General features: G+C 44.9%; 2 protein-coding genes and 1 pseudogene across 5 annotated transcripts in view; 2 read left to right on the top strand and 1 right to left on the bottom strand.

Annotated features, from left to right (window-relative positions):
• Positions 1-12209, bottom strand: part of MAP3K2 (mitogen-activated protein kinase kinase kinase 2) — an 85246-nt gene extending 73037 nt beyond the window's left edge. The window contains exon 1 of the mRNA XM_044913246.1: positions 12114-12209. The gene's annotated coding sequence lies outside the window, so the exon portion shown is untranslated. The remainder of the gene's footprint in view (positions 1-12113) is intronic.
• Positions 12210-39705: 27496 nt separating this feature from the next.
• Positions 39706-49219, top strand: PROC (protein C, inactivator of coagulation factors Va and VIIIa). Of its 4 annotated transcripts, none has more exons than XM_021695917.2 (9): positions 39706-39756; positions 41088-41178; positions 42325-42491; positions 43903-43927; positions 44046-44183; positions 44317-44451; positions 46295-46434; positions 47329-47446; positions 48538-49219. In XM_021695917.2, exons 2-9 carry the CDS (start codon positions 41109-41111, stop codon positions 49113-49115), a joined length of 1371 nt encoding a protein of 456 aa, XP_021551592.1. In that variant the 5' UTR covers positions 39706-39756; positions 41088-41108; the 3' UTR covers positions 49116-49219. The 4 variants fall into 4 exon arrangements, with proteins under 4 accessions (XP_021551592.1, XP_044769180.1, XP_021551593.1 ...); XM_044913245.1 differs by having other exon boundaries at positions 39718-39776; XM_021695918.2 differs by lacking the exon at positions 39706-39756 and having other exon boundaries at positions 41073-41178.
• Positions 49220-71853: 22634 nt separating this feature from the next.
• Positions 71854-72089, top strand: part of LOC110585726 — a 1021-nt pseudogene continuing 785 nt past the window's right edge.

Here is a 72089-nt window from a genome sequence, read left to right as displayed (position 1 = left end):
TCCATCCATTCTAAATGAAAGCCTTGCCAGATAAAGTATTCTTGGCTGCATGTTCTTCTCATTTAGTACTCTGAATATGTCTTGCCAGGCCTTTCTGGCTTGCCAGGTCTCTGTGGATAGGTCTGACATTATTCTGATGTTCCTCCTTCTGTACGTAAGGAATCTCTTCCCCCTAACTGCCCTTAAGATGGTTTCCTTCGTTCTAAGATTTGCAAGTTTTACTATTACATGCCGGGGTGTTGGCCTGTTTTTCTTGATCTTAGGAGGGGTCCTCTCTGCCTCTAGGACGCGAATGTTTGTTTCATTCCCCAGATTAGGGAAGTTCTCAGCTACGATTTGCTCAAATACATCTTCTAGCCCTCTCTCTCTCTCCACTCCCTCTGGGATTCCAATTATTCTGACACTGGAATGCTTCATGGTGTCACTTATTTCTCTGATTCTATTTTCATGGATTCTGAGTTGTTTTTCCCTGGCCTCCTCTTTTCCCTTTTTATCTATTATACTGTCTTCCAGATCGCTTATTCTCTCTTCTGTCTCAGTTACCCTAGCTGTTAGATTATCTAGATTGGATTGGATCTCATTGATAGCATTTTTAAGTTCTGCCAATTCACCTTTCATTTCTGTCCTTAGTGGCTCTATGTTGCCATTAATTGATTTCTCCATTCTAGCCATTGTCTTCACAATTGCTAGCCTGAATTCCATCTCTGACATCTTGGTTATATCTGTATCCATTTGTAAATCTGGAGCATAAGTCATAATCTCTGAGTCTTTTCTATTTTGGGGGTTCCTCCTCCTAGTCATTCTGTTGATGGGTGTTTGAGGGAATGTATAGAGTCGAAATTATTGACCAGAACCCAAGCAAGATGCACCTGTTTTCTTGGGACCTTAGGGCTGCTGGTCTCTTGTTTTCCCAGCCTGTCTTCTGCGGGAGGGGCCTGCCGCACTGTTACTCAGGCAACTCTGTTTGGGCGGAGTTGCCCTGCGCCCCTGTGGTGGGGGACGGGCTCAGTGGGAATCAGTCTTTGGGGCTTTTGTTCTCTGGCGCCTTTCCCTGGCGGCTTTCCGCCTCTCTTCCCTGAGTCAGAGCAGAAGAGACCGTTTCCAACCCTCTGCCTCAGAGCAGAGAGACCGCACTCTGTTCTTCAGTGAGCTCTCCAGGCCACACTGTCTCCGTTTCTGTCCGTGCTGCTATAAACTGAAGCGTCCTGGGTAGTGTGCCCCTCGGCAGCGCTCCCAGTCTTGCCTCCAGGTCGGGGCACGTCTCTGCCCCTTGTGCTTCTCAAACCGCCAGCCGCTCCCAATTCGCGCCTGCGTGACTCCACCACTTGGGGTTTCCACCCCCGGGGGTTGCAGTTCACCGGCGCGACCCCAGCGCACCGGGTTTCCGTCTCAGAGGCTGCAGTTCGTGTGCGTGCGACCGTCGCTCCGGTTTCTGTCCAGGGGGCCTGCGGTTCGCGTGCGCGCGACCCCGCCAGTCTGGTTTTCCACCCCGGGGGCTGCCCTAAAGTTCTTTCCCGACACTACCGGTCTGCAAGTCTGTACCCCATCCGCAGCGCGCGAGGCTGTCACTCACCGGCGGTGTAGGATCCCCACATCCAGGCACCCTCCCGTCTCCGTTTATCCTCCGATATCTGCCCGCAGGATCACGGCTCTCCGCTTCGTACCTCAAAACCAACCGCCTGCGATATTTTGTTGTTGAGATCCAGATCTTCTTACATCTCAGGCTGGTTTCGTGGGTGCTCAGAGTGGTCTGGTAGTTATCCAGCTCAATTCCGGGGACCAGTTGAAATAGGGTCCCCTACTCTTCCGCCATCCCTCCCCCCTCCCCTATTATTAATTTTAAAAAGGAGTCCACAGGCTATTTTTAAATGTCTAAACTGATTTAAAAATACATTAAAGCCACCACATATATCATGATGTTAATCTCTCCTTAAATTAAATCAGAGGCCATTAGTCTCATTTCCTTATTGTATTAAAATAAAAAACCAAAATATTTTGTATTAAAACTCCACAGGGGTGCCTGGGTGGCTCAGTCAGCTAAGCATCTGACTCTTGATCTCAGCTCAGATCTTGAACTTAGGGTCATGAGTTCAAGCCCCAAGTTGGGCTCCACGCTAGGCAGGAGGCCTACTTTATAAAAGGGGAGCGGCGCCTGGGTGGCTTAGTCGATTAGGCGCCCCACTCTTGATTTAGGCTCAGGTGGTGATCTCAGGATCCTGGGATCAAGCCCCACATCAGGCTCCGTACTCAGCTCAGAGTCTGCTTGAGATTCTCTCTCTCTCCCTCTGCCCCTCCACACCCCCTCCCGCACGCGCTCTAAAATAAATAAATCTTAAAAAAAAACAAAAAACCTCCACAAATACCATTAAAATGCAGTCAAGTCAGTCAAACTTAATTACAGTAATCACAAACTTACCAAATAATGATAATTAAGCATCTTTAGATCAAATCTAAAATACAGTATGACTTGAGAACATTTAGCAATTATTAAATAATAGCATAGAAACAATTACAAACTGACTTCATTTTAAGCTGTAGATCTGTTCCCAAAGACTTATAAAAAAAAAAATCAAGTCATACTTTACCCACTGGCTCCTATTAATAATTTCCAAAAATAATTTTTGAACAGTTTTCCACAGTGCTGTTTCTGTGGTAGGGCTGTTCACAAATACTTGATGTTCTCCTTCTGGGTATTTGGAAATATTGAACTTTCTCACCCTGTTCAACTCAGGTACAGCCATAAGACTTCCTCTGGCCAATACATGTGGGTGGAAGTGGTGAACGTTTCTCCGAGGTAAAAGCTTTAAAAAGCCAGAGTATGCTTTCACACATTGTATTTTCCTTCTGTCCTGGTGTGAGATTGTAATTTATAATAAAAAATATGTATCTGGTCTTTGTCCCCATTTCTGGCAAAGAGCTCAGAAAAACCAGGTCTTTTTTCTTTTTTTTAATTGAAGTATAGTTGACATGCAATGTTACCTTAATTTCAGGTGAACAATATAGTGATTCAACAAGTTCGTGCTTTATGATATGCTCATTACAGGTGTAACTAGAATAATGTAGGTGTCTTTTGTTATTCATAACGAATAGCTTTAAGCCACATCTCAGTTTATATTAATGAGATGACTTTTGAAAAGCGCCTAGTGATGAAAGCTGGTTGCCAAGGGGAACCATGTGATTAGAGGATTGGAACTTTGAGCTCCTTCCCATGGCTTTTAGGGAGGGGAAAGGGGCTGGAGATTAAGCTCAACTACCAATGGCCAACTGATTTAATCAACGTGCCTAGGTAAGAAGCCTACATTAAAAACCAAAGAGGATGGGGTTGGGAGAACTTCCAGGTTGGTAGACACCCAGAGGTGTTGGAAAAGTGGCACACTGGAAGTAAGGATGAAAGCTCCATGGCCCCCTCCTTTTCCCAAACATTGCCCTATGCATCTCTTCCACCTGCTTGTTTCTGGGTTATATCCTTTTATAATAAACCAGTAATCTAGTATTTTCCAGAATTCTGTGAGTTGCTGTAGCAAAGTAATTGAACACAAAAAATCCCAAAGATGGGAACCTCTGATTTACAGCCCATTGGTCTGAAGCATAGGCAACTACCTAGCCTTGCCACCAGGTCTGAAGGGAAGGCAGTCTTAATCTGCGGGATCTGACAATATCTTTGGCTGGATATTACAGAATTGTTTAAGGTGTGGAAACCCCTCCCACATACAGATTTCTGGTGACAAGAGGTGTCAAAGTGTTAAGTGTGAAGGGGTTCAGAACATGCCCCCTCCAAATATGCCACTTTGGCATGTGGATTAGTTTGAACTGAAGTCAATCAAGGCCCAAAAGATTCAGGAAGAGCTTTTTACCTCCCCTTAACTGCCTAAAAGAATTTAGATAGAGGGTCTTGTCTATCTAAACTATCACCAGAGATAACTACAAAGAATATGGGGCAGCATGGTAACTGCAAGAGAACTAGCAGAACCTGGAGATCAAATTCCCCTCTGTCCCAATGTCTCCACAAAGCACGGCAAACATGTTTACCAAACATTGGCTCTTCCCATCCTCCCATAAATTGTTGTCTTCCTCCCCCACTTTGAGGTCCCAGACCCCTACCCCTTCTCCTCTGCTCAAGACAGCATATAAGCCTCAACCGCCTGACTACCTGTGGGTCTCATATTCTTATGGGGCTCCCGTACATATGTAATTCAATTCAGTTTATCAGTCTTATGACAATTTATCAAAGAACCTAGAAGGATAAAGAAAAAGATTTTTCCTTCCCAGGAAGCACAATATAAAGGAAAAACACACTAGAGTGTATTTTTCCTTTACCTATGGCAACCAGTTATGTTCCAGATAGTGGCTGCTCCCAAGTGAGGTCCCAAAGTAAGGATCCAAAGTGGAATTCAAACTAAGGATGACAATGTTGAGCAGAAGCAGGCCAACTGACCCTCAATGAACACACACCATGAGCAAAAAATAAATCTTTGTTGTTTTAAGCCCCTGAGTTTGAGGGTTACTATTCATAGCCTATTCAGAATGATAGTCTAAAACTTAATTTAAAAATTACACTGGAAATTCCTCATGTTCATTCAAGAAATTTCATCAATTCTCTGACCAAGTACATTAAGCTCTCTCATATCACTTCTCCTAGATACCAGAAAAATTAACATACTTCCCATACCATTCACTTAAAATGGACCAGTTTATTCTCATTCCACTGAAAATTGTGCCTAACACAAACAAAGAAATCATTCAGGTTTGCCCAAATATTTATCAGACCTCTCTGATTTAGCAATTATAAAGAATGAGAGATAAGAATAATATCTGTATTGAGTGTGTTTTCCAAAAACTATGCTGGCCCTACCCCCAGGAGATTCCATTGAAGATACTTCCAAGGGGAATGCTTCCTGCAAATAATGTGGAGGCAGAGAGAAAGCTAAGGACCCCTTGCTCTAAATAGAAGAGCCATGCACAATCCCCAACTGTACTATGTGACTATGAACAAGATTCTTAACACCTCTAAGCCTCAATTTCTTTGCCTGTAAAATGAGAATATGGTCTACCATGGTTACTGTAAAATTAGTGTGTGTAAAGCCTCTGGCATGTAAAAGACATTCAAATGTTACTTCTTCCTCCCAAGATACAGTCTGAAATTTGTAGAAAATTGTGGGATATCCTCAATGCCAGAAGACATGCCCTTATGAAATATAAATGAAAGTTAAAGGAAAGACCTTTAGATGCAAAACAAGGATGAGAGGGGAAAAAAATGGGAAAGACCAAGGATTACTAAGATAATAGAAATTCAACTATAGAATTAAAATACTCATGAGATGAAAAATATTTTTTAGTACACACTGGAGGGCAAAAGAGCAGAACTGTGAATGTGGTTTACAGCCACACTGTGTCAAACACAAGCAGCTCTCCTAGGATGCAAAGTAAAATAACAGAGATGAAAATACTGAGAGATGATGACAAATATGAAGAATGGAGAATGAAAATCTGAAAACTATACACACTGCCAAAGAACCATAATACAAAGAAAAAGCAAAGACACAGATTGGGGGGGAAAAAAAAAACCTTAAAGAACTGAGGTAAAATTGAGATATTATGACTATTAGCTTTCAATCTACATTCCCTATTCATTTAAGTATCTGTATAATACATACATCCATAAACTCAGAAATAGAAGGCAAGGAATCAACATTTTCTCTTATCCAACCTCCTTAACAAACCAACTTGGCAAATTAACCAACACTCTCTACCTCTCTATAATGTCTTCTGATAAAATGCTGAACATTTGATATTAATTAAGCTCATTTTTTACCAAACCAGTACATTTCTGCACTCATCAATTTACCAAGAATCAAACATGTTTATGTGCTTGTTATAATTATATAGTTCAAATATTGTATAAGCCAATGAAATTGTGAATGTGAATAGAATTTTTGTTTCTATGAAAATGAAGTTGAGTGTTTAGAAAGACTCAAAGGCTAGTTTCAAAAAAACACTGTTGTGAAAGTGGGCATAGGTGAAAAAACTGTAAAAGACTAAGGGGAATAATCATACAATTCTAGATGGATCACATAACTCAGACGTCTTTACATATCCATTTTTTTAAATAAAATATTTAAAGTAAAAATGTGTCATTTTTAATTCCCCTTATATATTTAAAAAATTAAACTAAACACCACCAGTCTTAATCACATCAAAGAGAATGGTTTCTATATACATTAAAATAGATATAACCTAAGTGAACTATGGGAGATTTTTACAATGCTGATAAATGTTTTTTGAACACTTTTTATATGCAAGGCACTATACTAAACATATTATCTCATGTAAACCTCATGACAAACCTATGAGTTAAGTACTATTATCTCTATTTTACAGATAAGTGAGGTATAGAAAGGTTAAACCACAGAGCTGGGACTCACATTCAGGTCTGACTCCCAAGTACATACTCTTAACTGATTATTAATGTTTTCTTCTTTACCTTTTCTGTTTTTAATTTTTTTCAATAAACATTATAATCACAGTCAGTTAATCTGTAGAGTTTACTAATTTTGTTAACTCAGTTTAGTACTGCCTCCTCTTCAAGGCCTTCTGAAGTGCCCTCCCCATCCTGGCACATAGTAGGCACTCCATGAATGGTAATGACAGTACTCTGGCAAAGCAAATCTAATTTTCTGGTTGCCCTGATAAAGCAGAGAGGCAACAATGGTGCGATTGTTAAGAGCACAGATTGTGGAGCTAGGCTGCCTGCATTCAAGTTTCACCTCCACCAAGCACAAGAAGTGTGAACATGGGCAAATTACTCACGTCTCTGCTTCAGTTCCCTAATCTGTAATAGGAGTATAATAACAGTAACTAATTCATTTGGTTGTTAACAGGGATTAAATGAGTATCTTTAGCATAGTACTTAAATCAGTGCCCATAATGTAGAAAGTGCTTAAATTTGCTAAATAAACAATACCACAAAAGAGAACAAAGAAAACTCAACCAGCAAATTAAGAAGAAACATTTTGTAAATGATTAGTGATTTGGTAGGCACCACCTTTTAAGAATCTTAGGACACTATAAAAAGACGTCCCTTCTGTCTATCAATTCTGTATTTATTCAATAAACATTTGGCTCCAGGCATTGTCCTAGGTGCACCAAAATCAACAAAACACTGCCTCTGTCCTTGAAAGAGCTAACTTCCTAGTGGAGGATGGGGAAATAATTACAGCACAATGTGGTGAGTACCCTGGTAGAGGCAGGTGCAGTGTGCTTGAGGAGCATTCTGAGGTAGTGGTGATGAGGGGACCTAATTTGGGAATTACCAAAGAATGCTGATAAAATCATATCTTAAACTATTATTTTAATTAGTCATTATTAATTAAACTCCAAATGACTAACTGCACAAATGGGAAAAATTACCTTTAGAAAAACCTCCCAAAGTTTATAAACCACACAGTGCTTATAAAATTTATGGTACTATGAATCTCAAACAAAACACTCTTGAGCACTTGTAAGAAAGGCTGCGTGCAAGTGAGAAGAAGGACTCCAAAGATTCTATCCTATCCTGTCAGTTGGGAAGACAAAGTGTAACAAAAAAATTAAGCAACAATCTGAGAGTTAAGTAACAATAAAGACAACAATACAAAATACGTTACAAAGCCAATCCATAATTAACATCACAAAAAATGCAGTCAACCAATGTTCCCAATAAATCCCAGGGATGTACAAGGCAAAAAACACAAAACTATACAGACACGTTTCTTATAAACATGTGTACAGACAGAGAGCTATATACCTCACACAACACTGGAGAATAAGGGGAAAGAGTCTTTATTTCAATATATACAGTTCGTTCTGACTTACAAAAGAAATGTGCGAAAAAACTTCATGTAAACTGTTTAATGAATTAAATCCTATTTTTTAAAAAGATTATTTATTTTAAAGAGAGAAGAGAGAGCACTCATGCCTGCAAGCACCCACCAGCAGTGGGGGAGGGGAAAGGAAGGGGAAGAGGGGGAGAGAGAGAGAGAATCCCAAGCAGACAACCAGAGAAGAAATCAAGAGTTGGACGCCTAACCAACTGAGTCACACAGGCACCCCTAAATCATATTTTTTAATAAGAGAATGTGTTACTTAAGTAAACCCTATTATGAAACCTTCTTTGAAACAGTAACCTAAAAATAATTTTTTAAAAAATTATTTTTTTTTAAAATTTTTAAATTTTAAAATTTTTTTTAAAAAATAATTTTTTAAAAAACCTATTAAATGTCAGTTAATTAATTGGGAAATAAACTCAATTTTATATTACATATATTTGATTTATTTCTACCTGAATTAAAATGAGGTTCACCTCTAAATGTAGCCAACATACCTCATTATCAGAAATCATAGTATTCATAAAATAAGTAAGTCACAGGAATGTAATATACCACATAGAGAATATAGCCAATAATATTATAATAAATTTGTAAGGTGAGCAATGGTATCTAGACTAATTGTGGAGATCATTCTGTAATGTATAAAAATACTGAATAACAATGATATAGACCTAAAACTAATAGAATACTGTGTGTCAATTATATTTCAATAAAAAGAAATTCACAAATGTTTACTAACTTGATCATTATGGAATGAGAACACTGAGTGATGTTAAAATTTTAATTTAAAATTTTTAATTCTTAAACTTCACATAGTGGTAGAATTACAATTAGAATTTAGATCTTCTGGGGGCACCTGGGTGGCTCAGTCGTTAAGCGTCTGCCTTCGGCTCAGGTCATGATCCCAGGGTCCTGGGATCGAGCCCCGCATCGGGCTCCCTGCTCCGCGGGAAGCCTGCTTCTCCCTCTCCCACTCCCCCGCTTGTGTTCCCTCTCTCGCTGTGTCTCTCTCTGTCAAATAAATAAATAAATCTTTAAAAAAAAAAAAAAGAATTTAGATCTTCTGACCCTCAATCCAGTGCTCCTTGCATTATACCAGAAAATAGACAGTTTTCTCAAATTGCTTTTTAGTGAATCCATTCTTCCTTTATTATATTTCTAGTTATTTGTCAACAAATAATGGCTAAGAAAAACTTAAACGCACTCCTTCAGTGAGATTCCAGGAAAAGACAGGCATTGAGTTTTTCCCATTTTTCACAAGCCAGATTTTTTTTTTTTAATTCATAACAGGAGATACCTTGAATTCATAATTACAAAATTTTAAAACCCACAAAATCAGAATCTAATATAGCTGTATAGGATATTTTATAATTCCTGCGATTTTCACTGAAATTATCAAAAGTTAGCCTAACAAGGGTCAGCAATATATGCTACAACTATTCAGTGACAGATTATTGGAGAACAGCTAGCACTACAGTGCTAATTTATCATGCCACAGATTGCTAATTGCAGTGGGGAAAATATACCTTACCTTAACCCCCATTACCAAGTGATCAAACTCAGCATCACAAATAATGGGACTTGACAGTATATGACCTGATGGGAAGCAATATGAACTACACAGTATCACTTAAGGGTTAGTCTTGCCAAAATATTTAATTTGAAATTAATCAAGCCTTTAAAGCTAGTTTATAGTTAATACAGGGGAATAGAGGAACACACTAAATGACACCATGAAGGGGGGAAAAAATCAGACAAATAGAAAATGTGACTCATTTTATAAGACAACTGGCTTGATCTCTTTTAAAGATTTTTTATTTATTCATGAGAGATAGAGAGAGAGGCAGAGGGAGAAGCAGGCTCCCCGCAGAGCAGGGAGCCCGATGCGGGACTCGATCCCAGGACCCTGGGATCATGACCTGAGCTGAAGGCAGACGCTTAACCGACTGAGCCACCCAGGCGTCCCTGGCTTGATCTCTTTAAAAAAAAAAAAAGGCAACCTCATTTTAAAAAGGGGAGGTAAAACTGTTCTAGATTCAAAGAGATCAAAGAGACTTAACCAAACGCAGTGAATAAACCCTGTATCTTGGTTTGGTGTGGCTGGGTGTAAAAAAACCATAAAAGACCAAACAGTATAAATAGGGAGATTTAAATATGAATGTTAGATTACATTAAGGAATTATCAATTAAGAAACTATCAATTACTGATTAGAAAATATGAACTAAAAAAATTAACAATAATGGTATTTTGGCTATGTTAGGAAATGTCCATCTTTGGAAATGTATGCTGACATATTTAGGATAAGTGTCATAATGTTTACAGCTTAGTTTCAAATGGCTGAGCCAAAAATAATACACACATATTTACAGATAAAGCAAATACAACAAGATGTCAACAAATACCGAATCTAGAGGATCATGATAAGGATGTTCACTCTATTAGCAATTTCCTATACGCTTGAAATTGTTTCATAATAAAAAAAGTTGGGGGAGAGTGTTGAGGGGCCCAGAGAACTCCAATTCTACAAGGGGAAAAAAAAAAGATCCACCCAAAACCAAAGCTGTCATGACCCTAACAAGACTTCACTTTAATACAGGATCTATTAAATACAGTTTACCGCTTTGGTAGCAGGAAGGTGAACTAAAAATGAAAGATCCATTAATAGACTGAGTCCATAATGTAATCCAATTTTTAAAAATAAGCCTTTAACAGCTACTTCTCTCAAAAGAGACACATGGAGATCGTGCCAAGATACCCATTCTATGAGATCACACTCAACATAAATCAACAGGAATCAACATAGTTCACATTTTAACCAAACAACAAATCAATCTATGAACCAACCATTTGTCAACTCTATAATTTGACCTTTTCTCTAAAGACAATACAAAAACATTCAACTACAAATTTTCTTAAACCTGATAATGTACTGGAGAAAATTAGAGAATAGTGTAATTGGGCATCAGTACATTTCTTAAACATTTGCAACTATACATGAAGCCTCGACTACTCAAAGGAACCTATCAATATTTTCTTCTGTAAAGAGAAATATTTTCTTTTTCACTAACCATAATCAAAGAAATAATAAAGGCCAATGCTAAAATGACAAATTTTAGTTTATAAACACTTACCAGTCACCACACACAAATGAAAGGGAAAAAAATCACACCATTAAAAGGTAACTTTCTACGATATTCTACACACTAATTTTGACAATTTAGAAATATTGCATAAGATTGCACCAATTACTAAGTATGTTCAGCCATTGCCACATAATTCAGCAACAAGTTTTGCAATAAGGAAATCTCAAGCTAATAATCCAACTGCGAGTTCCCTGTATGTGTCAAGAATAAACTGCACAAGTAAAATTGTAACTTTTCAGGAAATATGCATTTTACCAATTATATTTCTTCTTTTTTGTGTCATCTTTTTTAATAGTGTTAGTCTTTATTACATTTCTTCTCTTAATGAAAGTGAAATTTGTTTTCTGTTCTGTCCTACTGCAAAAGGGTAAAGGTGCCCTGCGCCACCTTTTAAAAGTAATTTTTAAAAAGAAGAAAAAAAGCCAAGAAAATGATTTGGCTAGGCTGCAGCAAAACACATCGAACAGCCTACGCGAGGTACAAAACTACATCTACCAATGATGTTTAGAATTTTACTCCCAGGAAGAAACTCTCCAACTATTCTAATTTTCCTCACATATTTATTTTTTCAAGACTCAAAAATACAGTCCTACAGAAAAGACATCATATTAGAATCAAGGCTTCCCGGATTACCAGCTGCATGACCTTGGGCAATTTCCCTAATCTCTCCGAGACTCAATTTTTCATCTGTAAAATGGGGAGACACGTACCGACCTCATTGTGCTGAGATGAAGGCAGACAATGCAAGACAACTGCCCGCCGCACCGTAAGTGCTAGCTAAAGCTAGACGGAAAAATCAACCCCCCAATCAATAGATTATCACAGTGTGACAGTGCAAAGACAAGCACTTTTTCGCTTACTGCATATAACATTTCTTCTCCCAGGGACCAGCTGCAATCTTCCTTCTAAAATCCCTGCAGAGTACGTGTCTGACAGCTACACAGCCCAGCAGTCTACTTCGCTCAGACCTGGGGTTCAGGAAAGGATGCGAGAACCCCGAGATCTGTCCACCCGGCGCAGGACAAGCACCTAGCGAAATCCCAGCCTCGGGAGCTGCGCACAGGCCCACCGCGGCCCCCGCCCCACACAAACACAGGCACGTACCGGCCGCTCCGCGGGGACGTAGGGAGCCGCAGGCCCGAGGAGGGGCTGCCACCGCCTCCGAGCCCGCCCCTCCGCCCCCGCGCGGTCTGTCACCGCGCCCCCCGGTCGGGGGAGGCCGCGGGCCCCCGGGGGCCGGAGGGGCGCGCGAGGAGTCTAGCGCGGGCCGGATCCCTCCTTCACATGGAGCCCGCGCCGGGTGGAGGGCGCGTGGACCGCCGCGGCCGGCCGGGGCCTCTCGGCGCCCCTCGGTACTTCTCGCCGCCGCGGCCCCGAGGCCCGCGCGAAGCTGAGCAGGAAAGGAGGAAGCCGTGGGCAGGGCGCCGCCAGAGGCCGGAGAAGGGGCGGGAGCGGCTACTCCGCGGCTGGAGGTGCCCGGCCTGCCGGTCGTGGTCCTCGTCGCCGCCGCACGCCGCGCGACCCCTGAACGCCGCACCCAGCGGCCGCACCACCTTCGTCAGGCGCCGCCGCTGAGGGCAGCCGGGCCGCCACTACACACGGACCCGTGACGTCGGGCGTAGCGCGGCGCACGTCACGGCTGGCTCGCCCGTGCGCGCGCAGCCCTCCGCCCGCCGGGAGCGGAACCCGCCGCGGGCGCGCGCGCCCAGCCTGCAACGCCGCACGGAGGCCGAGGGGAGCGTGCCCGCGCCTGCGCAGTGGCTGGCTGCGCCCACGCACGCTCTGCTGCCCCCAGCGCTCGGCAGTGCGGGGATTCCCAGCCCCGGTCAGCCCCGGTCAGCCCCGTTCCAGCCCCGCTCCGAGCTCCCGGACGCCACTCTAGGCCCGGTGCGTCGCGCACACGCACGCGCGCCTGTGTCCACCTCCTGCGGGAGTCCTCGGCGCCGGAGACTTCCAAGCAAACCCAGGGGAGGGTCTCCTGCGTGGGCTTTGAGCCGGGCGCGGAGCAGCAGAGCAAGGAAAGGCGGGGACCAACTCTTGAGTCCATGGCATGTTGTTTGCAGGCAAAAAGCCATCTGCCTCTTAATTTTCGGACTTTATTGCAGAATTTTTTTCTCAAGGACTTCAGAAATTATTGTCGGCTTGTCAACTGACAGTAAACCACCACGCCCCCCCCCCCCCACGCACACCCGAGATCGGCCTTCTAAGGTTTACAGCTCTTCTCTGTTTAGTTCCTATCACCATTCTAGGTCCAGCAAGTACTACTTTCCCAGGTTAACAGATGCGGAAACAGCTCAGAGAGATGAGTTGACACCTCACCCCTAGAGCTAGTGGCAGAATCAGAAACCTGAATCTTTCACTGAATCCCTTCTGCGCTCCCATCGCCCACAGGATAAAACACAAATTAATCGCGTTGGCGTTGGAGGCCCTCGAAGTGACTAATCTGTATTCCGACTGTTTTTAGCCCACGCTACTCTGACCCAGAAAGCATCTTTTCCGTCCCATCTCTTCTTTCCTCAAGTACCCCCTTACAATTTCCTGTACTATTTTTTCCCTCGCTCAGCGTCTACTTAGTTTCTCGGTACATTATGGATCCCACCCCCTTCCTGCCTTTTCCAGACCACATTTCCACAACAGCAGTTGAATTGAGAGAGATGGGAGCCGCACCCGCCAGGCCTGGAGGTAAGCGACTGCTCCAACTCAGGGAGCCCTAGCTGCTCAAGGGAGCTGGCATTCGTGGGGCAGGGACTGAGGGAGAGAGTATTGCGTAATAACAAAGTATCTGGGTCCGCTTCCAGGAATTCTCATCACAGACGCTTTCACAGAGATGTAAAAGGCGCGGAGCGAAGTTGCTATTTGACAGGTGTTTGTAATAGTGAAAGCCTCAAAACAACCCAAATGACTATCAGATTGAGCTGATAGTGGTTCATCTTCTCTGCAGAGAATTAGGCAGCCAACACAAAGAAGGGCCAATACCAAAGAATCTCAAAAATACAGAGCTCAATAGAAAATCAATTTGCTCCCCACTTGTTTAGAAAGTAGAGGATTTTGAAGCTTAAGTACATACAAAATCAAGGTCTTTAACTGTTTTGACTCTAACATTCTAAGCCTGGTATGCCACAGAAAGGAGGCTCTCAGTATTTTTGAGGGCAAGCTTTAAATCCTGTATTGCTTTCCACAGTTCCTGGCCTGACTGCATAGCAGACATGCAATAAATACTGTTTACTAAGTAATGTAGAGATGGATTTTTCCTCATATTTCTGCTTACTTCTTCCCTCACCAACCTTACCTGGGGACTTCATTCACATCTGGTTCCTAGAAACATCCTACATGTATATTAATACTTTTTTCTCCATTCTCTTTTTACATTGGTGACTTTTTCTCTTGCTTACACATTAAATCTCCTGCATCTTTGGCGATTTTGGTGTATAAGATTACAAATTAGTAATCTTGGGATTTTTTTTTTTCTTGATGAAACATTCATTTAACCAGTATTTTTTGCTTTCCTGCTCTGTGCCTGAGATTGCAATGATGAAGTGATAGGTGCCAACATTTCTCAGGAACTCTGGAATCTTGTGAGGAGGGCAGACTGCTAAGTGGATCATTATAATACTTAGTGACTTGCCCTGTAGCATGGCTGTGTATGAGGTGCCCCGGCAGCAGAGAGAAGTCACTGGTGTGCCTGAGGAATGAGGGAAGACTTCAGAGAGGAAGCATGGTGAGTTTTCTATTGCTATATAACCGACTGCCACAGACTTAGTGGCTAAAACAACACCTATTTATTAGTTCATAGCCTCCTAGGTCAGAGTTTGCATGGCATCATGGCTGAGTTCTCTGTTCAGTATCACAAGGCTGAAATCAGGATGTCAGCTGGACTGTTCTTATCTGGAGGCTCTGGAGAAGATCTGCCTCCATCCTCATTCGTGTTGTTGGCAGAATTCAGTTCCTTGTGGTTGTAGGGTTGAGGTCCCCGTTTCCCTGTTGGCAGTCAGCCAGGGCCTGCTGTCAGCTTCTAGAGCCCACCAGCATTCTTTATCATGTGACCCCTCCGTGCTCAAAGCCAACAACGGAAAATGTCTTGAAAATCAAGTGCCCCTCACATATTGAATCTCTGCCTGACTTCCTCTTTTGTTACCAGCCAGAGAAAACTCTGCTTTTTAAAAGTTCATGTGATTAAATCGGGCCCTCCCAGATAACCTGTTCTTAAAATCAGTTGTGTCGGGTGCTTGGGTGGTGCAGTCAGTTAGGAGTCCGACTCTTGGTTTCAGCTCGGTCATGAGATCGAGACCTGTGTGAGGCTCCGCGTGGAGTGTAGAGTCTGCTAGGGGCTCTCTTGCCCTCTGCCCCTGCCCCCTCTAAAATAAATAAATCTTTTTTAAAAAATGAACTGTGTAGGGGCGCCTGGGTGGCTCAGTCATTAAACATCTGCCTTCGGCTCAGGTCATGATCCCAGGGTCCTGGGATCGAGCCCCACATTGGGCTCCCTGCTCCACGGGAAGTCTGCTTCTCTCTCTCCCTCTGTCTGCTGCTCCCCCTGCTTGTGTTCCCTCTCTGGCTGTTTCTCTCTCTGTCAAAGAAATAAATAAAATCTTAAAAAAAAATTTTTAAATGAACTGTGTCATACCACATAACCTAATCATAGAAGTATAGCTCATTATATTCACAGTACCAAGAGTTATGCAGGCCATGTTTACCAGGGGGATCTTCAGGGACATATGAGAATCCTGCCCATCACACAGGGTGAGCTGAACCTTGAATTCGGGAAGTTATTTGCTCGGAGGAATAAGGATGGAAGAATGCGCATCCCAGGCAGAAGGACTCAAGTGTGCACAAGCTTGGAAGGGTAAGAGAATAACCCTGTCCTGGGAAGGGCAGGAGTTGCCGGCCTTGGGGTGTTGAGAGAAATGTAGCCAGGGGGTAAATCCAGAGAAGAGAGCAACCAGATGAGGAAGGAAGGGTGATTAAGTAGGGAGTAAGAAGATAAAGGTCTAAACCACAGCAGTAGCTGTGAAAGTGATATGAGGACTGTCAGTTGGGAAGCATTCAGCTGCAAGGAACAAGACACCTGGCCCAAAACAGCTTTGTTTTGTGAAGCTCTGTTTGTGAAGTTTATTTTCTTATATAATAAAAACCCAATAGAGGGGTCCAAAGTTGGTTTGGGCCATGAATTTTCATCTCCACAGTCAGAAGATGACTCCCTTAGCTCCAAATAACTTGGACTCCTACACAGGGAAGGGGAAGGACTCATATATTCTCTTTCTCTCTCTCTCTCTCATACTCTTTTAGAACAGGTTTAGATTTACAGAGAAATTGAGCAGATAATACAGAGAGTTCCCATATACCCCACATCCATTTTCCCCAATTATTAATATCTGAAACATTTGTCAAATTAGGGAACCAATATTAATACATTATCATTAACTGAAGTCCATACTTTATTCAGATTTCCATAATTTTTACTTAATGTCCTTTTTCTGTGTCAGAATGCCATCCAGCATCCCACATTATATGTAGTCCTCCTGTCGACTTAGGCTCCTCTTGGCTATGACATCCCTCGTTTTTGATGACCTTGACAGTTTTGAGAAGCACTGGTCAGGTATTTTGTGGACTATTCCTGCGCTGTGGTGTGTCTTATGTTTTTCTCATGCTTAACCTAGGGTTATGAATTTGGGGGTGAAGATCACAGAGGTGAAGTGCCTTTCTTATCACAACTTATCAACATGATTTATGGCTGTTGAGGTTGACCTTGGTTGCCTGTTTGAATCCTCACTAGTCAGATTTCTCACACTCTTTTTTCCCCCACTTTCCATATTGTATTCTTTGAAAGGAAATCACTGTGCTCCCACCTAAGGAATGGGGAGTTGTGTTTCGCTTCCTAAGAGTGCAGAGTATCTATGTAAATTCCTTGGAATTCTCCATGGAAAATGTGTCTCTTGTCCCTCAGTTATTATTTATGCAATCATTTACTTATATTAATATGGACTTACAGATATTTATTTTACACTTTAGGTTGTAATCCAATATAATATATTTATTTTGTTTCTCAAATTGTTCTAGATTTGGCCATTTGGAGCTCTTTCCGTTGGTTCCTGTGACCCTTGAACATATACCTCCATCATTGTGGGATTTTCTTTTCTTTTCTTTTTCTACTTTTTGAGTACTTCCTTACTTTCTGGCATTACCAGATGTGCCATACTCATCTTGAATATTTCCTGCCCCAGTCCTAGAATCAGCCATTCTCCACGGAGCCCTGTTTTCTCTTATTGGGGAATAACATTAAAAACCTGTCATGTGATGAGCACTAGGTATTATATAAGACTGGTGAATCACTGAATTCTACCTCTGAAACTAATAACACATCATATGTTAATGTTAAACAAACAAACAAAAAAACCCAAATCTGAAGCTAGGTATGCTTGGGATTCTCTTCATCAAAGACAATCTCACATCAGCCCTCCAGCAGACTGCCCCTTTTGTTCTTGCTAAAAATCTGCTAATGGTGCCCCTGAGTTCATTCTCCTCTTTCCTTAAAAATCGAATTTTAGCTGAGTAATAGACCTCCCATAATAAACAGCCTCCCTTGCAGCTAAATGTGGTCATGTGACCAAGTACTAGTAAAAGGGAAATCAGTGGAAGTGTCCATCCAAGAACCTTCTTGAGAGCCCCTTCCTCAAGAGAAGCTGCTTTGGCTTCTCTCTCTTCATCCCTTTCTCCATCCTGGAATACCTTACAGGCTATCTTGGAGAATGAGGACAAGGGGCCACACACAGAAGTGGTAGAAGCAGGACCCCCATCCCAGTCTGTACCACAGGGCTCTGTACTTTCACATAAGAGAGGAGGACGTGTCTGCCACTGGTAGCTGAACCTATGCCTGAGAGCATCTCATTGACTGGAGCCGGGCCAGCCCCTTTCCTGTGTCTGCAAAGGAGTCAGCACTACCGTGATGGGTTCCGCGCACATGAGGTGTGCCCCAGGGCTGGGCACACTGCTGGGCCGTGTCTGACCACACACCCAGGCTAGAGGTCACAAGGGAGCCGAGGGATAGACGGCTGTTACATAGCAGCCAGCCATGTCTTCCCTGAGAAGCATGTGGAGAGCTGCGACTTGGGGAGCTAGAACGGGACCCCGTAGGTATACCATGTGCTGTATAAATGATCTGAGGCAAGTCCATTATTTATTTTTATTTATTTTTATTTTTATTATTGTCGTCATCATCCCCAGGGCAGTTGGGGTGGACACTCACTTTGCTGTGTCAAAAAGCAAAACCTTAGTAAGGTAAATCTCCTGATAAAAAGTCCACAGTGCTTCCACAAGCAAAGTCAAGTCATTTCTGGGATTTCCACTGTTTAGGATTGCCCAAGAAGCTTTCTGAGTGTGGAAAGAGGCCATATGACAAGATTTCCCCCAGAGGCTTGTCTTGAATTTTCTGTGATCTTGGTCATCTCTAATTCTTTCTTTTATCAGTTGCTAGTATGTGTATTTCTTTAAAATTGTGTTTGTTGTGTATTTTCCATTATGTTACATATATTGATGGAAAATGTGGGAAACACAAGGAAGAAAACCCTCTCATTCCATCTATAGCTGTTTCCATTCAGTCTTTTCTCCCTGCAAAGATCTTTGTCATGATGGTATTTTTTTTCTTTTAGGTACATTTTTAGATAGTTTTTAGGTAGTTGCAATCCTATACGTGCAATTTTATATCCTACTTTTTTCATTTATGCAACCTAAGTAGTTTTACTTTATTTTCTGCTATGATTACAAATTTGATAGCTGGCATGTATACTTAAATTTTAACTCTTTTATTCTAATTTTTGTTAATGAAAGATGTTTATATAATGACTAGAGAGCTAATGACAGCTTCTTGGCTGCCAGAGGACATAATAGAGATTTCTTTTTGCCCTTGGTATTTATGGCAAAATGACAGATCACATGAGACACCGATGCTAAGTGAAGTCTGAGAGGTGAAATTCATCCAGAAGATGACTGATCCTTTCACATTCCCTTAGCCCTCATCCCGGCGTTACATAGGACATGATACAGTGCAAAAGGAAATTATGGACTGTCATTGGGGGAGAACTTCCTGTTTTGGAAAAGGACCCAGAGATGCTTAAATCCACGGGTTATCGGAGTTAGTGCATTCTAAGACTTTATAGTAAAAGATATGTCTTTAAAACATCAAATTGTTAACAATAATTCATTGTTTTAGAAGTTGGCCCTTTGCTTGGGGCCTCCTGGAGGCCTCCACCGCTGCAGCACCCCCTAATGGCCCATCGTTGCTTCCGATCTCTGTAACTTGACAGCAGAATGAGGAGTATGTTTCTTCCCTTTCTCCTGTTTATATTGTCTTCTCGTTCTCTTCCTGTTCCTCTTTTTCCTTCCCTCTCTGCCTCTTCCCCACTCTCTTTACCATGTTTTATTAGGTGTTTTTCACCCACATCCTGAGAAATACGTCAGCAGAATTATTATTCTCCTTTTGCATATAAGGAAAAAGCGGCAGACAAAGGTGGGGTTGCTGTTACCAGGCTGCTGGGACACCTAAAGGAGCAGCCCTGAATGGAGTCCAGCGTCCAGTCCTCCCCAGTGCCTGGTGTCTCAGGGTTCCTCCCTAATGCCAGGTCCCAGAGCCCCTCCCTGATTGCCTAATGCCGCAGGGTACCACTCCCTGTCTTGCCTTCAGCTGCCCCTCCCAGCACCTGGGGCTCTGCCCTCCAGGTTCAGCCTGGCCTGTGGTGAAACCACTGGCTTCCTTCCCTCCAGGGCCCCCCAAGCCCCCTTTCAGAGCTGGTTTGCAGGACCCTCCCCCATCCCACGCCAGTACACCTTCATGGGTGTTGACGCCAACAGACAGCAGTGAAGAATTAGTCGTCTTCATCCTTCTGGCTCATGACGCCCCTCAACCCAGTGTGATGCAGCTCCTTCCACAGCTGGTTCCTGCCAGTCTGCTCAAAGGGTTGACGTCCTTTCTTCATCTGAAGGTCTCGTTCTTCATCAGAGGCCAGCCTGTCTGGAGCTGCCCTGGAGAGGGTTCGGCGTCCTGAGAGATGGCAGTGCCATGGACCCCTCGGCCCCGCCAGACTGCTGAGGTTGCTCAGAGCTGTCTCAGAGAGTGGGGTTCCCTGTGCCCTCACACACTGGCTGCCCTGCTGTGGCCAAGCCTGGTGGCTCTGGCCAGGCTGAACCGTGAACACTGGAGTTGGCAGGGACCGGTGCCTGACCCTCCCGGCCTGGCTCACTCAGCAGAAGACAGGATTGTGTTGGACACCAGTGGGGCAAGGCATGTGAAAGCCACTGGAAACAGACAGCCTCGTCCCCACTGCTGCCCAGGAGAGGCCCAGTGCTGCACCTGCCCCAGTGGACTGTAGAGCTAGCAGCCCCTTAAGAATGGAGGGTGCGGGGGCGCCTGGGTGGCTCAGTCGTTAAGGGTCTGCCTTTGGCTCAGGTCATGGTCCCAGGGTCCTGGGATCGAGCCCTGCATCGGGCTCCCCGCTCCACGGGAAGCCTGCTTCTCCCTCTGCCACTCCCCCTGCTTGTGTTCCCTCTCTCGCTGTGTCTCTCTCTTCAAATAAATAAATAAAATCTTAAAAAAAAAAAAAGAATGGAGGGTGCAGGGCACCTGGGTGCCTCAGTCAGTTAAGTGACTGCCTTTAGCTCGGGTCATGATCCCAGGGTCCTGGGATCGAGCCCCACATCGGGCTCTCTGCTGATCAGGGAGCCTGCTTCTCCCTCTCCCTCTGCCTGCCGCTCTGCCTACTTGTGCTCTCTCTCTCTCTGTGTCAAATAAATAAATCTTTAAAAAAAAAAAAAAATGGAGGGTGCCCAAATACAACCAGAAGGCAGTTATTTCCAGGGAGACCGACTCTGAGATGGTGGCCCCATGTTATGAGTCCCCACCTCTAATTTTGGAGTTCATTCTGATCAGACTCATGAGCCAGCTGGTGCATCAGCCTTGAGCATAGCACGGGGGCCTTGCCAGGAGAACTTGGGCAGTTTTCTGTCACCACTGAAGACACAATGTACCTGCTAGAGCCCCTAAGACTCCCCCTTCCCCTGCCATGCCTGCCCCCATGCTCCCTGGCCCTCCACCACCAGCCTCTCATGTCCTCTGCCCTGGAAGTTTTATTCATGCCAAAGCAAGAAAAGCTGAAAGATGTTACCCGCCCCCTCAACCCTTGAGGTTGTTGCCTCAAACTTTGTGAAGTTTGTGGAGGGATTTCTTTCTTTCTTTCTTTCTTTTTTTTATTTGACAGACAACGAGAGAGGGAACACAAGCAGGGGGAGTGGGAGAGGGAGAAGCAGGCTTCCCGCCGAGGAGGGAGCCCGATGTAGGGCTCAATCCCAGGACCCTGGGATCATGACCTGGGCCGAAGGCAGACGCTTAATGACTGAGCCATCCAGTTGCCCCTGTGGAGGGATTTCTGAGCCGAGAAGCCACCCTGCCTGGTTGGCTTGGCCTGGGTCCCGCCATCCAGTGGACTTGGCACCTAGTGTAGAGTCCCTTAGAAACTGGTGCCCGATTTTGCTGAGTCCTCACTTACAAGTCTAGTCTCACAGCCCTGCCTTTTCTGTAACCCTGCTGCCTTAAAACCCTGTAGCCTGAGGAGGCCTAGAAGTGGGACATCCCAGCCCTAATGAATATACCTAGAGCCCCATTCTGGGTTTCTGAATGCCGTTCTCTATCCAAAGGGACTGGGGCTGCTACAGAAGTACAAAAGCCTGGGTCATTGTACGTGTGTGAAAAGGACACAGGAGGCAGCTGCAAGGGGCTGATTTGGGCCAAATCTGGGACATGTGGAACATTAAAACGATGATAATAAGGGATCATCTCCCATATAATCATTCATGAGGCATAGTGATCTAAACCTATGCGAGGAAGAAGGGAAAGCTCTCCCTAACAGGAAAATGCCGACAACCAACAGATGTAAAAGTGAGGATGGACTCAGACCTTCACAATGGACATTCAGACCAGTGGGTAAAAGCTTGATGAGGAGCAGGGTGCTTCCACTCAAAGTCTCTCCTCTCAAGTAATTAATTAGAGAAAACAGTCATTTCACAGTGGAGAAGGCTGGCAAACACCTTCAGAAAACAAAAGCCTGCAGCCCTGCCACCCAGGCTTCTGGAAGTCACCTGCTGAAATGCCTCCCAAGAATGACCTATGCCCCTGGTGCACTCAGCAGCTTGTGCTGAGCAGCAGGTGACTTCTGCCAGCTAAGAGCCTGAATCCAGCTGAACCCAGCCCAGGTATGCACTACTACAGGAATTACTGGCCAAAGAAGTACTTTCAACTAAAAAAATACCTATTTCCTATGGGTGACTGCCTGCCACGGAAGTCAGGCTTGGCTGTGAATTTCTGCCAAGGTGTGTCAGCTCAGGCAAGTTTCTTAACCTCTCTGAGCTTCAGTCTCTCATCTCTTGAATGAACCGAAAGTTCCACTCCTAGAGAAATGAGAACACATGTCTATACAAATGCTTGTACATATATGTTCGGTGCTGCTTTTTTCATAATAGCCCCCAAATGGAAACAGCCCAGATATTCATTAGCTGGTTAGCAAAGAAAGGACCAAAACAATGATAACATTTCAAAAGCATTATGGTAAGTGAAAGAAGACTTTCGCAAGACTTTCACCAGACAAAGGACTACATGTGGTATTATTCCATTTCATGTTGCTGGTATAGTGGTTAGCGTAGCCACCTTCCATTTCAATGGACATCTGGGAAAGGTAAAACTCTAGTGGTCAGTTGTGGTGGCCAGGGGCCAAGGGTAGAGGACAGGCTGCAGAGGGGCGATGGAAATGTTCTAGGTCATGAACACGGTGATGCTGGTTACAACACTGTATACTTTTTTTTAAAAGATTTTATTTATTTATTTGAGAGAGAGCATGAGAGGCGAGAGGGTCAGAGGGAGAAGCAGACTCCCCACTGAGCGGGGAGCCCGATGCGGGACTCGATCCCGGGACTCCAGGATCACGACCTGAGCCGAAGGCAGTCGCTTAACCGACTGAGCCACCCAGGCGCCCCACAACATTGTATACTTTTGTCAAAACTCATCAGGTTGTACAGGTAAAAACAGTATATTTTATTGTGTGTAAATTAAGCCTAATAAAACTGATGAAAAAAGAATACCAACGTTGCATTGTCATTGTGAGGATTAATAGGATGACATATATGCAGCGCCAAGTTCATTGCCTGACCGCAAGAGGAGTCCTAAAATGATAACTGTTACCACATACGCTGTCTTGGGCATAAGCAGGGCCAGTGTGTAGGCAAGAGGCCCTCCCAAGGGAGCCCCCCACTCAAGATACTCGGCAGCTGAACTGGTAATGCGAAGTGGAATGAGAAAAGAACAGGTTCGAGAGGGGATGGCATGAGACCCACACAGGAGGCTGTCACCACCCTTGGGGCACCCAGAGCAGCAGAAGGCCCTCCTGCCCCGAGGAAATAGGTGTGCACCCCCATCTGAGGAGCCTCCTTCTGCCATGCTCCTGCCTCAGAGTCCAGAAGTCATGTCCTTGCCCCCACCGCCCTTATCCAGCCTGGATGGTAAAAGTCCATCCTGTCTGCTGCCACCGCCCACACTTCTGCACCTCCCTCCCACCCTGCCCTGTGCAGCCTTGTCCCATTCATCACCCAGGCAGAGCTCCACACCCACCCTTAGCAACCCACCTCTGCAGTGCGCATTCACTCTGGTCGCGCAGCTCTTAGCTTGAGGATCAAACCTGCTGCCCCAGGAGAAGCTGGAGGGAAGGCCGAGGGGCAGAGGGGAAAAGCAAGGAAAAGACAGCTGTGCAAGAAACAGGCCTCACGGTTATAGCAAGAGACTGGGTTGTATTTATATATGTTATGTCTTGTTGCTTGGCAACCAGGTCTCAGCCCAAGTGCTGGCTGGGGAGGAGGGGGTCTCTGTTGGAGCTGTTCAGGGTGACTCATCGCTACACACTCTGGTCCCTGGGACTAGGTTAATAGTCACACGTCATTTCAGGCAGGGTGCAGGCCGCAGGGCTCTGCTTGCTGTGGAATCTCAGCACGGAGAAACGCCAGCTCCTCGAAGGAACGTGGGCTGCATACAGTCAGACCACCGCTGCCGGGCTCCTGGTTCCACCAGCTGGGTAGCCTTGGGCAAGTCACTTAACCTCTCTGACCTTGACCTCCTCATCTTTAAATGATTATGAGAGTGACTCCTCACTGGGGGTTTACAACAGACCTCAAACACATTAACTCATCCATACTTACCCCTTCTCCCCGTTGGACAACGAGGAAACTATATATAGTCCAGGGCAGAGTTAACCAACTTTCCTAAAGTCACCTATTTGTATGTGGAAGAGGCAGGATTCAAACCCAGGTCTGTGCAGAACAGCGCACTGTATGTCTTTTCACTGTAATACCCCACCTCGTGTTCAAGTGCCTAGCCCTCCGAGGGGCGCAGGGACTGAGTTCTGGGGTGTGGGCTGGTGTGATTCTCTGGGGCAGGGCCTCAGGATAGAGGGTCTGAAAACTCTCTCTGATGTCAGCTCTATGTCCTTAGAAAAGCGCCCATGGTCTCTGCACTCTGGGGTGGGGGTGGGGGTGGGGGTGGGGGTGCAAAGCTGCCCTCGTGCCTCAGCCTGCCGGCTCTTGCTGTCAGCTATTCACTGAAAACTCCAGCTCCCTTTTTCTAGACCTGGGTCACCTCCCAGGGTGGCCTCCATGCACTGCAGCGTCAGATTTTGGCCACCGGCTTCCCGTGGCTACCCGAGTCATTGTAAAGGATCTGGCCAGGTCACTCCCCTTCTCAGAGCACATCACAGGGCCCCACTGCCCATAGGATGAAGTTCAAATTCCGTGGGATGGCAGGCAGAGAAGGCCTCCATCATGGAGCTTCTGTGTCTCCAGCCCCTCCTTGTCCTTCCCACCACACTTCGCTCTCCAGCCTCAGATCCTCAGCCTGCCCCACCCCCACCCTGTACATCTCTTCCTGCAAGGTCCTCTGTGGCTCCCAAGGACGCTGAGAGCACCCAGAGGGCAAGGCACTCACACCTTCATCCTGCAAGCCCGCCTCTGCAGGTGCCTGCTCAGAGCTTTAGCTGAGTAAGTCGTGAAGGGACAGATGAAGGACAAAACATTTACTTTATTTCCAAGAGCCTAGGGCCTCCAACATTAGGCATTTCGGGCTATTGAATAAGGCCAGGAAATCTGGTTCAAGACCATTAGCCTAATTTCATCCAACTCTTCACACTTTCCAAAAATCTACTCTCATTATCCAGACCTATTTCCCCCCCCAGTAGCTATACAAATGTAGCATTGTTTGAAAGGTCATAAGTAAAAAGGTCCTCTTGAAAAGCGATAGCATTTGGGGCACTCAGTTCCCTTCTTAGGGCCGCAGTTACCCTGTTTGCACAATAAGAGGATGGCCTGGAGGGGTGTTTTTCAAACTGCAGTTTCGGATCCATTCATTAGTATGTTCTGGAATCAAACTAGTGGGAAATAACCTGCCTGGAAGAGAAAACAGCTTGTGTCATACATAACAAGGGTGGATACTGGTTTAAGTGGAATATGTGTCTGTATGTTAGGATATGTTGTAAGATGTAGTTCTTGTGCCATGTGACAAGCAGTGCAGTTTGAAAGCTGCACTCCCTCTGAGCCCCAGGGATTTCAGCATTTGGAACTGCAACGTGGCTGGCCCCCCATGGAAAGACCGTCTGTGCAGGGTGAACCCCACTGCACTGGTCCATTGGCGCCCCTTCCGTTGTTCTTCAGTTTGAGAAAAGGAAACAACACAGACATTGTTAAAGACAAAAATGAAGGGCACCTGTGTGGCTCAGTCAGTTAAGCGTCTGCCTTCGGCGCAGGTCATGATCCCGGGGTCCTGGGATCGAGCCCCGCATCAGGCTCCCTGCTCAGTGGGAAGCCTGCTTCTCCCTCTCCCTCTGCCTGCCTCTTTGCATACTTGTGCTCTTTCTATCTCTCTGTCAAATAAATAAACAAAATCTTTAAAAAAAAATAAAAGGACAAAAATGAAAGGTCATCCCCTCCCTCCCAACTCCAGGCCCCAGGTGCACACCCCAGGTGCATATCCCTGCCTGCAGCCCAGTGTTCCTTGATTTTTTTTAAATTTTTTTAAAGATGTATTTATTTATTTTAGAGAGGGGAGAGGGTCAGAAAGAGAGGGAAAGAGAGAATCTCCAGCAGACTCCCCCCTGAGTTTGGAGCCCGACATGGGATTTGATCACAGGACCCTGAGATCATGACCTGAGCTAAAACCAAGAGTCGGATGCTCACCAACTGAGCCACCCAGGCATCCCTCCTTGGTTTTTTTTAATTGAAGTATAGTTGATATACAATGGGACTTTAGTTTCAGATGTACAAAATAGTGATTCCGTAAGTCTACGTGTATGCTCACAAGCGTAGCTCCCATCTGTCACCATACAATGCATGACAGTGCCATTGGTGATAGTCCTTATGCCGTACCTTTTATCCCCATGACTTACTCATTCCATAACTGGAAATCTGTATCTCCCACCCCCCTTCACTCATTTTGCCCACCCCACCCCCAGCAACCGTCAGTTTGTTTCCTGTATTTATGGGTCTATTTCTGCCTTTTCTTTGTTTTTTTGATTCCACACATAAGTAAAATCATATGGTATTTCTTTCTCTAAGTTTATTTCACTTAGCATAATACCCTCTAGATCCATCCATGTTGTCACCAATGGCAAGATTTCATTCTTTTCTATGGCTAATATTCTGTTGTATATATATACCACGTCTTTTTTTATCTATTCATCTATCAGTGGACACTTGGGTTGCTTCCATATCTTGGCCATTGTCAATAATGCTACCATAAAGATAGGGATGCATGTGTCTTTTTGAATTAGTGTTTTTTTTTTTCTTTGGGTAAATATCCGGTAGTGGGTATTTGGATCATATGCTACTAGATCATATGGTAATCCTATTTTTAATTTTTTAGGAACCTCCATACTGTTTTCCACAACGGCTACACCAATTTACCTTCCCACCAACAGTGCACCAGGGTCCCCTTTCCTCCACATCCTCACCAACATTTGTTATTTCTTGTGTTTTTGAGTCTTGTGTTTTGAGTTTTTGAGCCATTCTGACAGGTGTGAGGTAATAGCTCATTGTGGTTTTGATTTGCATTTCCCTAATGATCAGTGATGTGGAGCACCATTTCATGTGTCTGTTGGTCATCTGTATTTTTTCTTTGGAGAAATGTCTGTTCAAGTCCTCCATACATTTTTAAAATCAGGTTTTTGGTTTTTTTTGGTGTTGAGTTGTGTAAGTTATTCAAATACTTTGAATATTAATCCTTTATTGGATAGATTATTTGCAACTATCTTCTCCCATTCAGTAGGTTGCCTTTTTTTGTTTTGTTGATGGTTTCTTCCTGAATCCTTCCTTTTATCTGCATGGAGGCCATGCTTCCCACAGGTACTCCCAGCCAAGGACTGAATGAACAGTCACGCTGCCCTCCCTACCTTGGCTCACTCTGTTCTGCCCACTCTCTCTGAACCTCAGTATCTGTTTGTGTCCCCACCTCTCACCTCCCCCCTCTGCCCTGCATAGCTTGCCCCTGTCCTTCCCAAACTATTCCAAAGGCCAGTCCAGTTTTGCATTTTCATTTAACCAAGTTAAATCTGATTTGTGCCTAGATCCTACTTCCTAAATACCATTCTCCAATAAAACAAACTAGGGCTCCTAGAGAAATGGCTGATTCCAGGGCTGGGGCAGGGAAAGTACCAGAAGAGCCTGGAACATCTTGTGTCAGACAGTAAGGAAGCGCTCCAGGAATGATGGAGGCAGGTCAAGGAGCACAGAAGCCAACTTAGAGGAGCTCTCAATCACCAAATCTGGTACGATTTGAGCGAAAAATAAGAGTAATGGATTATAACCCACAGAATGAAATAAATATCTAAGAGACCATCCATAAAGATATAAAAATAATGGACTAAGTAAATAAACAGGGGAAAGAGATAGTTCCTTTTTACAGTAGAATTCCCATTTAATGTAAAAAGAATAGTGGAAATAGAAAAATCACTATTTGATAAAAACCACAGTAATAAGTGTTGCAAACAAGAATCATCAAGGGATAGTAAAATTAGCAGGAAAAAGTACGAGAGAACAGGATATTTATATAGTCATAAAGCATCTCCCCACAGAATGTTTATTAATTACAAAGGAAAACAGTGACTTTATTGTGGAGAAACCTCAGGGAGACACCACTTTTACCACGTGATCAAAATTATTATGAGAGTAATTAGACACATCAGGACCACCTGATAAGGGTATCCAGAGAAGGGCACATCACTTCTGTGGTATTCTTGCCAAAAATGGGTAACTTCAATCTAGGAAGGAGAGAACAGGGAGATCCGTCCTACAACATAACTGGCCAAAGGGCTGAGGTGGCAAGGGGAGACTGAGGAACTCTCCCAGGTGGGGGTTGAAGGGGACAGGACAACGAAATGCCACGTGGGATTCCGAATGGGATGCTGGGCCAGAAACAGGATGCTGGTGGGACATCTGGCAAAATCCAAATAAGGCTAGTAGATGAGTGAACAGTGTTATATCATTGTGAATCGCCTGGCTTTGGTCCTTCTGTGGTTAACATTAGGGGAATCTGAGCGGAGCGTGCTATCCTGGCAGCTTTTTTGTAAGTCTAAATTTTCAAAATAAAAAGACTGCATGCTGGTAGGCAGTCTACAAGATGGCAACCAACTTCCTTTTTTTCCCCTTTTTTCTTTTTTAAAGGTTTCATTTATTTATCTGACAGAGAGAGAGAGCAGAAGCGGGGGAGCGACAGGCAGAGGGAGAGGCAGGCTCCTTGCTGAGCAGGGAGCCTCATGTGGGACTCGATCCCAAGACCCTGGGTTCATGACCTGAGCCAAAGACAGACGCTTAACCGCTTAACCGCTTAACCAACTGAGCCACCCAGGTGCCCCAGGATGGCAACTAACTTTCAACTGGACTTCTGACATATCAGTTGTCAGCACTGCCCACTGCTGGGAATGTTAAGCATTCTGAGGCTTCATTCACTCCCAGGGGAGATGCAGGGGGTGGTTGAAGAGGTCTGTGGGGAGGGGGTGGGGAGAAAGGAGTGGGAGGAAGGTAGAGTACATGAACTTGTTGCTGGGCGCAGGACAGTTGCATGTGTTCCTGACACCTTTCTGTAGGCTCCAAATGTTTTTAAATACCAAATGTAAAGTACTATGTATGTGACAGAATTCAAACAGCACTTACTTAAGCAGAGTGAAGACTAAGTCCTCTTCCTATCCCCAATTCCTCCCGTCCTCCCCCACTCCAGGTAATCAAGGTTAACAGGATTCAATACACATGGGGTAGAAACAAACAGGTATGCGGATTTATTCCTCATGGAGGTTGAGGGCTCTGTCTTAGGTCAAGGGCGGCAAGGAGAGACATGAAGACTGAGAGCCAGGAAGCCTCTGCCTACAGGTGAAGGAGGCCCTCTGCTGCTGCTGTGCTTTGTACTGTAAAAGAGAAAAGACAGATATGTCTGAATACCATCAAACGCATTTTTCATATTGCTGGTTGCAACCCGTTAGTAGTTCATAAAGTCAATTTCGTGTTTCATGATCATCATTTTTAAAAAACAGAAAAGGAACACTGGCAAGAGTACATCACCTGTAATAGGGGTAGATAGTTTTGTAAAACTTTGCTACAATGTAAAATGTATTTCTAACTGAGGGTTGAGGTTTAAAAAAAAAAAAACAAAGTCTCGGGGCACCTGGGTGGCTCAGTCATGAAGCGTCTGCCTTCAGCTCAGGTCATGATCCCAGGGTCCTGGGATGGAGCAGCGCATCGGGCTCCCTGCTCAGCGGGAAGCCTGCTTCTCCCTTTCCCACTCCCCCTGCTTGTGTTCCCTCTCTCACTGTCTCTCTCTCTCTGTCAAATAAATAAATAAAATCTTTAAAAATAAATAAATAATAAATAAATAAATAAAGTCTCAAACACTGCCTTAGACAATAGCTTGCACAAGGCCAGAACCTGGATCACCAAGACCGTTTGTCCTGGGGTGCAGGTGACAGGGCTTGTCACGTTCCCGGGAGCAACAAGGCAATAAATGTGTAGGCCTGACTTCCTTGAAACTTTGGGTAAGGACTAGCTGGTTAATGGGTAACCAGAAGGAACAACCACTTAGCTGGGAGTACACGGTCCCACGGCCCCCGCCCACCACATGGGGAAAGGCTCCCAAAGATGGTGTGGGACAAACCTGGGTCCCCGGGCTGCAGGGAGGAGCTCGCCCACGTGCCCCCACATAGGGTGGCCTGCGGGGCAGGTAAGGAGGGCTCTCCCGCCAGCTGACAAGCCCTAGGGTAAGGCTGAGCAGGGCTGGGATGGCTCCCCAGCTTGGGACTCCTCCCTCAGACCGAGGCCCGCCACCCCCTCCTTAACAGCCAGGGCCTTGAGCAGCCCCTGGAATGTGGGCAGCAAACCTGTAAAGGTACAGGTAGTAAACACTTTAGGCTTTGGGGGCCTCATGGTCTCTCATAATGGCTCAACCCTGCTGTTCTGCAAAGCAGTCATGGACAGACATAACAAATGAGCATTACTGTTCCAATAAAACTCCTCGTAGACGCTGAAATTTGAATTTTATATAATTTTCATTTGTTACAAAATATTAAATCTCTGTATTTTTCAACAGTTACAAAATGTGAAAACCATTCTTGGCTCCTGAGCTGAACAAAAACAGAAGACAGGCCAAATTTAGCCCGTAGGCCAAAGGTTTGGAACCCTTACTTTGGACCTTGCCCTTGTTCTCCCCTCCCCTCCTCCTCTCCCTCCTCCCTCCCTCCTTCCTCCTCCCCCTCCTCCTTCCCTCCCCTCCATCTCCTCACTTCCTACCCCTGCCCACTACATCTCCTTTCCTCCTCCCCTCCCCTCACCCCTCTCCTCCCCCTCTTTCCTCCTCCCTTCCCTCCCGTCCCCATTCTCCCCTCCCTCCCCTCCCCCTCCTCCCTTCCGCCCCTGCCCACTACTCCTCCTTCCTTCGTCCTCTCCCCTCCCCTCTTTCCTCCTCCCTGCCCTCCCGTCCCCATTCTCCCCGCCCCCGCCCCGCGTCCCTAACCGGGGCCCAGACACGGCGGGCCGGCGCGGTCAGGGGGCGCTGACTCACAGGCTGACTCAGCGGGAGGCGCGCTGCCAGCAGACGCCCGCGGGAGGCCGGCGGGGCGCCAGGCGTGCTGGCGGCGGTGTCGGCGGCCGTGCTCGCGACGGGAGCGGACGCCCCGCCGCAGGAGCGGCCCTTCCGGCTTCCGACCTCCGCGGAGCGGGACGGAGGACCGTCTGGAGGACGCGGGGCACTGGGCGCGAGGGGCGGCCGGATAGGGACCGGGCTGTGCACCTGCCCCGAGAGACCCCGGTGCCGCGCTCCGCCCGGCACTTCACACGCCCTCTCCCCGGACTCCAAACACCACCGCCGCCACCCCGCGTCCCGTCCTTCGCCTCCGCGCGCCAGCCCAGGCCCGCCTCCTCCAGGAAGCCTTCCCAGAAGACCTACTCCGGGCTGGGTTACCTGGGGGAGCCTCCATCCTGGCACCTTCGGCGTTGCTCTGTGCCGTCCTGTTTTGGGTCTGGCTTCATCACCAGGCTGTGGGCCCCTTGAGGACAGCGGCCAGGCCTTCGTAGGCTCTGCATACCTTGGCTTAAACAGAGCCCAGGCAGAGGAGGAGGTGGGACATGTATACGCGTGACCAACTTTAGAGATCCAGCCTGGGACACAGCCACGCCAGACCCCCAAAACCCGTAATAATATGTTAAAAATAATTATACACATACATGTGTATATGTTGCTTTAACATAGAAATATGAAAAAGTTTATTTGAAATCATGTTAGAATTATAAATAGCATCAAAATATGAAAAATAGGTGTATATTGTAAATTATATATTCTGTATTATTTACTTTTGTGTTACACAAATGCTATTACTTAAACAGAACAATAGGATTAGTAACAATGGCAAATAATAATTAGTAGGACTACTTTGTGAGAAAGAAATATAAAAATATGTTTCTAATCTCTGATACAGCAATTTATTTTAACTCATTGGATACTTAAAATTTGTATTGAGATACATACATGTAAAAGGCTACATATGGTATGATTCCATGACATTCTTATATGACATTCAGCAAAATGCAGAAGTATGGAGATGGTAAAAAAAGATCAGTAGTTGCCAGGGGTTGTTGGGGGGCGGGGGTTGGGGGGAGGCAGGGCTAAACAGATGAAGCACAGATGATTTTAGGGCAGTGGAAATACTCTGTATGATACTATAATGATGAATGGTGTCATTATACATGTGTCCAAACCCACAGAATGTACCACATCAGGAGCAAACCCAAATGTAAGCTATGGGCTTTGGCTGATTATGATGTGTTAATGTAGGTTAATCAGTTATAACAAATGTACGCTCTGGTGGGGATGTTGATGATGGGGAGTCTATACATGTGGGGGTGCAGCACTGGGGGGTATATGGGAAATCTCTACCTTCCCCTCAATTTTTTGTGAACCTAAAACTGCTCTACAAAAATAGTCTTTTTAAAAAAAGATACATACATGTAAGACTTTTTAAGAGAATGTGAATCCAGTAGGACTAAACATAGTACCAATATTTAATTTAAAAAAATAACAATAACATTTCTGTCCTATGATGCAGAGGAGATTTTTACCTCTCTCTGTTTCCTTGCCTGCAGCTTTTAGGAAACCCTTCTTTGATGTAGTGATCAAACTGAATATCGCCAAACAAAATTCTTTGACTTGCAGTCCTGCTCTTATTAAGCCCACATTACACTAATTCCTACTGTCAGTCCAGTGTGATGGCGAGCTAATGATTCTCTCAACAAAATCATTTGAGCATGGAATACTTAGGATCTTACTAACAACAGCAGGTTTTTAGACTTGTAGGGATTAGCTTCCAGCTCTCCAAAAATGCCCATCCTCTTTGTATCTATAGGCTGATTTTGGTAAAACAGCTTTTTGTCAGCTCCTTTGCATCAATAAATTCAACATCCAAAGTTCCATCTTTTTAAACATTTTGAAGCACACCGGGTGTCATAAATTAAAGCGCGTGCGCGCTCTCTCTCTCTCTCTCATACTTGCGTGTGTCTCAGAGAAAATGGCTTTAAAGCAAAGAAGTATTTGAACTTGTGATATTAAAGTTGCATCACAAATAAGTTCCAGTCTTAGTAAAGAAGTGAGAAAGTCCTGTTTAAATTGGCTGTCCCTCTTCTGGTGACATTTTGTTTTATTTCCCCAAAACTGAGTTACTTTTTATTACATGAGTTTTTGTTACTTCCTATACAGAACATTGAACAACTCAGGTGCCATCGGATCATCCTTTTTCAAGATCCTTCTGGCCTTTTCAAAGATCAGCAGTTTTGGAAGAACCATTCATAAATGTCCACCCAGGCGGCCCACGTTTAGCTTTCTAAATGACCATGACGTCTGGCGCATGCTGGCATTGGTTTTGTAATCATGCTCGTGTTCATCATCTGAACTCAAAAAAAACATGGTCGCAATATTCATCATGTTAAAAATTAAACTAGCACTGTCTAGATACAAAGCACAACAGTGAATCCACAGGCAAAGTGAATGTTCGCCCTCCAGATGCCAGCACTCTTAAGTGATGGGAGGGGGGGTTTAATAATGGCTGATGCATGCTCACGAACTGCCAATCATGGCTGTCACCGTCAGCAGCAGCAGGGACTGGGGAAAGTCCTGGGTCCATTTGGTACTAAAACCAATGTTGCTTTCAGCCCCGCTTTTGGGGGTCACCTTTGTGTTTTGTACCTTTCCCCTAACCTTCTGTACCTGTCAGTGAAAACTGGGAGTTTTCTCATCCGAGGGTAGAGTTTACTAGATGTAGGGCTTTTAGGGCTAAAGTCAGAACAGTCCCAGACAAACTAGGATGGTCGGTCACGCCAGCACGTGCTTGTGGAATCAAGAAATAAGTCGAAGATAAATACTGTATGATCTCATTTACATGTGGAGCGTAAAAATCTATGAGTTCATCATAGATTCAAAAACAGACGAGTAGGGATGCTATGGGTCGTCTGCCTTCGGCTCAGGTCATGATCTCAGGGTCTAGGATCAAGTCCTGCATCGGGCTCCTTGCTCAGTGTGGAGCCTGCTTCTCCCTCTGCCTGCTCCCCCCGCTTGTGTTCTCTCTCTCCATCTCTCTCTTTGACAAATAAATAAATAAAATCCTTAAAAAAAAACCAAAACGGATTAGTGGTTACTAGAGGTGGGGGACGAGAGGGAAGGTGGTCAAAGGGTACAGACTTCCAGTTATAAATAAGTTCTGGGGATGTAATGTGCAGCATGGTAATTAGAGTTAATCATTCTGTATTGTATTTGTGAAAGTCATGAAGACAGTAGATTTAAAAAATTCTCATCTCGGAATGCCTGGGTGGCTCAGTCGGTTAAGGGTCTGCCTTCGGCTCAGGTCATGATCCCAGGGTCCTGGGATCGAGTCCCACATCGGGCTCCCTGCTCAGCAGGGAGGCTGCTTCTCCCTCTCCTGCTCCCCCTGCTTGTGCTCTCTCTCTCTCTGTCAAATAAATAAAATATTAAAAAAAATTTTCTCAAGAAAAAAATTGTAACTATGTGAGGTGATGGATGTCAACTCTACTTAATGTGGTAATCATTTTGCAATGTATACATATATTAAATCATATTGTATGCCTTTATATCTAATACAATGTTATATGTTAGTTTTATCTCAGTAAAACTGAAAAAAATAAGTCTCAATATAAAACAATCAATGTATTTCTGTATACTAGCAACACAAAATTGTAATTGCAATATGTAAAAATGCCATTTACAATAGCATTAAAAAAACAAAATAAGTAGGGATAAATTTATCAAAATATGTTCAAGATCTATATACTTAAAACTATCAAACATTGGGGAGACAGGTTAACAAAGACCTAAATGGGAATACCAGGCTAATGGATCAAAAGACCCACCAGTAAGATGTCTCTTCTCTCCAGATTGTTCTATAGAATCAACTCAGTCCCATTCAAAATCCCAGCAAGCTTTTTTTAGGTTTTAAAGAAATTGACAAGCTGAGTCTAAAATGTGTATACAAATGCAAAGGACCGGGGTGCCTGGGTGGCTCAGTCGGTTAAGCATCTGCCTTCAGCTCAGGTCATGGTCCCGGGTCCTGGGATCCAGCCCTCATTGGGCTCCCTGTTTGCCTGGGAGTCTGATTCTCTCTCTCCCTCTGCCACACCGCCCATTCTTGCACTCTCTCTCTCTCAAATAAATAAAATCTTTAAAAAAAAAAAACCCTCAATTTTAAAAAACAGGCCAAATATTGAAACAGCCACATCACCAAAGAGGATATATGAATGGCAACTAGGCACATGAAAAGATGACTAACATCATTAGTGACTGGGGAAATGAAATGAGATCCTACCACACACCTATTAGGATGGCCAAAAATAACAAAATAAAAAACTGACCACGCAAGTGCTGGAGCAGATGCAGAACGACTGGAACACTCATATTTTGCTTGTGGGAATGCAAAATGGTACAGCCACTTTATATAACAGTTTGTTTTTGTTTTTTAATAGAAATAAATGTACTTACCACATGACTCAGCAGTCCCATTCCTAGAGACTTGCCCAAGAGACATGAAAACATATCCACACAAAGACCTGTACATGAATGTTCCAGTAGCTTTATTTAATAATAGCCAGGAAGTGGTGAATGGGTAACCAATTGTGGTATATCCATATAATGGAAACTACTCAGCTATAGAAACTACTGATACACACATCCACATGGAAGAATCTCAAAAGCTTTGGTGAGTGATAGAAGCCAGTCCTAAAAGGCTATAATACTGTAGGATTCCATTTATATGCCATTCTAGAGAAAGCAACAGAAACCAGATCAAAGGTTGCCAGGGTGGCAGTGGGGCACAGGGAACTTCTGAGGGTGACAGAAATGTCCCATAATCCTAACTGTGGTGGTGGTTACGCTACTACATACATTTGTCTAAACAACAGAACTGAATATTTAAAAAGCAAATTTTATTGTATGTATATTATTCCTCAAACCTGATTAAAAAAAAAGATTCAATGTGTAGTGCCGTTGACCTTGGCTGCATCCATCCACCTCGGCTTCTTCCCAGTGGGGGAGGGGGCTCCCCAGGGCCTCTGGTTTCTCTGTTCCCTGGCCTCCCTGGGCTGAGCCCTGAGCAGCTCCAGGCCTTCCCCAGCAGAGAGAATGGACAAGACGCCCACCAAGGAGCGGGCCTGGGGTGAGCCCTCCATCCCACCCCCTGATCAGGAGAGGTAGCTCAGGTTCTACGAGATTCTATTTGAGATTCGAGATTGAGGGCCAGTGCTGGATAAGAGCACACCCCAGCCCTGGGGAGTGCGGGGGCCCTGGATACTCGGAGCTGGTGGCTGCACAGACAGCAGCTGGCCCTTCCTGTCCCCCTCCTGGGTCACCTCCCCCATGCCTTCACAGGCATTCATGAAGGGGGGGGGGCACCCATTTTCCCCGGGTGGCTGATCCTCACAAAGCTTCATGTGGTACCTCACTTTCTCTCTAGGATACTTGGGGAGTCAAGAGAGGACATTGCTGTTGTTGACAGAGACATCACCTAAGTCTCTGTCCACCTTGTAGAAAATATTTAATTGAACCCTCATAACAACCACCTGGGGCGCACACTATTATTGGCCTCATTTTACAGATGTGGAAACTGAAGCTGAGGGAAGGAACAAAGTTGAAGTTTAAACCTGTGTGAGGGGACGCCTGGGTCGCTCAGTCGGTTGAGCATCTGCCTTCCGCTCAGGTCATGATCCCAGGATCCTGGGATCGAGCCCCGCATCGGGCTCCCTGCTCAGCAGGGAGTCTGCTTCTCACTCTGCTGGTGCGCTCTCTCTCTCTCAAATAAATAAATAAAATCTTAAAAATAAATAATTAATTAATTAAAAAACAATAAACCTGTGTGAGCCTGACATCAAAGATGAGGTTTTTGAATACCCCACTGCTTGATGCCATCTCCTAGTTTTGGCTTTCTTTCTGCAGCCCTCCCCCCAAACTCCTCTCCCCCTTCACCCCGAACCCCACACCTTTGCTTCTTAGTCCTCTGCCCACGTCCTCACAAATGCAGTCCGTTACCTGCACACAGACGTCCTTCCGCTCTCTGAATCATGGCTGGCTGTGACGCCAAAGTCCTGCTCTGGCATCGGGAGAGTGGGCCTGACTGAATTCAGGCCCAACAGGGCTGACTCACATCTGGGAAGGAAAACCCCAGCATCAGACAAGGCAAATGAGCAGCGGCCAAGCAGCCAGGCGAGGCCGCCCCTTGGAAGGGCAGCCCGCACCCTCCCAGGGGACCAGAGCAGTGGCCCCCCGCTGGAACCTGTTGCCAGTGAGCACAGACACCTGGATTCCTGGCGGCACTCTCGGGGGATGGCAGCCGTTCAGCCAGCACAAACCTGGGGAGCAGCTGGTGGAGGGGAGCATCCCTGCTTCAGGGAGGTGGCTCCGGTTCCCTGCGCTGCCCGCCGGGGAGGAGGCGTGAGGAAGGCACCCCTGCTCAGGTGCCCCAGCCGGCCAACAAGCAAGAGGAGCCCTCCTGTCCCCGCTCCCGGCAGCCTTCAAGGCCTGGCCAGACCCCCACACTGGTCACCTCTCCCCCTGCAGCTGCCCTGGCACTTCTGGCTGCCGATGCTTTGGGCGTCTGGGCCGGCTTGGATGTGGGGGCCTCAGACACAGTCCCTCATCCACCTTCAGGATCAGTGTGTGGACCCTACCTAGACGTCCCGTTGAACCGATCGCCGCTGCCAGCTGGGGGGCAGGTGGCAGGTGAGAAGCCTGGCGGGGGGGGGGGGGAAGGCAAGGAGGACGGAGCCCCAGGGAACAGCCAGAGAGCCTGGCGAAGGGGGCAGCGGGAAGTAAGTGCGCGTGAGGAGAGCCCAGGACGGCATCTGCGGCGGACTCACAGGGAGGCCGCCTATAGAGCGAGAACGTGGGCGCCGGAGGCATTTACGAGGTCCGGGGCGGCCGAGCTGCCCTCTTGTGTGGCCAAGCTCACGGACTCCGAGCTTCCTGCCTGACCTGCGAGGACCGCCCGGCCCCTTCCCGAGGCGGCCGCCGCAGCCCCTCGCAAGACAGCCGCTGGCGCCCCACTTGCCCCAGGCTGCACTCCAAACTCCATTATCTCCTCCACCCCTCCCTCTCACCCTCTCCTCTGCTTCTCCGCTCTGGGTCTCCTGTGCCTCCCCTCCCTCCCCTCCTCAGGGCCCTTCCTCTATTCCCGGGTCCTGCCTGCCCTGGGACCTCCAGCTGAAGCTCCACCTCACCCAAGCAGCCTTCCCTGGCCACCCCAGCTTGTGTGACGTCCCTTCGTCCCCTCGCCCTGCTCCTCTTGCCTTCTCCGGCGGCTGCGGGCCTGTCCTACGGAACGCATGCTGCCCCAGTCAATTTAAGGGAACTTAAGGGAAGAGGGGGTTTCCTAGGAGGGCAGGGGACCCTCATGAGCCCAGAGCCAGGATGTGCCCACCCTGGAGGGTAGGGGCCTGCCCCTGCTGCTCCCTCCCACTCCTGAGTGTCCAAGGTCTCCTGTCTCAGCCTCTCTCCTGCGTCTATGTCTTCCTCCTCCTCAGTTTCCTCTGCTTTGGGCCCAAACATGGATGCCCGGGCTCTGGGCTTCAGAATCTCCCCAGTCCAGCGCTCACAGTGGAACGAGGGCTCCGAGGCCCTACTCCTGCAGGCTGGGGTGGAGAACTGGATTGACCCCTGGGTCAGGCGACTTTCCTGGGCAGGCCTGGAGGTCAGCGGGACAGGGTCACATGACCCCTGAAGGAGCTCGGGCTTTGAGGGGTGTGGTCAAGCCCTCACAGCAGGTACAGGAACGTGAGATGCCTAATAAATGTTGACAGACTTAAGGACTGGCGCCAAGGCTTCAAGCTGGACCTTGTACTTCTGTCCTTCTCTTCCCCAGCGTCCCAGCCACGGACTGACAGCAGCCTTTCCAGAACCAGGTTTGTTTTTCTCACTTGTTTGCAAAGGTGGCCAAGAGGTGCCAGGAAGACCTGAGTCGACGCCAGGCCGGCCACTTCGCAGCTTGGTGAATTTGGGCAGCTAATAAGAGATTTCTGAGGGTCCTCATCTGCAAAGTAGAGATTATGGGAGTAGTCACGTGCCCTTGTGCGGGCAGCTACAGGAGCTACTGGAGCCCAGGGTCGAGCTGAGTGGCCAGCGCTCACGTGGCAGGGACCCTGAGAGGAGTATCTTTTCATCATGAAAATTGGAAATCGGGACATTGCGTCCCTGTGTAATTGACAGTGTTACTGCCACATAAAATAGGTGCATCTTATAATTAATGGCATCCTAGGTTTGGTGAAATATGGAATCATTACCAGTTGAGCTGATCTGGGGAAAACTGCAATATCTCTGGGTAAAAATGTCCCCATCTGCCACATAGACACAATGTCCCTCCTTCAGCCAACCACCTTTGAGGCCAAAATGAGACCTCATCTGTAGACAGTTTGACAATCGCCCATCCCTCCCCGCCCTCCCTCTTGGATGGCACCAACTGGGGGACAAAGGTGGGCTTTGGGCAAACAGGGCCATCCAGAGCTGGGAGGCTGTTTGTTTATCTGTGGAGGGGGAGGCCTCAGCACTGAGGGCCAAGCAAATATTTGAGGTTATGGATTAACTCACGCCCGGTTCAGGCTGTCATGGCAGTGGGACGGCGACCCTGCAGTTTCTCCCTGGCCCACCCCAGTAAGTCCCCTTCATGGCAGGTCTGTGACGGGGGATGGAGGAGGGATGAGCAGATGTGAAGGTCGAATCCTCCAGCCAGGGTTCCAGAGGCTGGCTAGAGCTTGGGCTACTGGGATATCAGGGCTCTGCCACGGGCCGGGCCAGGACGTCGGCTGGCATTCCTCAGGCCTGGGTGCCACAGTCCCCAGGGGCCTTTTTCCCAGACTTGGAGGCAAGTGGAAGTGGTCTGAGGGCCGCCAGGGCCAAGGGACATCGTCAGGGGCAGCTTGGAGCGCAGGACTCCCCATTCTCCCCACCTCACCCCCACCTCTAAACCTAGGGTGTCTGATTTAAACAAATGTCAGAAACAGTCTCCGGGGGAGTCAATGAAGACAGAAAGTGATGTCAGATGGAGTGGGGGAGGTTGCAGGTGGGGCAGGCAGGCCTAGCCCTCGGGCTTGGAGGCAGTGGAGGGCTCCCTCCTCCTCCGTTTACAGCCAGCAGGGTTACTTCTGGGGCTTTGTGGGGCACCCGGTAGTTTGGGGCAGGGGTTAAGATTCCAAGCCTGGAGCCACATAGGCCTGGGCTCGGGTCCTAGCTCTGTCACGTCCTGGTTGTGGGTTTTCAATAAGCTATTTCCCTCCTCTAAGCTTCAATGTGACCACCCTCTATGAAATGGGGTGATGACATTAATACCTCCCTCGTGGGCGTTATGAGTTTTAACTGAGATAATAAAAGCTAATATTTCCTGAGCATTTGCTGTATACAAACCCCATCTTAAGAGCATTATGTGGGTTAACTCATTTAATTCTCACAATAACCCTATAAGGCAGAAACACAGTTTTTCTAACCAGGAAACTGAGGCATGGAACAGTTAGGTATCTTGCCCAGTGTTGCTGTCCAAGAGCTGGGATTTGCACCAAGTGGTCTGACTTTGGTGTCCTGCCTTCTGAACCATGTATAAATTGCTTGAAAAACGCCATGAATGTCTGATAAATGTTAGGTATGCCTCTCAGCCTGGCCATTAGCTCAGCAAAGGCACCACCCCCTGACCCTCAAAGAACAGGGCAAGAGAGGACACCTGCCATGGCCCTTTTGTGCTGAGTCCCCTTTGATCTTCCCCAGGACTCCGTGCCCTTTCCACTTTTTCTCTTCAGCCCTCCGATGCTGGGCAGCTGCTGTGATCCTAGCCCCACACAGGCAAGGACACTGAGGCACCAGCGGCTGTCCGTCTAGTGAACAGGGACCACCAGCCCCAGCCCCAGCCCTTGCAGTCAGCTCCCATCTGGCGCCGGGGCGGCAGGCAGAGCAGGGGCCAGTGGGGCTGTTGGAAGCTCAGAAGTCCTCCTCAGACAGGTGGCAGCAACTCCAGAATGTGGCAGCTCGCAAGCCTCTTACTGTTGGTGACCATCTGGGGAACTTCCGGCACACCAGTTCCTCCTGGTAAGGCCACTGTCCCCCTTCCCTGGGGCCCTCGGGGTCCTCACGAGACCCTCTCTGGCGCCGCACGAGGCCCCCACCCCGTGCAGCATCTCTTCTGAGCCTCAGTGTGACACGAGAGGCACCGTGGGGAGGAACTGCCTGACAGTCCCCTGTTGGAATCCAGCAGCTGCCCCCGCTGGGCAGGGGCCGGTGGGGGGGGGGGGTTACTGTGATGACAGAGTACTGTGGTGACCTCAAGGAGCCCCCGGGGTGGGGGCATGTCCCGAAGCTCCTTCCTCCAGTCTGGGAGTGCCCCACACAGTCCCCTGGGCCTTTCCCCTCCACCCACCCAGTCCCGTAAGTGCCAAAGCTGGGCCTGGCCAGCACCCACGCCACCGCAGGGCAGCCTATCCTCCAAGGCTCGAGTGCAGGGACTGCCCCGCTCCACCCCTCCCTTGCCGCCTCCCCCCACCCCCCAACAGGAGGAAGCCAGGGTGCCTGGGAGGTCTGAGGGGGAATGAGCTGCCAGTACCTTCTAGCAGGCCCCGCCCCGAGGCTCCTGGAGGCGCACGGCTGCTGCTATAGCATTTGAGCCCCTTCCTGAGCTTCTTGATCTTTGAGACAGGGCTGCCGTCCTCCTGGTTTGCCCGCCAGATGGGAAGGCAGGGGAAATGCTCCACTCGGGGGAGGCCAAGGAGGGGAGCGGAGGGAGGCGGGACAGCGGCAAGATAGGGTTGTACAGGGGGACTCGAGAGCAACGAGACAGAGTGAACCTTGCAGGCCTGGTAATAACCCCAACATCCAGCCAACACGCGTCCCTGGGTGCTCATTCCTAGGTCAGACACTGCGCGGCTTGGCACCATTATCTCATCCTCAGGGTTGCGCGAAGAAACTGAAGTTTAGAGAGGCAAAGGCACTGGCTCAAGGTCACACAGAGGTCAGGCTGGGTCCAAAGGGAGGGCTGTCTGTCCAGCGCATGTACTCTGAATGGCCAAGTCTCCTGTCTTCCAAGGCTGGCCATCTGCTGTGTGTGGAAGAAGAGAGCAGAGGAGCAGGGGAGCTTTAAGGCCTGAGGGCCCAAGACAAAAATATCTCCTGGGACTCACCACAGAGTGGCCCCTACCCCAGGCCCCTCCCCCCAATGAGCTTCCCCTCCCCCCCAACCAGACTCAGTGTTCTCCAGCAGCAAGAGGGCCCACCAGGTTCTGCGGATCCACAAGCGTGCCAACTCCTTCCTAGAGGAGATCCGGGCAGGCAGCCTGGAGCGGGAGTGCATAGAGGAGATCTGTGACTTCGAGGAGGCCCAGGAGATTTTCCAAAATGTGGATGACACAGTAAGGCCATCTGGCTGGGTGCAGAGGACGAGCATCAGGGGCAGGCTGGTGGCCAGCAGGGGTCTGGAGGAGCAAGCTGGGGCCCCACTGCTGAGGCCCTCTTAGGAGTCTGGGGAGGCAGTGGGCACCAGCCCCTTCTCCATCCAGCTCGCTCGGGGGGGCGGGGGTGTGCGAGTGGAATGAAGAGGACGCTGGCCCTACGGTCTTGGTCAGGGCACATGTGACTGCAAGGAACAGAACTCTGCAATTAGCTCCAGGAATAGGGAGTTTGGGGAAGCTGGGATTCCCAACAACCCCACTGGAGGAAGTTCAGCCCGTCCTCTGCCCACAACTGGCCACTGCTGTGTCCCCCTGTTCTCTGTGACCAAAATGCCACCCTCTCTGCTTCCAGCCAAGCACCTGCCAGTCAGGGGCTGTGTGACCCAAGACTCCCTGATGTCTATCTATATACACTCCCTCTGTGCCTCAGTTCAAATTCTCGAGAGGCAAAATCTGATTGCTCAGGGAATCAGAGGGAAGAGTTCATGTCCTCTCTGGCTCCCAGGGCCCCGTGGTGGCAGCGCTGAGGTGGAAGGATGGACTGGGAAAGGAGGTGGCTATCCGATACAAGGCTCGGACCCACTCCATCCCCAAGGGCTTACTTGAGCTACTAGGACCAGAATTTGTGCTGTTACCTGGGGTCCCCTTCTAAGCTGTCTATAGGGATGCCCTTCCTTCCAAGGCTAAGGGGGGAGCTCTGGTCTGCCTTTTCAGCGGCTACCTCCTTGCCTAGATCTCCACTGCCTCTTTTCCCAAATGCGCTCCTCAACAGATGCCCAAAGGACTTTCTGCAGCCACAATCTGAGCACCTTACCCTAAGTTCTCCCAGGCCCAGCAGGGCAGAGCCACTGCTAAAGGGACCATCAGGCTGGATGGTCCCAGACCAGCAGCAGCAGCAGGGCCTCAGCTGGACAAGCAGACCTTCTAAATCAGCAATCAACTTCTAACCAACAAGGTCTCCACTTTGAGAACATGTCTCAGGAAAAGATCACATCCACGAGAGGTCCAGAGAAGCCTAAAGGAGTGATGGAGGCTGGAAGGAGGCAGAGCAGCTGGGTGGGAGATTTGGGTCCCTTCCAGTGTAAAGGCTGTTGTGGTCACAGACCGTCCAGAGAGCAAGCTTCCAGCCGCATTGGGGGGGGGGGGTGCCTGGGATGTGGGGTGGAGATGGGCAGCAGGGGGCAAGGAGGACTGTAGGCCTGCTCAGAGCGCAGTTGCCCCAGCGGCTGGCAACAAGCAGGGGTAGACCCCTCTTTGTCCAGAAGCCCTTCCCTCCCCTGCCCCACGTGGGCCAGACTCAGGAGGCGCCCCTGGGCTCCCCAATACTTATACATGGGAGGATGGCCTCTGACCCTGTCCCTTTTCTCCACAGCTGACCTACTGGTCCAAGTACATCGGTGAGTGCGCTCTAGATCCCGGGCTGCGGTGCCCCTAACACCCTCGGGTTCTTTGGGCCGCTGCAGGGACGGGGAGGGGGCTGGCGGCACCAGTGACGCCCCTCCTCCCATGTCGCAGACGGGGACCAGTGCGCGGCCCTACCCCCGGAGCACCCGTGCGACAGCCCGTGCTGCGGGCACGGCACGTGCATCGACGGCATCAGCGCCTTCCGCTGCTACTGCGGCCGGGGCTGGGAGGGTCGCTTCTGCCGGCACGGTGAGACGGCCGGCCGCGGAGGGGGGCGGGGAGCGGGGGGCGGGCCGGGGGCCCGGGGGCGGGGCGGGGGGCCGGGGGCCGGGACGCGCCGCGCCACCGTGCGCTCCCCGCACCTCGTCCCCGGTTTGCCCAGAGGTGAGCTACTTCAACTGCTCGGTGGACAACGGCGGCTGCGCGCACCACTGCCTGGAGGGGGAGGGCCGGCGCCGCTGCAGCTGCGCGCCGGGCTACAGGCTGGGGGACGACCACCTGCAGTGCGAGCCCACAGGTGAGCCCCCTCCCCGCCCATCCCAGGGGTGGGGGCGGCACCGGGAGGCTCCCAGAGAGGGGGCGTGGAGGCGGGCCGCCAGGTAGCTCATCTCCCAAACCCTGAGCGGGTGTAGGGGGCCAGGCCTCCAGCATCTTCCTCCATCTACCTTGGATGGCTTTATTTTCTGAAGACACTTTGTCCAGCCTGGCATCCCATTTCCTCTTTTACCTCTGGCTTCTCTGAGGAGAGACAGGAACCACGAGTCTGCCTTCTCCTTCTTATACCTTTTAATTTTTATCAACTTTGTATATGTCCTAGGAAGTGAGAATTTTACAACTCTTATCATGAATTTCAGCAGGTTGCTCCTCAGTGTGGGTCTTTTCTTATTCGTTGTACAAGGCCCTTGATGGACCCTTTTCATGTGGAAATTCGTATCTACTGCCTCAGGCACGTTTCCTTAGTTATTTCTTTGATATCCTCCCCCTGCTGTCTCTATTCTCGCCTCCTGGACCTCCTGTTACTCAGATCTCTTTCCTCGGGACTGCCCCTCTAGGTTTATTATCACTTCTGTTTTCCATCGCTTTGACTTCATGTTCGTCTTTCAGGGAACCTTCCACAATGTTATATTCCAACCCTTTTACTGGGAAGAAATGTCTAACTTTTTATTTTGAAATAGAGATTCACAGGAACTTACAAGGAAATGACTGTGGACCAGCTGGCCTGGGGGCTTTCCTGAGAGGCCCTTGGAAAGCCCAGGTCACTGGCAGAACCCCTACTGCCCAGCTCCTCAGGTCTCAAGGCCTTGTCCTGAGAGGAATCCTCCAGGCTCATGTGAGAGTGGGCACAGCCTGCCTTCCAGCCCCCTGGAGCAGAGTAGGGAAGAGGAGCTGGTGTCTGCCCAGTCTGCAGATACCTGTGTGACTCCCTCTGGTCAGCCTTGCATGTGGCTGGAGCCCCAGATCACAGTCTCTGGCTCACCCTGTGCAGAGAAGACACCTGTGGTCTTTTGCAGGGCTGAGAGAGGAGAGTCAAGCCACTGGGCGCCAGGGAGAGAGGTCTAGGGCTCTAGCAGTTTCGCTTCCAAACTCAACATTCCTGTTTGTAGTCCCAGCCTACACTGTGTCCTTCAGAAGCACTGAGGCTTCTGGGAGGTTTTGTAACAAAAGCAGTCTGCTGCTGGAATCCCCTATTACTGGCTGAGGTTTTCACTTTCTCAGTCAGCCAAGTCAGTTACCATGTCCAGCTTCTGGAGTTTTGTTGCTGTTGTCTGCCTCTATTCTCTGCTGCTATGCAATTCCCCTGCTGATGGTTGCCCACTGCTCCTACAACAAGTCTAAAGCTCTCAACCTCGCATGCATGGTCCATCATGAGCAGATGCTGGAAGCCCTCCCAGCCCTCAGTTCTCTGTTCTGTGCTCTCTCCTCTTGGCAGAGGACCTCACGACCATGCTCAGAGCTACTTTGGGGGCCCTCCAGGAATGCCCACCACTTCCTCCCCATAATTTCTTACCTGTGTTAAGAGCTTGGTGGCATCCCAGCATGAGACTTTACTTATGTACCTCAGGGATTACTCCCAGCAGCCCTGGGTATACTGAACTCAGAAGTTTAATCTGTCCAAGGACACACAGATAGATAGTGATGCTGCTTGGTGTGGCTCTTACCATTAGGTGGCACTGTTTGTTGACTGACTCACTAACCCAAGGGGATTGGCAGGTTACTGGAATTGGGTGCCTCAGCATCTCCTATCCCTTCACCCCTACAATGGAGCAAACTAGCCTGCAGGCAGGAAGTAGACAAAGATGGGAGGGCAGTCTTGGGGAGTAGTGCCTGGCAGGAACTCACTTGCCTCCCCCTATCTTCAGTGAAGTTCCCTTGTGGGAAGCCAGGGAAGCGACTGGAGAAGAAGCGCAAGCACTTGAAACGTGACACAAACCAAACTGACCAAGTAGATCCAAGGCTCGTCAATGGGAAGGAGACCAAATGGGGAGAGAGCCCCTGGCAGGTGAGAGGAGAAGCAGCTGTTCAGCAGTTGGGTCAGGAATCACTGAGCCCCTGCAGGGAGTTCCTGGTCAGGATGCACAGATGGAGAGAGGAAATGCTGCCTTCACTTGGGGTAGGGGGCTGTGCTAATGGTGAAGCAGTTTCAGGGAAAGATGGGGGTACCTGACAGGAGAGTAGTGGTCAGGATGGGGCAGATGTGCAGGAAGGTGAGTCATAGTTTTAACAAAGAGCTGGAAAGATATTGCGCTGCTGGTGGCATTTTAGGCAGAGGCCTTGCCAATGGGAGAGGTGTTTTGCTTGGGAGAGAGCTGGGAGGGAGGGTTGACCCTGAGGTACCTCTCCAGACTCACCATGGGAACTAACACTTTTATTTGGTCCCAGGTACTGGGTGGGTGGGGGGGTATGGAAATCAATAAGCAGGGGATTGGCAGGCCTTGGGGAGCTCATCGATCCTGGGAGGGTCAGGCCCCTAAACAAGCCGCTCAGTGGGACCAAAGCCAGGATGGCCAGTGGGATAGGGGCTTATGGAACCCTGAGGGGGATACTCAATGCAGCCTGCAGGCTTCAAAGGCTTCTCAGAGGACTTGAGTCCCAGCCTGAGCCCCAAGGGTGAGCAGAACTCTCTGGGTGCTGCTAAGGATGACTATAGCAATGGCAGGGCAAAGGCAAGGAGATGCCCTCCAACCGTCCAACTCTGTAAGACACACAAAAGTAGAAAGTGCCAGCCAAGGACTGTAAGTCCACGCCTGTGTGACCAGGGAACCCAGGAAAGACCTAGCTACGCAGCCAGCGCCTCAGGCTTGAGAACCATGCTGGGGCTGTGCCGAGAGCCGCAGGCCCTGACTTGGAGTTGTCAGAGGTAGGCTTGTGATGTCACTGCCCACTCCCATTCCAGGTGATCCTGCTGGACTCAAAGAAGAAGCTGGCCTGCGGGGCAGTGCTCATCCACACCTCCTGGGTGCTGACAGCGGCCCACTGCATGGAGGACTCAAAGAAGCTCACCGTCAGGCTTGGTGCGGGCTGGAGCAGGCAGGAGGGGGCCGCCAGAGGCCTCCGGGAGGGGTGGCACCAGACAGGCTAGCCAGGTTTGGGGACCCTCGTCTTTGGGGTGCTTGCGCAAGAGGCTGCTTAAGGTCCCATGGAGGGTGTCTGGGGAGAAGAGGCCTATGTGCTCCCTCTAGCCACTCTTAGGGTGAAATTTTAGACACAGTGGCACCTGGTGTTTGGCAGGTAGGGGATTCTCTTCACATCTGGTGCCCAGGCGCTTACAGACATGTGTTTGCAAAGTGAGGGGGTCCCACTCACATAGCCGGCTGTGTGTGTGGACCTCCAGCACCCTTGGTGAGGAGACTCACAAGGCTTCTTTCTACATGGCCTGGCCTCAGGGCCATGCTTTGCACAGACTGACGAGAACAGAGCTGAGCAGTCCAGGGCCACAAACCTGGGCCCCACTCTACCAAGTTCTGGAGGGGGCTCTCCCCACTGTGTAGGCAGAAAAGAAGGAGAAGATATATTGAGAATGACCAAATTCATATTCCCTTCGATTACCTCCAGCACGGGCAATGGCCAGTGGCCTCCCGTGGCACTCGGTTTAGGATTTCCAACTCCCCACCCCCACCCCCACCACTGCCCCTGTCCCTGCAGCAGCCATCAGCCTTGCTGGAGAGGATCTTGTCTCCTGTGTGTGATCCAGATCTTCCCTGGCAGAGCCTGTGGGTCCTCCCTGGGTCTTGCTGCTCTTGCCCTGACCCCATCGTGGCTTGTCACTACCTTGCTCTCGGGCCAGCACTGCTAGATGAGAGTTGTGTCTCTCCACTGCAGTTGCTCCACATTCCCTTTGGGGCTCTGGTGTGTGTCCTGGGCTTCCCTGCCGACTGCCCACTGCTGCTTACTTGCCAGGCCTCGCTGCTCCGTCTGGGAGTGAGTACCGAATTCCAACCAGCATTCGGCCCCCTTAGGCCTGACACCACAGCCGTTACCACTGGCAGGGATCTGAGGCACAGACTTATGGCACTCGTGACAGTGCCTGGGAGACACAGCGACCACTCCTGGTGTGGACCCACTGGCTGCCCCAAAGCACTTTAACCACTCCTCTGCCCCACAGGGGAGTATGACCTGCGGCGCTGGGAGAAGTGGGAGATGGATGTGGACATCAAGGAGATTCTCGTGCACCCCAACTACAGCAAAAGCACCACAGACAATGACATCGCGCTGCTCCGCCTGGCCCAGCCTGCTATCCTCTCACAGACCATTGTGCCCATCTGCCTCCCAGACAGTGGCCTTGCAGAGCGTGAACTCACCCAGGTGGGCCAGGAGACCGTGGTGACCGGCTGGGGCTATCGCAGCGAGACCAAAAGAAACCGTACCTTCGTCCTCAACTTCATCAATATCCCCGTGGCCCCGCACAACGAGTGCATCCAGGCCATGCACAACATGATCTCTGAGAACATGCTGTGCGCGGGCATCCTTGGGGACTCACGGGATGCCTGTGAGGGTGACAGTGGGGGGCCTATGGTTGTATCTTTCCGTGGCACCTGGTTCCTGGTGGGCCTGGTGAGCTGGGGCGAGGGCTGCGGGCGCCTCCACAATTACGGCATATACACTAAAGTCAGCCGCTACCTTGACTGGATCCACGGCCACCTTAGAGCTGAGGAGGCCTCCCCCGAGAACCAGGTACCTTAGCATCCCTCAGGCTTGTGTCCGAACCCCAGAGGCCACTCGTGGAATGGGGGCTGGATTGCTGAATGGCAATATTTGAGACATTAAAGGGGACATGTAACATGCACACCAGCTACAGTTCTGTCTGTCTTTGTGTCCCTTTTCTGCGCTGTTCTGGAGGGAAGTAACATTTGTGGAGCATCTACTGCATTTCTCACACTTTATGAACACAATCTTATTTAACTTCCGAAACAACTCTGTGGGGTGGGGAAGAGTAGGTCCAAGTTTGGTGAAGTCTGAGGCCGATAACATTTGGAGGGGCCTCTCTATACGAAAAAGAATAAAAAATGTGCCTATAAAACTGTGAGAGCTCCTCCCAGGGTCTTGGAAGGAGCCTACACGAAACAGAGATATGGAGGCCAGAGCTTTACGGCAAACCCAACAATGAAGGGAGAGGTTTTGAGCTCATATTACAGAGGAGGAAACTGAAGTTCAGGAGTGTTTACATGGTAGAACCAGGATTCCAAGTCTAGGTCTGACTCCCAAACCGCTGTGCCCTGTCTGTTCTTGGAGGGCAGCTGTGTTGAGCACCTGCTGGGTATAGAGGCCATTATCAGTCCAGTGGAGGAAGTAGCCAGAGACCAAGAAGGTGTTGGTTCAGCTCAGCATGAGCTCACAGTGTAGTTGGGGAAGCTGTTTAAGGACAATGTCACACAATTGTGAACAGCAGTAAGCAAGAAGTTCTGTCTTGACCCAGCCTTCTAGGCATAACTGGATGAGACAGAGAAAGAAGTAAGGATATACCTGATAAAAAGGGATAGAGGTGAGACAAGCTGAGACAATTAGCTGAAAGTCATACAAGTCATCTAACTCTGTGTGGCCTTGGCCAAGTCATTCTCTTCTAGGGGCATCAGTAAAATAAAGGGATTAAATGAAAGCAGTGGTTCTCAATCCTATCTATACATTTGAACGCCCTGGGGAACTTTCACAAACATCTACCTCCAGTTGCACCCTCAGAGACTCTGGTTTAACTGTTTTAGAGTAGGGGACCCAGACATTGGTATTTTAAAAACTCCCTAGGTCATTTAAAAGTGTGACTGGGGCAGAATGGCTAAAATTAACAAGTCAGGAAACGACAGATGTTGGCGGGGATGCGGAGAAAGGGGAACCCTCCTACACTGTTGGTGGGAATGCAAGCTGGTGCAGCCACTCTGGAAAACTGTATGGAGGTTCCTCAAAAAGTTGAAAATAGAGCTACCATATGATCCAGCAATTGCACTACTGGGTATTTACCCCAAAGATACAAAAGTAGGGATCCGAAGGGGTACGTGCACCCCGATGTTTATAGCAGCAATGTCCACAATAGCCAAACTGTGGAAAGAGCCAAGATGTCCATCGACAGATGAATGGATAAAGAAGAAGTGGTATATATATACAGTGGAATATTATGCAGCCATCAAAAGGAATGAGATCTTGCCATTTGCAACGATGTGGATGGAACTGGAGGGTATTATGTTGAGTGAAATAAGTCAAACAGAGAAAGACATGTATCATATGATCTCACTGATATGAGGAATTCTTAATTGCAGGAAACAAACTGAGGGTTGCTGGAGTGGGGGTGGGGTGGGAGGGATGGGGTGACTGGGTGATAGACACTGGGGAGGGTATGTGCTCTGGTAAGCACTGTGAATTGTGCAAGACTGTTGAATCTCAGATCTGTACCTCTGAAACAAATAATGCAATATATGTTAAGAAAAAAAAAAAAAGAAGAAGAAGAAGGTAGTGGGAGGGGAAGAATGAAGCGGGGGAAATCGGAGGGGTAGACGAACCATGAGAGACGATGGACTCTGAAAAACAAACAGGGTTCTAGAGGGGAGGGGGGTGGGAGGATGGGTTAGCCTGGTGGTGGGTATTGAGGAGGGCACATTCTGCATGGAGCACTGGGTGTTATGCACAAACAATGAATCATGGAACACTTCATCTAAAACTAATGATGTAATGTATGGGGATTAACATAAGAATAAAAAAAAATTTAAAAAAAAAAAGTGTGACTGGGGTTAAAAGCCACTAGACCAGATGGTCTTTAAGGGCCATTTCTGCTTGGATAGGTGCTAGTTCCAAGCGTCAGGACCAATGAGAATGAAGACCAGCAATCTCAGAAAGGATAGCACAAGTGAGTTAATAGTGAAGGAGGCCCTGACTTGGGATTATACCCAACTTGTCAGAACCACAGCTGCTAATTACAGACCAGAGAGCTACCAGGACCCATGGAGTTATCTATGTGCAACCAGAAGAGAAGAGATGTGCCTGAGAAGGAGCCTGCCAAATTCATCTCCTAACAGACCCAGGAAAAGCATAGATGGGACAGCTAGGAACTGGGAGGAAGTCAGGTCCAGGGTTGGAACCACCTCCCCATTAGTGCATTGGGCCAGAGTCCCTGACACTTGCAGTGGGACATAATGGATTGAAAGAGTGACAGCATGCTGGATGTCTTTGCACCAGGTGAGCTTCCTGTAAAGACAGTTAACTAGCATGGGTGAGAAAACTCTGGTATGACAGCATGAGGAGATCTACTGACCTGCTCCCTAGTGAAACTAGTGAAAATTATAAAAACAAATATTTAAAGTCTCTGGAAATGGTCCTAAAGGCAAACAAAACAAGAACAAAGATACATCTTTTAAACACACACAAGAAAACTTGATCTGTCCAACAGAAAACAAAGAAGGAGAATAAAAATAAATAAGGAGCCCACATATATACATTTCATTCCTATATAACAATGAACATGTGCAAATCAAAATTAAAAACACAATACCACTTCCAACCACCTAAAGAAAATGAAGTACTTAGATATAAATTAAACACACAACTATGGCCATCTGATTTTTTACAAAGCTGCAAAAGCAATTCAATGGAGGAAGGAGAGATTTTCAACCCATGAAGCTGGTACCGTTGGGCATCTGTAGGCCAAAAAATGAAACCCAATCTAAGTCTCACACCTTATACAAAAAGTAAATCAAAATGGACATAAACTATAAAATGAGACAAGAAGAAAGTATAGTTAATGGAAACTATGGAATAAGATGGAAATAATAATAAATATAATTAGGTTAAACTTACCAATTAAAAGAGAGAAGTCACATGGACCAGATGGACTTAACAGATATATTCAGAACATTTCATCCTAAAGCAGCAGAATAAACATTCTTTTCAAGTGCACACGGAACATTCTCCAGAATAGATCACATACTGGGTCACAAATCAGCCTTCAACAATACAAAAAGATTGAGATCATACCATGCATATTTTCAACCACAGCATTTTGAAACTTGAAGTCAACCAAAAGAAAAAATTTGGAAAGACCACAAATACACAGAGGTTAAAGAAAATCCTACTAAAGAATGAATGGGTTGGGGCACTTGGGTGGCTCAGTCATTAGGCGTCTACCTTCAGCTCAGGTCATGATCCCAGGGTCCTGGGATTGAGTCCCACATCGGGCTCCCTGCTCCACGGGAAGCCTGCTTCTCCCTCTCCCACTCCCCCTGCTTGTGTTCCCTCTTTCACTGTGTCTCTCTCTGTCAAATAATCAACCAGCAAATTAAAGAAGAAATTTTTTTAAAATGTATTGAAGCAGATGAAAATGAAAATATGACAGTCCAAAACCTTTAGGATGCAGCAAGGACGGTCCTAAGAGGGAAGTATATTGCAATATAGGCCTAACTCAAGAAGCAAGAAAAGTCTCAAATATACAACCTATACACCTAAAAGAGCTGGAAAAGGAACAGCAAATAAAGCCTAAAGCCAGCAGAAGAGGGGAAATAATTAAGATTAGAGCAGAAATAAATGATATATAAACAAACAAACAAAACCAGAACAGATCAACAAAACCAGGAGTTGGTTCTTTGAAAGAATTAATAAAATTGATAAACCCCTAGCCAGACTTATCAGACTTATAAAAAAGAAAAGAGAAGGGACCCAAATAAATAAAATCACAAATGAAAGAGACAGATTACAACCAACACCACAAAATTACAAACAATTACAAGAGAATATTATGAAAAATTACAGCCAATAAACTGAGCAATCTGGAAGAAATGGACAAATTCTTAGAAACATACAAACTACCAAATCTGAAACAGGAAGATATAGAACATTTGAACAGACCCAAAGCCAGCAAAGAAATTGAATCAGTAATCAAAAAACTCCCAAAAAAACAGAAGTCCAGGGCCAGATGGCTTCCCAGGGGAATTCCACCAAACATTCAAAGAATTACTACCTACTCTTCTTGAACTGTTCTAAAAAAAAGAAGAAGAAAGAAAGAAATGGACGGAAAACTTCCAATCTCCTTCTACAAGGCCAGCATTACCTTGATTCCAAAATCAGACAAAGACCCCACTGAAAAGGAGAATAACAGCCCAATGTTCCTGATGAACATGAGTGCAAAAATTCTCAACAGGATACTAGCAAATCGAATCCAACAGTACATTAAAAGAATTATTCACCACGATCAAGTGGGACTTATTCCTGGCTGCAGGTGTGGTTCAATATTCACAAATCAATCAATGTGATATACCACATTACTAAAAGAAAGGATAAGAACTATATGATCCTCTCAATAGATGCAGAAACATCATTTGACAATATACAGTAGCCATTCTTGATAAAAACCTTCAAAAAGGTAGGGATAGATGGAACATACCTCAACATCATACAGGCCATGTATGAAAGACCCACAACTATTATCATCCTCAATGGGGAAAAGCTGAGGGCCACTTTCACCATTACTTTTTAACACAGTACTGGAAGTCTTAGCCTCAGCAGACAACAAAAAGAAACAAAAGGTATCCAAGTCAACAAGGAAGAAGTCTAACTTCCACTATTTACAGACAACATGTTACTCCATGTAGAAACCCAACAAACTCCACCAAAAAATTGCTATAACTAATAAATGAATTCAGCAAATTCACAGGATATAAAACCAATGCACAGAAATCTGTTGCATTTGTATTCACTAATAATGAAGCAGCAGAAAGAGAAATCAAGGAATCGGTCCCATTTACCATTACACCAAGAACCAGAAGATACCTAGGAATAAACTTAACCAAAGATGTAAAATATCTGAACTCTGAAAACTAGAGAACATTTATGAAAGAAATTGAAGAGGGCACAAAGAAATGGAAAAGCACATGGATTGGAAGAAGAAACATTGTTAAAATGTCTATACTCCCCAAAGCAATCTACACATTTAGTGCAATCCCTGTCAAAATAATACCACCATTTTTCACAGAGCTAGAACACATAATCCTAAAATTTGTATGGAACCAAAAGACCCTGAATAGCCAAAGCAATTCTGAAAAGAAAAGCAAAGCTGGAGGCATCACAATTCTGGATTTAAAGCTTTATTACAAAGCTGTAGTTATCAAGACGGTATGGTACTGGCACAAAAACAGACACATAGATCAAGGAAACAGAATAGAAAACCCAGAAATGGACCCACAACTACATGGTCAACTAATATTGGACAAAGCAGGAAAGAATATTCAATGGAAAAAAGACAGTCTCTTCCACAAATGGTGTTGGGAAAACTGGTCAGCAACATGCAGAAGAATGAAACTGGACCACTTTATTACACCATATACAAAAATAAATTCAAAATGAATGAAGGACATAAATATGAGATAGGAAGCCATCAAAATCCTAGAGGAGAACACAGGCAACAACCTCTTTGACCTCAGCCATAGCAGCTTCTTACTAGACATGTCACTGGAGGCAAGGGAAACAAAAGCAAAAATGAACTATTGGGACTTCATCAAGATAAAAAGCTTCTGCACAGTGAAGGAAACAATCAACTAAACTAAACTGTACAGTGAAGGAAACAATCACCCAACTATACTGGGCCTATGGGAGAAGATATTTGCAAATGACATATCTGATAAAAGGTTAGTAGCCAAAATCTATAAAGAATTTGTCAAACTCAACTCCCCAAAAAACAAATAATCCAGTTTAAAAATGGGCAGAAGATATGAATAGACATTTTTCCAAAGAAGACATACAAATGGTCAACAGACACATGAAAAAATGCTCATTATCACTTATCATCAGAGCAATACAAATCAAAGCCACAATGAGGTACCACCTCACACCTGTCAGAATGGCTAAAGTTAACAACACAGGAAACAACAGATGTTGGCGAGGATGTAGAGAAAGAGGAATCCTCTTACATTTTTGGTAGGAATACAAACTGGTACAGCCACTCTAGAAAACAGTATGAAAGTCCCTCAAAAAACTAAAACTAGAACAACCCTGAGATCCAGCAATTGCACTATTAGGTATTTACCCAAAGGATACAAGAATACAGACTTGAAGGGGTACATGCACTCTAATATTTATAGAAGTATTATCAACAATAGCCAAACTATGGAAAGAGCCCAACTGTCCATCAATTGATGACAAATGGATAAAGAAGATGTGGTTTATATATATATAAAAACATGGAATGGAATGGAATAAAATGGAATATTACTTGGCCATCAAAAGAATGAAATCTTGCCATTTGCAATGACATGGATGGAGCTAGAGTGTATTATGCTAAGTGAAATAAGTCAGTCATAGAAAGACAAACACCATATGACTTCAGTCACATGTGGAACTTAAGAAACAAAGCAGATGAACATGTGGGAAGGAAAAGAGAGAGAGAGAGAGAGGGAAGCAAACCATAAGAGACCCTTAATGATAAAGAATAAACTGAGGGTTGGTGGAGGGAGGTGGGTAGCGGGTGGGCTAAATGGGTGATGGGTATTAAGGAGGGCACTTGTTATGATGAGCACTGGGTGTTGTATGTAAGTGATGAATCACTAAATAAAATTTAAAAAAAAGAAAAGGGAGAACTCTCAGAATTAAAAAATTAATCTGGCCATATATTATTTACACACAACCTAAAAACAAAAACACTGAAATATTGAAAATAAATAATACTAGAAATTCCACATCATCTTGAATGAAAAGAAAGCTAAAACAGTGATTTTAATAATAGATAAAATGGAAATCATAAACAACAAAGATGGATATTAAATACTGATGAAAGAATCAATCATGTAATCATCATATGTGCCTCTAAAAATATAACCTCAAAATATATAAACTAACAATTGACAGAAGTGCAAGGAGAAATAAACAATTATATTGCAGATTTTAAAAACTCTCTCAGAAACCAATAAATCAAACAGATCTAAAAAACAAGTAGCAAATAGAATATCTGGACAATAAAATTAGTAAGCTTGAGTGATTCTTTTTTAGCATACTAGGAACATTTATAAAAATATACTGGGCCATGAAGGAAACATGAATAAATTCCAAGGGTTCAATATGATCCAGAACATATCCTCTAGCCAAAAGGCAATGCAAATATAAATTAACAAAAAAATGTTTTAAAATCTCTTATGTTTTCAAAGTAACATATTAGTAAAAAATCATAAGAAAAATTAAGAAATAGTAAGACAAATGTCAAATTGTGAGACACAGCTAAAGCAAGGCATAAAGGGAAATTATATCTTTAAACATACTTATCAAGAAACAAAAGTTAACAGCAAGGATATATATATAATAATTATAATACATATTATATATAATACACATATATAATTATATAATATATAATATTATAATATATATTATATATATCCTTCATAGCCCAAGAGAGAGGAAGGGAGAGAGAGACAGGAGAGAGAGAAAGATGGAGAAAGAGAGAAAGACAGAGAGAGATGGAGAGAGAGAGATTGATTGACTAATTGATTTTAACAAACTGACTTGTGTGATTATGAAGGCCTGGCCAGTCCAAAATCCGATGGGATAGACTGCCAGGATGGAGACTCAGGGGAGAATTGCAGTTCTAGTCCAAAGATCATCTGCTAGCAGAATTCCTTCTTGCACAGGGGAGGTCAGTCTTTGTCCTATTAAGGCCTTCAGCTGATTGAATGAGGCTGGCCCACATTATGGAGGGTAATCTGCTTTACTCAGTCTACCAATTTAAACATTATTCTCATCTAAAAGTGCTCTTCAAAGATTTTATTTATTTATTTGACAGAGAGAGCACAAGCAGGGGGAGAGGCAGGCAGAGGGAAAAGCAGACTCCCCGCTGAACAGGGAGCCCGATGTGGAGCTCGATCCCAGGACCCTGGGATCATGACCTGAGCCAGAGGCAGACACTTAACCAACTGAGCCATCCAGGTGCCCCTAAAAGTGCTCTTCAAAGAAAACATTCAGAATAATGTTTACTAAATATCTGGGCACTATAGTCCTGCTAACTTGACACATAAAATTAACCATCAGCAAAAGGTTGAACTGTGCCACCCCTCACTGGAATTCAATTGTTGAAATCTTAATTCCCCAGAACCTCAGAGGGTAACCTTATTTGGAAATAGGGTTATTGCAGATGTAATTAGCTAAGGTGAGGCAATACAGGAGTAGGACGGACCCCTAATATGACTGGTGTTCCTAAAAAGGGGGAAATTTGAATATAGACACACCAAGAGGGAAAACAACGTGAACACACAGGGAGAATGCTAGGTGAACATAAAGTCAGACATTGGGGTGATGTGCCTACAGGCCAAGGAACTCCAAAGATTGTCATCACGCCACCAGAAGCTAGGGGAGAAGCATAGAACAGATTTTCCTCACAGCCAACAGAAGGAACCAACGCTGCTGACACTTTGATCTTGGACTTCTAGCCCCTAGAACTGTGAGACAATACATTTCTGTGTTTAGGCTGCCCAGTTTGCGGTACTTTGTTACAGTAGCAAACTAATATATACAGCAAGTGACACAAGAATTCTACTTAAGAAGCTGTGAAAAGTAACACAAACCCAAAGGAACAAGAAGTAAGGAACTATAAAGATAAAGGAGCAGAAATCAGTGTAATAACAGAAAGGGAAATGGTGAACTGGAGATGAGAAACAAAACTAAAACTGGTGCACTGAAAAATTACTTCTAGCAAGGGTAAAAGTGGGAAGTGCAGATCAGAAAGATAAGAATGAAGAGAGCCTATCTGAGGTTCCAGTTCAAGACAGCAATGGAGAAGGATGTTGAACTCACTCCTACCCATATATGCATTGAATCTATAGCTACATATGGAACAATTTCCTCTGGGGGGAAAAATAAACACACACACACACACACACACACACACACACAAAACAGACCAAAAGCTAGCTGAGTGACTCCTACACATCAGCCAAATAAGAAAAAAATTCACATCGAAGTGGGTAGGAGACGCTGAGACAGTCTTGCCATAAACCCCACCCCTGGTGCTGCAACCCACAACTGGGAGGGAATGCAAAACCCTGAGCTTCTCCCTGAGGAGTGAAGAGTCTGAACTCCACACCAGGCATCCCAACTTTTAAGACCTACACCTGAGAGATGAGCCCCCAAAACATCTACCTTTGAAAGCCAATGGGGCTTGTGTCCATAAGACCCACAAGGCTATAGCAAACTGAGAAACAGTTCCTAAAAAGGCTCCCATGCACAAATTCATCTACCCCAGAGCCCAACACAAAGGCAGCTGAATGAAAAGTGCTCAGACTTTCTGTGAAAGAGGATTGTTTGCTTATCTTAAAGCACCGGCCTGAGGGGCAGATGTCTAATTAAACACATGCCTAGGGGTCTGCTGAAATACTCTCCAAAGACAGAGGCCAATGGGCACCATCTTTGCACTTTCCTTCTGCCTTGCTCCAGCTCACCAGTATCTCCCTGAAAGGAGCTTGTACCCTCATCTGGCACCTTGATTTTTGCAGCTGCTACCCAGAGGACACCTCTAGATCATGTGGCTCTGATGGCCAATGGGCCTTATGCTCACAGGTCCTATAGGACTGTAACAAAGTGAGAGACAGTTCTCCGCTACTTACCTCCCCCAGGGCACAGCTCAGAGACAGCAGACTGAAATATACCCCCAGTCTTTCTGTGAAAGAGGCCCATTTACTCATCTCAAAGCTTCAGCGTAAAAGCAGGCTTCTGGTTTGGCACGTATCTAGGAACCTACTGAGGTGTTCTCTAGGGATGGAGGCTGGTGGGTACCACCTTTTTGCTCTCCCTCTGGCTCATTCTGGGTTGTTGGTACCTGTGAGAGGCCTAATTGTTTATTTTTATGGCTGTGGTCTGAGGGCAGGCTTCTAATTAAACACATTTCTAGGGGCTGATTGCAATCCTCTCCAGAGACAAAGGAAGCCAGTGCATGCCATCTTCATGTTCTCCCTCTGCTCAGCCCTGGGTTGTACATGTTTTTGAGAAAGGAAAGTGTGTACAAGTCTGGTGCCCTGGCTTTTGTGTCTGCTACCCAGAGGATATATCCCTTGGTAGCCTGGCTCTGGTGGCCAATGGGGCTTGTGCTCATGGGTTCAGTGGGAGAGTAGCAAAAAAAAAAAAAAAAAAAAAAAAAAAAAAAAAAACAGCTTTTAACTGGCTATCACCCCAGGGCTCAGCACAAAGGAAGCAGATAGAAATGTCCATCTCCCTGTCTTCCCCTGAAAAAGGTATATTTGCATACTTTAAAAGTTGCTGCTCGAGGGTCTGGTTTCCAACAACCTGAATCTAGGTGCTGACTGAGATCCTTCCCTTTGGGACATTGACAGTCTTGGCACACCCTCAACTACTGGGACACACTAAAAAATAAAATAGGCTGCTTAGAAAATTACAGGGGTTTGAGAGAGAACTAAGATCTAGGGCAGGGTCAAATGATAAGATTTATCTCCCACACCAAGCCACCCCTTCAAAGCTGGGAGAGGTTGCTCTTATATTTAATGCATAAAAAACAACAAAGAGTGGAGTAAAATGAAGAAACACAGGAATATATTCCAAAAAAAGAACAAGATAAAACCTCAGAAAAATAGATTAATGAAATGGAGATAAGTGACTCATCTGATAGAATTCAAAATAATGTTCATAAAGATGCTTACTGAACTTGGGGACAAAAAATAGAAGAAGAGACAGAAATTTTTTTTAAAGTACCAAACAGAAGTCACAGAGCTAAAGGATACAATAACTGACCTGAAAAATAGCCTACAGGGGCTCAACTGTAGACTGGATGATGCAGAAGAAAGGATCAGTGAAATCAAAGATGGGGTAAGGAACTCATATAATCAGAACAGGAAAAAGAAAAAAGAATGAAAAAGAGCAAAGATAGCTTAAGGGACCTATGGAACAACATCAAGTGGATCAACATTTGCATTATAGGTGTCCTAGAAGAAGAGAGCAATTGAGTCAGAAAACATATGTGAAAAAATAATAGCTAAAAACTTTCCCAGCCCGGGAAAGGAAACAGACATCCAGATCTAGGAAGCCTAGAGGTGTGAAAAAAAATAAACCCAAAGAGACTCACACCAAAATATATTACAATTAAAGTGTTGAAAGTTAATGACAGAATCTTAAAAGCAACAAGAGAAAAACAACTTGTTAAGTATAAGGGAGCCCCCAAAAAGCTATCAGCCGATTTTTCACCAGAAACTTTGCAGGCCAGAAAGGAATGGCATGATATATTCAAAGTGTTGAAAGTTAAAAATTGCCAACTAAGAATACTCTATCTGGCAAAGCTGTCCTCAGAATTAAAGGAGAGATAAAGAATTTTCCAGATATGCAAAAGCTAAAGGAATTCATCACCATTAAAGCAGACTTACAGGGACATTTTTGAAGTGAAAGGGACTTCTTTAACCTGAAACAAAAGGGCACTAATTAGTGAAACATTAGGAAAACATATGAATGTAAAAATCTCACTGGTAAAGGTAAATATATGATAAAATTTAGAATAATGTTGTAAAAGTGGAGAATTAATCACTTATCATGCTAGTATAAAGGTTAAAGGACAGAAGCAGTAAAAATACAACTTCAATAATTATTTAATGGACACACAAGATAAAAAAAAGATATAAATTGTGCCCCCCCCCAACATAAAATGTGGTAGATGGGTGAGTAAAAATGTAGGGCTTTAGAATGCATTCAACTTTAAGTTGTTATCAACTTAAAATAGGTTGTTACAAATATAACTTGTTTTATGTAAGCCTTATAGTACCCACAAAACCTACAGTAGATACACAAAAAATAAAGAGAAAAGACTCTAACATACCACTACAGAAAATCATCAAATTATAAAAGAAAAAAGCAGCAGAAGAAGAAAGGAACAAAGGAATTACAAAACAGTCAGAAAACAATTAACAAAATGGAAATAAGTACATAACTTTCAATAACTGCTTTAAATATAAATGAACTAAATTTTCCAATAAAAAGATATAGAGTGACTGAATGGAATAAAAAAAACAAGATCCATCTACATGCTGCCTACAAGAAATTCATGTCAGCTTTAAGGATACACACACACAGACTAAAAATGAGGAGATGGAAAGATATATTCTATACAAATGGAAACCAAAAGAAAGGTGAGGCAGCTACACTTATATCAAACAAATAGACTTTAAGAAAAAAACTAATAAGAGACAAAAAATGTCATTACATAAAAATAAAGGGGTCAATCCAACAAGAGGATAAACATCTGTAAATATTTATTCACCAACATCAGAGCACCTAAATATATAAAGCAAACATTAACAAACCTAAAGAGAGAAATAATGCAATAATAGTAGGGAACTTTAATACCCCACTTTCATCAATGTGATAGATCCTCCAAATAGAATATCAATAAGAAAACATTGGCCTTAAATGAAATGTTAGACCAGGTGGATTTAACAGACATATAAAACATTCTATCCAAATGCAACAGAATACACAGTCTTCTCAAGTGCTCAAGTGTAGGATAGATCACATGTTAGGACGCAAAACAAGTCTTAATAAATTTAAGAAGATTGAAATCATATTAAGCATCTTTTTTGACCACAATGGTATGAGACTAGAAATCAATTACAAAAAGAACTCTGGAAAATTCACAAAAATGTGGATATTAAACAATATGCTTTTGAACAACCAAGGGGTCAAAGAAGAAATCAAAAGAGAAAGAAAAAAAAAATACCTTGACTCAAATGAAAATGGAAAGACAACATACCAAACTTAGGGAATGTAGCAAAAACAGTTCTAACAGGGAAGTACATAGTGATAAATGCCTACTTCAACAAACAAGAAAGATCTCAACCAACCTAACTTCACACCTTAAAAACTAGAAAAAGAACAAAGCCCAAAGTTAGTAGAAGAAAGGCAGTATGTTATCAGAGAGGAAATAAATGAAATAGAGACTAAAAAAAGAATAGAAAAGATCAATGAAACTAAGAACTATTTCTTTGAAAAGATAAATTCAACAAATACTTAGCTAGACTGCCAAAGAAAAAGAGAGGACTCAAATAAATAAAAATAGAAATGAAAGAAGAGATGTTACCATGGTTACCAAAGAAATACAAAGGATGAGAGACTACTGTGAACTATTAGATGCCACCAAATTGGACAATCTACAAGAAATGGATAAATTCCTAAAAACATACAACTTACAAAGACTAAATCATGAAGAAATAGAAAGTCTGAACATAACAACTACTGGTAAGAAGATTGAATCAATAATCAAAAGCCTCCCAATAAAGAAAAGTTCAGGACAAGATGTCTTCACCAGTGAATTCTACCAAACATTTAAAGAAGAATCAATACCAATCTTTCTCAAACTCTTCCAAAAACTAGAAAAGGAGAAAACACTTCCAAATTCGTTTTATGAGGTCAGCATTAGCCTGGTACTAAAACCAGACAAGGACAACACTAAAGAAGAAAATTACCAGCCAGTATCCCTCATGAACATAGATGCAGAAATCTTCAACAAAATATTAGCAAGCCAAAGTCAATAATACATTAAAAGGATCATATACAGTGATCAAGTGGGATTTATTCCAGGGATGTAAGGATAGTTCAACATCTGCAAATCAGTCAATGTGATACACCACATTAGCAAAATGAAGGATCAAAATCATATGATCATCTCAAGAGATGCAAAAAAAGCATTTGACAAAATTCAACATCCATCTCATCAAAGTGGATATAGACATAATAAAGGCCATATATGGCAAACCCACAGCCAATGTCACTCAGTGATAAAAATCTGAGAGCTTTTCCTCTAAGATCAGGAAAAAGACAAGGATGTCCATTCTCCCCACTTCCATTCTGTATAATACTGGAAGTCCTAGTCACAGAATTAAGTAAGAAAAAGAAATAAAAGGCATCCAATTTGGGAAAGGAAGAAGTAAAACTGTCACTATATGCAGGTGACCTGATATATATAGAAAACCCTAAAGACTCCACCAGAAAACTGTTAGAACTAATCAATGAATCTGTAAATTTGCAGAATACAAAATCAATATACAAAAATCTGTTGCATTTCTATGTACTATAGTGAGCTATCAGAAAGAGAAATTAAGAGAACAACCCCATTTACAATTGTACCAAAAAGAATATTTCTTAGGAATAAATATAACCAAGGAGGCAAAAGATCTGTACACTAAAAACTGTAAGACATTGATGAAAAAAAGCAAAGATACAAATAAGTGGAAGCTGTTACATGCTTATGATTTAAAGAATTAATATTTTTAGAATGTCCATATTACCCAAAGCAATGTAGAGATTCAATGTTATTCTTATCAAAATTCAAATTATATTTTTCACAGAAATAGAAAAAAAAATCCTAAAATTTGTATAGAACCACAGAAGACCTTGAATTGCCAAAGCAATCTTGAGGAAGAAGAACAAAGCTGGAGATATCACACTTCCTGATTTCAAACTACATTACAAAGCTACAGTAATCAAAACAGTACATACATGGCATAAAAACAGATTAATGGAACAGAAAAGAGAGCCCAGAAATAAACCCATACATACATGATCAATTAATTTACAAGAAGGCCAGAATATAGAGTGGAAAAAGGACAATCTATTCAATAAATAGTATTGGGAAAACTGGAGAGCCACATGCACAAGAATGAAACTGGACCACTATCTTACACCATACACAAATATTAATTCATAATGGATTAAAGTCTTAAGTGTAAGACCTGAAACCATAAAACTCCTAGAAGAAAACATAGGAAGTAAACTCCTTGACATGAGTCTCTGTGATGATTTTTTTGGGGGATTTGACACCAAAAGTAAAAGTAGCAAAACCAAAAATAAACAAGTGGGACTACATAAAATTAAAAAGCATCTGCACAGAAAAGGACATCATCAACAAAATGGAAAAGGCAACTACTGAATAGGAGAAAGTATTTGCTAATCATATATCTGATAAGGGATTAATAGCCAAAATATATAAAGAGCTTATACAACTCAACAGCAAAAAACCCAACCTGATTAAAAATAGGCAGAGGATCTGAATAGACCTTTTCTCAAAGAAGACATACAGATAGCCAACAGGTATGTGAAAAGGTGCTCAACATCACTAACCATCAGAGAAATACAAATCAAAACCACAATGAGATAACACCTCATACCTGTTAGAATGGCTAGTATCAAAAAGATAAGAACTAATAAGTATTGGCAAAGATGTGGAGAAAAGGGAACCCTGTGTACTGTTGGGTGGGAATGCAAATTGCTGCAGCCACTGTGGAAAACATCATGGAGGTCCTCAAAAATTAAAAATAGAAATACCATATGATCCAGTAATTCCACTTCTGGGTATCTATCTGAAGGAAAGAAAACACTAACTTGAAAAGATATCTGTACCTCCATGTTTTTTGCAGCATTATTTATAATAGCCAAGACCTAAAAGCAACCACATTGTACCTCAAGGGATGAATGGATAAAGATGTGATACACACACACACACACACACACACACACACACACACACACACTCACTCACTCACTCACTCACTCACACAAAATGGAATATTATTCAGCTTTAAAAAGGAAATCTTGCCATTTGTGCAACAATGAATGGACCCTGAGGTTACTATGCTAAGTGACATGAGTCAGACAAAGAAAGACAAATACTATAGTTTCTCACTTATATATGCAACCTAACTAACTAACTAACTAAACAACCAACTAACCAACTAAATTCATAGATACAGATTGGTTGTGGCCAGAGGAGGAGATTTGGGGGTGGGAAAAATGGGTGAAGGGGGTCAAAAGGCACAAACTTCCAGCTATAAAATAAATAAGTCTTGAGGATGTAAGTGCAACATGGTGACTACAGTTAATAATATTGTATTGTAATTGTACTTTTAGAAAGTAGATCTTGAATGTTCTCCTCACTTTTAGAAAGTAGATCTTGAATGTTCTCCTATAGTTTGTAACTATATATGGTGATGGATGTTAACTAGACTTATTGTGGTGATCATTTAAAAATATATACAAATATTAAATCATTATTTTGTACACCTGAAACTAATATAATGTTAAATGTCAATTATATCTCAATAAAAAAATAAAATAGAAAGGAGAGGGAATTGGGAACTATTTTGCTAGAACCTAATAAACTCGAAAACATAAATGAAATAGATACATTCTTGAAAACACAAGAAGAAAATTGAAGTGGTGCTGAAAACCATCCCTTCTTCCCTTCCAAACCTCAGACACATGTTGTTTTGTGTCTGTGAATTCTATCAAACTTTTAAAGAACAGGCAGTTCCCATCTTAAACAAATTCATACTTCAAAATGAACAACAACAAAAAAACCAGCAGCAGCTGCCCAGATCATTTTATATGTAGTGCCATAGATCTCCCAGTTGGTGCCTAAGGCTTGCTGCCTGACCCTGAACCTTCATATCCTCATCTAAGAACTTGGGTTTATATCCACTATATCCCTAGTGGTTGTTAGGATAAAACAAAATAAAAATCTGCAGGGTGCCTGGAAGTATCAGTGACTCTTCCTTCCCCTTCTGTCCTTACTCTATGCAAAGTCTAGGACTGAGGGTCACAGCAACTAAAACTTCTTCAGAGATGGAAGAGATCTGCACAGGCTGAGTCATCTATGAAAGTGGGAGTGCAGTTCTCCAGTGGAAGTCAGCCATGAGCAGAGAATCCTGCTCTGGGGTTGCTGGGCTGAGGGGTTGGGGTTTCTCCTTCCTGAGGAGTCCTCCACCCAGCTTAACCAGGACGCAGAGCAGGGGTGGAAGGACAGATAGGAAACTGCTAGCTAAACTGAGGCCAAGAGGACCAGGGAGAGATGGGGGGAGGTGGCAGGATGGTGGGACTGGTGAGCTGGTGGGCACAGGTTCAGGAATAGGTGGACCAAATCCCGAGGGAGGCCAGGAGAGGCTGAGCAAGGAGATGGGCCCCAGGGAAGAGATGGCTTGCCAACCCCAGCTGTCTCAGGGGAGGCTGCAGGCTGAGGGCAGGGATGAGAGTAGCTGTATTGGTCACCCTCACTTAGTTAACCTTGTGATGACAGTTGTCTCACAGCAACTGGGGCGGGGGGGGGTAACTGCTGACTCTCCTCATATTGATGAGGAGGAAAGAGGCTCAGAGGGACTACCTAAGTTGTCCCTAATGGGGGAATTGGGTGGAATCTGTGGTAGGCCTCAAAGTCCCTGTTCTGTCCCCTGTGACATAGAGCCAATTTACAGATGGAAATCATGTACGGTTGGGCAATGGCAGGACCTGGGCTCTGTCAATATTTGGAATAGGTCAGTCATTAGCCAACTTCAGCCTTGCCCCTTGGCAGGCTCCACTGGCAGGTGCTGGGCTAGGCCTGGTCCTGGCTGTAGCCCTTCTGGGGACTCCATGGGGCTTGGCCAGGAATGGATATGGAAGGGCAGGCAGGTGACAGTGCCTGCCCTCTCTGTTCAGGGTATTTCCCCATGGTAGGTGGTTCCTCATCTGTTCCCACCCAGAGGGCTGCAGTCCTGTCTCAGGGGACAAACAAGCAGATGCTTAGGTCACTGAAACAGTTGAAAAAGTGAGTTTTAAAAGGATCTGTCAAGAATGAAAAAAAGGCATTGAAAGTAGTCATCATGGGGGCATTTAGTTGGCTTGGTTGGTAGAACATGTGACTCTTGAGCTTGGGGTTGTAAATTTGAGCCCCACGTTGGATGAAGAGATTATTTAAAAATAAAAATCTTAAGAAAAAAGAATGTAGTCATCATGGGAAAGTCAGAATTTTAATGGAATTTATTGCACTTATTTTGTGGTTTAGTATTATTTTTATTTTAAATTATAGATGGGGGGAATAGGAACACACCATAATCTTTCTAGTTCCCAGAAATTCTCAAGTCAGACTCTGTTCTGGACCTGTGCTAAGAAAGAGGGATTTTTCTAGGCCCTTTATATGCAGTTTGATTTAATCTTCTAAGTGATCTTAAGAGATGCACGCTGTTGCTCTTCCACTTTACCCAGATGAGGAAACTGAAGCTCAGAGAGGTTAAATACTTTCCAAATGCACATGGTAAGTATGGAGAGAATGAAGATCTGCCCCCAGATTTGTCTGACTCCAGGTGAGGATTCTTACTTAATGTCAGTCCTGGAGATACCTCAGCAGAGCAAGGAATTAACAGGACAGGTGAGGGCATCCTTAGGTTCTGGCAGAGGCTGGAGCTGAATGGGGCTGGCTATGGCAACACAGGGTCCTTAAGGCTGACACATCACTGTTGAGTGTCTCCACAGAGTCCTGCTTTTATTATAAAGTGAGATGTAGGACAGGGTGATAGCAGCTTTCCCAAGACAAGTTATGTGTGCTACAGCTGGGTTGCAGTAACTGGATAGTAACAAGTCTAACTTGGCTCTAGAGAATCTATGTTGGGGGCTAGTTACTTCAGCCCACTGGGCCACAGTACTCATCAGTTGTCCCTCATTCGGAAGGCAAGCAAACCCAGATCACACAGCAAGTTGATGGGAGAGCTAAGCCTGAAGCCCAGGTCCCCTGGTTTCTAGCCTATGTCCTTTCCCCTCCCACCACCCTATGTTATGAGCACAAGGGCCAATGTGGGCACTGAGTTCCCACAGAACCCCTCATCAGGCAGGAGAGCATTGCACATGTTTTAAAAAATCATGCATGTGGTTAAACAATCAAATGGTGCAGAGGACTTCATATGAGTAGTCACAGTCTGCCATCTCATCTCTCCTCATTTCTTTCTTTCTGTGTATGCTGATTTGAGGAATTTCTATCGATCTGTCTTCAAATTCACTAATTCTGTCTTCTGTGTCCAATCTCTGTGAAAGTTGTACAATGAGTTATTAATTTCAGATATCAAAGTTTTCAGTTCTAGAATGTCCACATGATTTTTATTTGCATATTCCATTTCTCTGTAGAAAATCTCCACCTTTTCACCCATTTGGCCCACTGTTTTCTCTATCTTCTTTAATATATTGTGGGTCTATTTGTGGGTCTACGTATATTGGCTCCTTTCTTCTTGATTATTGGTTACATTTTTGCTTTTTTCCTGTCTCATAATTTTTATAGAATGCTGATAATTATTTAAAAAGGAATCATAGCAGCTGAAGATTGTATTTTTTTCCTATCAGAAAATGTTTCTCCTTTCTGGTTCAATCAAGAACTAAGCTGGTATCAGCTGGTCTTTCAGCAGATATTGCACGCCAGAAAGGAGTGGCATGATACATTCAAAGTGCTGACAGAAAAAAAAAAAAATACAACCAAGAATACTCTATCTAGCAAGGTTATTATTTAGAATAAAAGGAGAGATAAACAGGGTAGGGGCAAAAAAAAAAAAGAAGGAGAGATAAAGTGTTTCCCTGACAAGCAAAAGTTAAAGTTCATCAACAATAAGCCAGCCTTACAAGAAGAAATGTTAAAGGGAATTCTTTACATGGAAAGAGAAGGCCATGAGTAGAAGTAAAAAAAATATGAAAGGAAAAAATTCATAGGTAAAAGCAAACATACAGTAAGGTGGTAGGTTAATCATTTATAAAGCCAGTATGGAGGTTAAAACACGAAAATAGTAAAATCAATTATATCTACAAAAAATTAGTCATGGGATACACAAAATAAAAACATGAAAAACATGACACCATATATATAAAATGTTGATGGGGGAGTAAAAATTTAGTTATTTTAAAGTGTGCTTAAACCACTTGGACCATCAACTTAATATAGACTGTTACACACATATAATGTTCTATATGGACCCAATGATAACCACAAATTTAAAAAAAAATTACACAAAAAATAAAAAGAAAGGAATCCAAGTATAACACTAAAGAAAGCCATCAAGCCACAAGGGAAGAAAGCAACAGAAGAAGAAACAGAGAAGAACTACAAACACAGCCAGAAAACAATTAACAAAATGGTGATAATTACTTTAATTATAAAAGGACTAAATAAGTGCTCAAGTCAAAAGTCATAGGGTCACTAAATGGCTAGAAACAAAAACAAAAACAAAAGTCATCTATATGTTGCCTGCAAGAGACTCACTTCAGACCTACACAACACAGATTGAAAATAAAGGAATAGAAAAATATATACCATACAAATAAAAAAGGCTGGGATAGCAATACTTATATCAGACAAAATAGACTTTAAAATAAAGACTATAGCAAGAGACAAAGAAGGGCACTACATAATGATTAAAGGGTCAATCCAACAAGAGGATATAACAATTGTAAATATCTATACATCCAAAGTAAGAGCACCTAATACATAAAGCAAATGTTAGCAGACATAAAGGAAGAAATCAACAGTAATACAACAATAGTAGGGGACTTTAACATCCCACTTACATCAATGGATAGATCATTAAGACAGAAAATCAACAAGGAAACAGTGGTTTTGAATAACACATTACACTAGATAGACTTTAAATTTTTAAATAGTAATTTAAAAAAAAACTCCCAACAAAAAAAAGATATATCTGTATATATATAGATATATACAGAACATTCCACCCAAAACAAATAGAATATATGTTCTTTTCATGTACATATGGAGCATTCCCCAGGATTGATCACATTAGGCCACAAAACAAGTCTCAATACATTTAAGAAGACTGAAATCATATCAAACATCTTTTCCAACCACAACTGTATGAATCTAGAAATCAGTTACAAAAAAATCTGGAAAGAACCCAAAAACATGGAGGCTAAACAACATGCTACTAAATCATGAATGTGTCAACTAAGATATCAAAGAAGAAACCAACACATACATGGAGACAAATGAAAATAAAAACACAAGGGTCTAATATCTTGGACCAGCAAAAGCAGTTCTAAGAGGGGAGTTTATAGCATTACAGAACTAACTAAAAAACAAGAAAAATCTCAAATAAACACCTAAAGGAGTTGGGAAAGGAGAACAAACAAAGCTAGCAGAAGGAAGGGAACAATAAAGATCAGAGCAGAAATAATGAAATAAAAATTAAAAACACAATAAAAAAGAACAATGAAACCAAGAGCTGGTTCTTTGAAAAGATAAGCAAAATTGATCCACTTTTAGCAAGATTTATCAAGAAAAAAACTCAAAATCAGAAATGAAGGAGGAGAAATAGCAGACACCACAGAATCACAAGATTATAAGAGAATATTATGAAAAACCATATGCCAACAAATTGGACAACCTAGAAAAAATGATAAATTCCTAGAAACACACCATCTTCCAAGGGCGCCTGGGTGGCTCAGTTGGTTAAGCGACTGCCTTCGGCTCAGGTCATGATCCTGGAGTCCCGGAATCGAGTCCCACATCGGGCTCCCTGCTTGGCAGGGAGTCTGCTTCTCCCTCTGACCCTCCTCCTCTCATGCTCTCTGTCTCTTATTCTCTCTCTCTCTCAAATAAATAAATAAAATCTTTAAAAAAAAAAAAAGAAAGAAACACACCATCTTCCAAAACTGAATCAGGAGGAAATAGAAAATTTGAACAGATTAATTACTAGTAATCAAATTGAATCAGTAATTTAAAAAAAAACTCCCAACAAAAAAAAGTCCAGGAACAGAAGTCTTCACTGATGAATTCTACCAACTTTTAGAGTTAATACCTATTCTTCTTAAACTATTGCAAAAAAATAGCAGAGGAAGGAAAATGTCCAAATTTATTCTATGAGACTGGCCTTACCCTAATACCAAAACCAGACAAAGACATGACAAAAAAAGAAAACTACAGGCCAATATCTCTGATGAACATAGATGCAAAAATCCTCAACAAAATATTAACAAACCAAATTTAACAATACATTTAAAAAGTCATCCACCACAATCAAATGGGATTTATTCCAGGTTGCAAGAGTGGTTCAATATTCATAAATCAATCAATGTGATAGATCACATTAACAAAGAGAAAGGAAAAAACTGTATGATCATCTCAATAAATTCAGAAGAAACATTTGACAAAATACAACATATATTCATGAAAAGAACTCTCAACAAAGTGAGTTTAGAGGGAACATACCTCAACATAGTAATGGCCATATATGAAAAACCCATAGTAACAACATAATTAATGGTGAATAACTGAAACCTTATTATCTATGATAAGGAACAAGACAAGGATGTCCATACTCAACACTTCTATTCAACATAGTATTAGCAGTCTTGGCTGCAGCAATCAGAATAATAATAATAATAATAATAATAATAATAATAATAAATAAAAGGCATCCATCCACATTGGTAAAGAAGGAGTAAAACTGTGACTATTTGCAGATGACAAATGACATGATACTATATATAGAAAACCCTAAAGACTCCACCAAAAATCTATGAGAACTGATAAATGAATTCAGTAAATTTGCAGGACACAGAATTAATATACAGAAATCTGTTCCATTCCTATACACCAATAATGAGGTAACAGAAAGAGAAATTAAGAAAACACTCTCATTTAAAATTACACCACTCTCTCCTCCAGCCATCCAATATGCCAAAAGGAAAGAAGGCTAAGGGGAAGAAGGTGGTCCCAGCCCCTGCTTTTCTGAAGAGCAGGAGGCTAAGAAGGTTGTCAGGCCCCTGTTTGAGAAAAGACCCAAGAATTTTGGCATTGGACAAGACATCCAGCCCAAAAGTTACCTCACCTTCATTGTCAAATGTCCCTGCTACATCCGGCTGCAGTGGCAAAGGGCTATTTTCTATAAATGTCTAAAAGTGCCTCCTTCG

The sequence above is a fragment of the Neomonachus schauinslandi genome, chromosome 3 (genome assembly GCF_002201575.2).
Source record: "Neomonachus schauinslandi chromosome 3, ASM220157v2, whole genome shotgun sequence".
Lineage (NCBI taxonomy): Eukaryota > Metazoa > Chordata > Mammalia > Carnivora > Phocidae > Neomonachus > Neomonachus schauinslandi.
Note: the sequence above shows the minus strand (reverse complement) of the source record. Positions and strands in the feature narration are given on the sequence as shown.

Bases quoted from the DNA above. Each gene is read 5' to 3' on its own strand.
- PROC (XM_021695917.2), top strand. From the start codon at position 41,109: ATGTGGCAGCTCGCAAGCCTCTTACTGTTGGTGACCATCTGGGGAACT. The intron at 41,179-42,324 runs GTAAGGCCACTG...CCCCCCAACCAG, and splicing joins CGGCACACCAGTTCCTCCTG to ACTCAGTGTTCTCCAGCAGC. The intron at 44,184-44,316 runs GTGAGACGGCCG...CGGTTTGCCCAG, and splicing joins GGGTCGCTTCTGCCGGCACG to AGGTGAGCTACTTCAACTGC.